Genomic DNA, 72,089 nt, shown 5'->3' with positions numbered 1-72,089 from the left:
CAATGCAAAACATCCTTTCACCCGATAATCGGACGGCCTCGAGATTTCACACGCGAGCGTAGGCAGGTGCGTCGGCAGCAGCTGCTGATGCGGTTTCGTGCCAGAAACCGACAAAGGCGTGAGCGAGATAAGGCTGCGATAAGGTTGGCCACGCATGCGCAGTTGGCAGTATGCTGGCGATATGTCCCTGGAATGGAGTAAAGGGCCGATGCAATTCTATATCGAGGGCCGATGTCAGTGCAATGACTCGTTGCCCCGACTGCTTCCCTGTTATTTTTCAAAGAAAAGCTATCGGGGCCGTTAATGGGATCGAATGTGTATGGAGATGTCGCGGCTTTGTTTTAAGGGCAATAATTATCGAAGAACCCTCTGTGGAATGCGCGCTCGATATTTGGTGGTTTTTGCAGTGAACGCTTCGCCGAGATTATAGCCAGTGCTTTTTTATTATCAGGGCGCACTATAGAGCACTAGCCATAGTAAGCGTTCCCGTACTCAAATCGTAATTTTCACATCATGTTAGCCATACATATATGATATATCATACATATATTATACATATATCATACCCATGACATCATAAAAAACACCATTATGTCCGCATATCGAAGGCATTGCTGACGAATGCGATGGTATAACGCTGCTGCTTAGTCTTTTTATCATGCCTGAAGTCTGCAAGGCCCTACCCACCATTAGACATGGCAGTAATTGAATTACAGTAATGAAATTACTGTAATTTAATTACTGTTTTAGTGATTTGTAATGTAATTTAATTACCTTTATGCGATTTTCAGCAAAGTAATTAGTAATGTAATTTAATTATTTTTCAAAAATAATTTTGCCGTATGCTCACCATACGCCGCAATGGTTAGGCGTCTCTTTTTGGTGGCCAGAGAAAATTTTAAGCGTCAAGATGAGTGGAACGTATACAACGCAGAGAAAGGCCAGCACAGGCGGGTAACGCGCGCACTACGCCGGCGCTGGTGTTTTTGCGTGTCTTTTTTTTTTCTTTCATTTCCTTGTGTTTGTGGTGTTCTACTATGCATTTAAACTAGCTTGTCCAGTGGCATACAGTTCAGCACAGGGCTGTGAAGTCAGCTATATATTAATGCATACACAGCTTTCTGTACTCGTTATAATTTTATCACTTTCTTTGGCTTCGTCGCCAGAACCTATTGTGACGTCCTTACCAAGGAAATTATGTTGACTTCAGAACATATTTGCGACGTCTCGCTGTCACATCTCGCGGAATCTCGCATAATCTCGCTGTCACATCTCGCGAACACATCTCGCAGGTGCCAGGAGCCTAGAAAGGCTCATGGCACCTACGAAAATCAAAATTTCTTAACACTGCACTTCATCAGGGGAATTCATTCGGGCAACTCGTACGACTCGATTTCGGTGGCATGTCTATCCACCACGAATATGCTGTTCTCGTTCAATGCATTTAAGTCTTGCATACAGGCAACTGCGTTGTCTAGTGGTGGCGTAACACGACTTTCAGTCGCTCTCGCTCGCACTTGTCCGACTCTGTCCCGTCGCCAGGCCCGCTGTCTCTCCTGGGATGATATGCTATCATTGGCAACCACTGCCTATCCACACTCCCCTTCCTGCAGCGCTCTGTTTTGTCCTTTGACGCGGTCTCTCTTTCCGATCACTCTCGAAAGAATGCATTGTCTCAGTATAGTTCCGTGCAGTGTTCTGAAGGCTGCCGCTATGCCTGGGTCAAAAGGAAAAGAAAATGCTTTTAAGCACCATGCCTATCTCCTTCGTTAATGCATCAAAGAGAACACTTAACCATTCACTGTTCATCGTCCTTGCTAATCTGTTTATACAAGCAGTTCAATATTTTTCTCAAAATTGATTTCCAATATTGAAAGTTGATGCGAAGAACCATTGTCGGTGCCTTTCACGATACCGAACGGCAGCAATGGTTTTCGAAACAGCGTTTTTGACCAGCACAGCAGTTATGACAAAATGCATGTGGCAATAATGCCTCTATGGTCTCTTTCCGGTCTTTATGACAACGTCGGCGCATACATGTCCATGTTACATCGCCAACCAGGAGAAAATCGAAAATTTCAAAGAACTAGGTATAAAACAAAGCTGTGCCTAGCCATTTGCAGCGCAAGTCTGTTCACGGGCAACTTGTCATTCCGGTCCTGTAGGATCATTTTAGCGCAGCTGTTTTCCGAAAACAAACAAGCACCATGAAGACAAACGTTACACTAGCGGTCTGCTGGATCAGTTCATATCGTGTACGTGCCATGTCTGTTGTTAAAATATTTGTATGCAAGGTCAAATATTTAATATTTGCTCTTTAACAGTTTACACACTGTTCTGCAATGTTGTCTATCTCGTCCTGTCTCCCTCCCCTATATAAACGCCGACGGGGCGTCGGGGCAAATAAAATAAAGTGATATTATCTATAGCAGCACGGCCCGTGTTTTCGGTCTTATACTGCGACCGAATTGGCTCCCTTGCCAAAAAGGAGATGGCTGGGGTAGCTAACTGCATATATCTGCGCAAACCACATCAGCACAAGTCTTCAAAAGCACTATAATGGTAGTCTGCGCACGACAAACAAACCTGAGATCACAAACATGCGTTAAAAGATAAAAGCAATTGCTGGGCTAGTTGGTGCATTTTAACAAAAAGGAAAGGTTCAAGCGTCTATTCTGTCCGTGTCTATTTGTGCATTCATCTTTGTTAGCGGTTTGCAATCTTTCTCGTTGAAATGCGTTAGCAGGGTAAACATTTTTCATGCCTAGATTTATCACAGATTTAGGTCTAATCACCGCGCACCTGTGTGTGTGTGTGTGTGTGTGTGTGTGTGTGTGTGTGTGTGTGTGTGTGTGTGTGTGTGTGTGTGTGTGTGTGTGTGTGTGTGTGTGTGTGTGTGTGTGTGTGTGTGTGTGTGTGTGTGTGTGTGCGTGTGCGTGTGCGTGTGCGTGTGCGTGCGTGTGTGTGTGTGTGTGTGTGTGTGTGTGTGTGTGTGTGTGTGTGTGTGTGTGTGTGTGTGTGTGTGTGTGTGTGTGTGTGTGTGTGTGTGTTGTGTGTGTGTGTGTGTGTGTGTGTGTGTGTGTGTGTGTGTGTGTGTGTGTGTGTGTGTGTGTGTGTGTGTGTGTGTGTGTGTGTGTGTGTGTGTGTGTGTGTGTGTGTGTGTGTGTGTGTGTGTGTGTGTGTGTGTGTGTGTGTGTGTGTGTGTGTGTGTGTGTGTGTGTGTGTGTGTGTGTGTGTGTGTGTGTGTGTGTGTGTGTGTGTGTGTGTGTGTGTGTGTGTGTGTGTGTGTGTGTGTGTGTGTGTGTGTGTGTGTGTGTGTGTGTTCGCGCGTGCGTGCGTGCGTGTATGTGTGAGAGAGAGAGAGAGTGAACGTTTGAAAGAGGTTGGTTGGTTTGTGGGGTTTAACGTCCCAAAGCAACTCAGGCTATGAGAGACGCCGTAGTGGAGGACTCCGGAAATTTCGACCACCTGGGGTTCTTTAACGTGCACTGACATCGCACAGCATACGGGCGCCTTGCTTTTCGCCTCCATAGAAAAGCTGCCGCCGAGGCCGGGATTCGATCCCGCGTCCTTGGGAACAGTAACGTTTGAAAGAGTCAAGAGGTTGAGATTGCAATTCATCGACGCAAAGCATTGGTTATAATGGTACAACTGCAACAAGGCCGCAACACCATGCATTGCTTACCTTGCTACGGGGTAGTTATGCAACAGACGTTCAACTCCGAGATTTTGAAACAGATAGTTGTCAAAAAGACAATCAGAGAAGCTAATTCTTACAAAGGATTGTTTATGCCAAAGATAGTGCAAGCAAGCAAACAAACAAGAAATAAGATATTCGATGACAAAACAAACGTATTACGGGACGAATCAGCACAAAGTTTTATGGCATTTATTTATTTTTTTTTATTTAGCGATGCGACAGATTTAATGAACAATAATTTCAGCCGGTATATCTCTAGTGAAAAAAGCGTATGAGCCACAATAAGGTCATACACATTTCTCATAAACTCGTACTAATGTCATACAATCTGACGTATATTTCTCATATGCTGAATGATATTGTCACGTACAAGGTGATTGAGGATATAAAGAATAGCAAAGGGGTTAGCTCCGATACAACAGCGGTGAGCAGCACAGACGCAAAACCCGCAAGCGACACTTCGTCGTTCTTCACTCAGTCATGCGCCACCTGGCAACGCTAGGTGGCATTACTCCCCCTTCCGAAAAAAAAAAAAAAGAAGAAGAAAAGTGAGCACGGGCGGTGGGGAACGGTGTGCAAAGTAAGAGAGTCGTCACAGGAGGTGGCCGTGCGTTATCGTTGGTAGTACGGCTTCAGCCGCACAATGTGCACAATGTCCGAGCTGGGCTTTCGACGTTTTGAAAGTGCGGCGCCGTCTGAAATAACTTCATTACTGAGATCACTCACACGACGCAACACTTTGTACGGCCCGAAGTAGCGGGAAAGGAGTTTCTCTGACAAGCCTGGACGGCGAACTGGTGTCCACACCCAGACTTGGTCCCCAGGTTTGTAGTGAACCTGGCGGTGCCGGAGGTTGTAGCGATCCGCGTCAGAGGTCTGCTGCCGCCCGATGTGCACACGGGCAAGCTGGCGGGCTTCCTCAGCGCGGATGGCATACTGCTGGGCATCTGGCGGAAGCTGGTCATCATCTGGGCATGGGAGCATGGAATCGAGCATGCTCTGAACTTCACGCCCGTACACAAGTCGAAATGGTGTGAAGCGCGTTGTTTCCTGTTGGGCTGTATTATACGCAAATGTGACGTACGGCAGCACCTCGTCCCAGGCCTCGTGCTGCACATCGACGTACATTGATAACATGTCCGCAATCGTCTTATTTAACCTTTCGGTAAGACCATTGCTCTGCGGATGGTACGCTGTGGTCTTGCGATGCGTCGTGTAACTCAACTCAAATATGTGGTCGATGAGCTGCGAAGTGAAAGCTGTCCCTCTGTCGGTAATGACATACGAAGGGGCACCATGCCGCAAGACTATGTTATGCATGAAAAACTCGGCTACTTCGGAAGCTGTGGCATGAGGGATTGCCTTTGTCTCAGCGTATCGGGTCAGGTAGTCAGTAGCGACTACTATCCATTTGTTTCCCGCCTGCGACAAAGGGAAAGGATCAAGGAGGTCCATGCCGATTTGGTCGAACGGAATACGTGGTGCTCTAACGGGCTTGAGAAATCCGGCAGGCTTCAGGGGCGGTGTTTTACGGCGCTGGCATTCGCGACAGCTTCTTACATAGCGTTTCACAGTTGCGGAGAGTCCTGGCCAGTAATACATGTTGCGGACTCGAGCAAGCGTCCGTGAGTAACCCAAATGGCCAGACGTCGGTTCGTCGTGGCAAGTAGAATATCCGCACGGAGCTCGCATGGTACTACCAGCAGGAAAGCTCTTTCTTGGCCTTGGAAGTTTCTTTTATACAAGACGCCTTGCTGCATACAGAATGAACCAATGTGCCGAGATAGGCGTCGAAGGAGCGTCGTATCACGCCCTTGCAGATAATCGATGAATTGAAGGATGTCTGGATCAGCTCTTTGTCGATCCCTGAGCTCAGATGCACTGAGAGCTCCTAGAAAGCCGTTGTCGCCATCGGTTGGAGCATCGTCAGTGTCAACGGGGGCTCGTGACAGCGCGTCAGCGTCTTCGTGTTTGCGGCCTGACTTATAAACAATAGTTATGTCAAATTCCTGAAGTCGTAAACTCCAGCGTGCAAGTCGTCCCGATGGATCTCGCAGATTTGCCAACCAGCATAAACAATGATGGTCCGTGACGACTTTAAATGGTCGGCCGTAAAGATAGGGGCGAAACTTCATAGTGGCCCACACGACCGCCAGGCATTCCTTTTCTGAGGTGGAGTAGTTCGTTTCGGCGCGAGAGAGTGTGCGGCTAGCATAGGCTATTACTCGCTCAATCCCGTCTTGATGCTGAACAAGGACCACGCCAAGACCGATACTACTGGCGTCAGTGTGCACCTCTGTGTCAGCCGCTTCATCGAAGTGCGCCAGAACAGGGGATGTTTGAAGGCGCTCGCGAAGTAAAGAGAAGGCCGTCTGCTGCTCAGAGTTCCACACAAAGGCGGTGTCCTTCCTTGTGAGGCGCGTTAGAGGTTCCGCTATTTGAGAGAAGTCCGCAATGAACCGCCGATAATATGCGCACAGGCCGAGAAAGCGCTGAACAGCCCTCTTGTTAGCTGGAACGGGAAACCGTGCGACGTCAGCAGTCTTTTCGGGATCCGGGCGCACCCCATCGGCGCTCACAATATGGCCAAGGAACTTGAGTTCTGTATACTCGAAGTGGCATTTCTCGGGCTTCAGCGTGAGATCAGCAGAACGGAGCGCTTCCAGTACAGCTCGAAGGCGTTCGAGGTGTTGGTCAAATGTTTCGGAAAAAACAACTACGTCGTCCAAGTCCACAAGACAGATCTGCCACTTGAGGCCAGTGAGGACGGTGTCCATCATCCTTTGGAATGTAGCTGGGGCAGAGCACAATCCAAATGGGAGTACTTTGAATTCATATAGGCCATCTGGAGTTACAAATGCGGTTTTTTCTCGGTCTCTTTCGTCTACTTCGATTTGCCAATAGCCGCTTTTCAAATCAATAGATGAAAAATACTTCGCACGTCGCAATCTGTTTAGTGAGTCATCGATGCGCGGCAACGGGTATACATCTTTCTTTGTCACATTATTCAATTTCCGATAGTCGACGCAAAATCGAAGAGTGCAGTCTTTCTTCTTGACCAGGACTACTGGTGAAGACCACGGGCTTTGTGAAGGCTGCACAACACCATTATCCAGCATCTCCTGAACCTGCGTCTGGATCACTTCTCGTTCTTTGGCAGACACACGATAAGGCTGCTGTCGTATAGGGCGAGCGTCTTCATAAGTAATGATGCGATGTTGCGTGATGGGCGTTTGAAGAACCTTCGAGGAAGAAGCAAAACAGTGCTTGAAGTCCAGCAACAGTAGCTCTAAGGCCCGCCGTTTCTCCTTCGACAAGTGGCAGTTAATGTCGATGTTGTCAAGAGATGGCTCATTAGTTTCGACTGCCGTGGATGTAAAACAGACCAGATCGTGCGTAACAGGGTCAGCGAAAGCGATAGCAGTTCCCGGAAACAAGTGCCGGTGCTCATTAGAAAAATTTGTGACAAGGAGTGCAGCCCGGCCATTGTGAAGCGACAATAAACTTCGAGCAGCGCAGATGCCTTGAGCAAGCAGGAGTGAATGGTTCGCTTTCGCTACAGCATCGCCGGCACGGAAATCGTCACAGGTGACTTCCACAATTGAACACTGCTTCGCGGCGGCAGCGAGACGCTCTCGGCGGAAACGCGAAGTGCGGCACTGCAAGGACTGCTACTATCTCGTTCGGCAGATTGTCCCATCGAAAATGTGACGCGTCTATTTCGCAGGTCGATAACTACTCCGTATTCTCGCAGAAAGTCAATGCCGAGGATAAGGTCACGGGAACAGTCACTCAAAACGACGCAACTAACGACGAACGTATATCTGTTAATCTGAATACGAGCCGTGCACATCCCCTTTGGGGTAACTATATGACCGCCGGCGGTTCGAAGGTACACACATGGCCAAGCAGTGAGCACCTTCCTCAAAACAGTCGCCATGCGACCACTCAAAATCGAATAATCCGCACCAGTGTCCACTAATGCACTGACTGGAGTACGACCGTCTAAAATAACAGGAATGTCCAGAGAAACGCTTTTGGCTTCCCTAGGGGACGGTACCAGCAGCTCGTGGTCGGATCGAAGAGGCGACGACGGGAGGTCTTCAACGCAGCGACTACCAGCGGCCTCGCCCCCGAAGGTCGCTGTTTTCAGTTTTCCCGACCAGGGCTAGACGAGCGGCCTTGCCCCTCTCGCGAGGAACCTTGGGTGGACGTCGATGAGCGCCTTGGTGAAGGGGAGCGGGACTGACGCTGCGAACGAGATGAACGCTGTTCCGCCAGGTACTCTTCAATAACTCGGGGTCGTTGACCAAACCGGGGAGGAGGCGAGTCTATGCGGAAGCCTTGAAGACCGAGGCGTCGATAAGGACAATCCCGGTAGAGATGGCCTGGTTCACCGCAGTGGAAGCAGAGTGGACGGCGGTCAGGCGTGCGCCAAATGTCGGCTTTGCGTCGGGGCAGGGGACGTTCGTTGAAGTACTGCACTGGTTGCACCGAGGGCAGCGGAACTGTAGGCGGCGCGGAAATGAGTGGCGGTGAAGGAGGAGCCTGACTCTGCAGAACTTCCGAATATGTGGGATGGTTTTCGGTCCCCGACAGCAATGGCGGGCTCGTAACTAGAGGCGAAAGAGGGCTCTTGAGCGCCTGTCGTACCTCCTCTTGCACTATAGCAGAAACGGAAGCTGGCGATTGCTGCAGGGGGTTCCAGAACTTTTTCAGTTCTTCGCGCACGACACTGCGAATTAGTTCACGCAAAGCACCAGGATGCCGCTCGGAAGATGCAAATGACTCCGCAGTTGTGCCAGTATGGAGAGGTCGGTTATAAGCCGCGGCACGTTGTTGGAGCACCCTTTCCATTGTGGCGGCCTCCGCAAGAAATTCATTTACAGTCGACGGGGGGTTGCGCACAAGTCCTGCGAACAGTTGCTCTTTCAAACCCCTGCATCAAGTGCCTGACATTTTTGTCCTCGGACATGGCGGGATCGGCTCGCCTGAAGAGGCGCGTCATGTCCTCGACGTACGCTTGGACACTCTCATTCGGCATCTGGATGCGGGAGTGAATGGCACGTTCTGCATGTTCGCGACGATCCGCGCTAGTGTAGGCCTCGAGCAGTTGACGACGGAATTCCTGCCACGATGTTAACATTTGCTCTCGGTTCTCGAACCAGATCCGGGCGCCATCCTCAAGGCTGAAGTAGACGTTTCTTAGTTTGGCAGTATCGTCCCACTGGTTAAAAGCAGCGACACGCTCAAACTGAAGGAACCAGTCCTCCACATCCTCAAAGAGGTCACCATGGAAAGACTTCGGTACTCGAGGGGCCTGCAAGGTGTAGTTACAGGCCGGTGCGACGCCCATTACCTGCTGAGCAGAAGCACTAGATGTTATAGCGGCGGGTGATGGCTGAAACTCCGGAGACAGTCCCTGGAGCCGTTGACTGCAGCGATGCACGGGGGTGTCCAATGGCACAGGGCTGGCGCGACGTCTTTCAGATGGAGACTCTTGCATAGGTGATCTTACCCAGCAGCTCCACCAGAATGTTACGTACAAGGTGATTGAGGATATAAAGAATAGCAAAGGGGTTAGTCCGATACAACAGCGGTGAGCAGCACAGACGCAAAACCCGCAAGCGACACTTCGTCGTTCTTCACTCAGTCATGCGCCACCTGGCAACGCTAGGTGGCAATATTATTATGAGATAACTCTACGAGATAATTTCTACGAATTCGGGATAAGAAATCTGTATGCGATTATTCTGACTCCTATGATTTTTCCACTGGGGGATTCTTTAACCCTAGCTTTAATCCTAGTAGCGTTTTTACGGGCTTTTAAGGTCCGCCTCAGGATATGAGACGACAGGATAATAATGGCTCCCATCTCCGACTCCCCTTGAGGGCCCTCGTTCGCTTACATGCGCATTTCTATTCGCTTATTCATTAATTAATTAGCTGTGACTCTACTATCTAACACATTTCTCGTTAGCGTAGAATCGTGAGCTATCACGCTAGGTGAAAGACCATCCAATGTAGATATAAAGCCGGACTTTAACCGAGGCGTACAGACGGCCCTTATAGGACGAAGAGTATGTCTCACTCGGAATCCAAGGTCCTAGGTTCGATTCCCATCTCACAATACCTGAAATTAGTGTCGGCAATTAAAAAGAAATAAAAATGTGTTGCGCACTTCGCACAGCATGAAGCACGACGGGCTTAAACCAATATAAAAGAAAATATTGGCAGATAAAATTTGGTAGGAAAAAAAAGGAGAGGGGGGTGCACGTCAAGGCTGTTTACAGCCGAGGAGGGCCATGTCCAGCGACATTTTTTATAAACGAGTATTCTTATTTTGCTCACAATTCTCTAGCTCTTAGAATTTTTAAAGAAGTGTTAGCTTCCGATGCTTGATTTTGTCTGACAATGTTTTCTTGACACACAGTATTTGGTATCTAGTTCTTGACGATATTACCTTGACCCACACTATTGTTCTTCAGTACTGCGTGTAGTGATTAGTTCTGATATATGTGAGTAGTTCTTCGTTGATTTCTCCTCTGGGTAGTTGGTAGTCAACTCCTTCTAGACCCTCCATGTGTCTGGATAGCCTCTGAAAAACTCATAAAAACTAAAACAAAAGAGCATTATTCTCGGCGCGGAAAGGCTGGGTGGCTTTCAAGACCGCGATAATTGGTTTTTGCCTCTTTACATCTCACCAGACCTATAGCCGAATTGTCAACTCCCACCATGTAGGAGTCACAGAACCCACCGGCCAAGCATGTGCCAGGCCGTGTTATGGGATCACGTGACGTCACACAACCCACCGGCCAAGCAGTTCCCGGCCGTGTTATGGCATCTCGTGACGTCACACCACTCTATGCTTTCGAATCAGTATAGGGTGGAGCAGCGGTGAACAAAGGAAATATCAGTTCAGTCGTTCAGTCGTGTCCGACTCTTCGTAACCCTATGGACCATATCACGCCACGCTTTCCGGTCTCTCACTATCTTCCTAACATCACATAACTTCATCTACAGCGCCTCGAGGATGCCATCTAACCATCGCGTTCGCTGCCTACCCCTTCTCCGGTGACCTTCAACCTTTCACAACGTCAAATATTTCTCCAGCGACTCCTCTCTTCTCATCAGATGACCAAAGTAGCTGAGCTTTAACTTTAGAATTTGACCCTCCAATGAGCAGTCAGGGTTTATGGTCGACAATATCGACTGATTTGATCTTCTGGCCGTTCAAGGAACTCTCTCGAGTCTCCGCCAGCATCACAATTCAAACGCGTCAATTCTTCGGCGGCCAGCCTTCTTCACAGTCCAACTCTCGCATCTATACATCACAACTGGAAAGGAAATAGGCACAGCTATAAACAGGGACTCATTGCTCGACAGCTTAGTGGAATGTTAGCGTGTCAATGGCTTCTCCGGCATTTTACAAAGGCCAGAGATGTTTAAACAGGTAGAGACGAAGAATTAACGACTTATTACTTTAACGTGTGTGTAAATCATTTATGAAGGATGTCCTTGTCCTAAAAGCAACTTTACTATAAACTGCAGAAATGTCAGTTTTACATGGCCGTACTGGTACGACCTGTACACACGTCATTTCATTGTCATGACGATGGGGATATATATTTTATCGATGCAAGAGCACTTTTGGCCAAAATACGTCCTGATACAAGGCATTTTCTGTACAAGTAGGGGTCGGACACGCATTCCCATGCTTTTCAACCCTCGTTAAACGCCTAGCCTCGCAGAAAGCTTGTACGCATGTACCACCGGTGTGCGTCGGCCGCCGCCACGACAAGCGTCATTTGAAAAACAATTTGTTTCTAGATTAGTGCGCAGTGTATTTAGTTCACAGAGTAACGGTTGCCTCTTAATGGGTGTTTTCATAATGGCTGCCACCGCGGTCACGAATAGGTTGCGGACGGGATGTGAGGCCGCGGCTGTCGCTTTGTACTACCGTCGGCATAGTGGTTGCACGCAATTCTCAAGGCGGGGCAAACGGCTCCCAGCAGAAACGGCGGAAGGAGACAGGCGTGAAAGAGAGCACGAGACAGGCCTGAGAAAGAAAGGGAAACTAAGAGACGCTGATAAGCACGGAAATGGGCTTGGGTGTGCGTGCCGCCGCCGCGGCGGTCACGTCGGCGTCGGGCTTGAACTTGTTGTCGAAGCCGCCGGGCGAAAGGATGGAAGCCAAAAGAGTGCGCGCGGAGGGTAAAGAGAGGGATGCTAAAGAGCGAAGGGCTTCGTTTTTGAGTTCGTAAAGAGGAGCGCTCTTCCTCAACACGTTCTCTTCCCTACCCGCATACACACGCGAGCGACGGAATCGCCGAGAAAGACACAGACCTCATGCGTCGCCGTCGCCGCGCCCGTTGTGTTTCCACTCGACCCTTGGACCGAAACCTCGCGGTTGGACGGCGCTATCGTCGGCGCGCTCCGTGGGACTCGCGGAAAAGCGGCGACGCGTTCCTGGTACTGGGAGAGTCGCGTATGTGACGTACGCGACGCTGCCGGCCGGGTATAATAAAAGACAACAGGAAGCCAGAGCGCTCCTTAGTACCGTTTCTGTGGGATTTATTTTTTCCCGCGGTGATATGTGTGCAACTTTTCGTTGTAAGCAACGTTAACATGAGCGCAGTGGTAACTAACATCTATAATGACGCACTAATGTCCAGTCCATGTCTTGCCAATATCTAGCCAACGTACGCGACGCTGCCGGCCGGGTATAATAAAAGACAACAGGAAGCCAGAGCGCTCCTAAGTAGCGTTTCAGTGGGATTTATTTTTTCCCGCGGCGATATGTGTGCAACTCTTTCCTTTGTAAGCAACGTTAGCATGAGCGCAGTGGTAACTAACATTTATAATGACGCACCAATGTCCATTCCATGTCTTGCCAATATCTAGCCAACGTACGCGACGCTCCCGGCCGGGATATAATAAAAGACAACAGGAAGCCAGAGTGCTCCTAAGTACCGTTTCTGTGGGATTTATTTTTTCCCGCGGCGATATGTGTGCAACTCTTTCCTTTGTAAGCAACGTTAACATGAGCGCAGTGGTAACTAACATTTATAATGATGCAAGAATGTCCAGTCCATGTCTTGCCAATATCTAGCCAACGTACGCGACGCTCCCGGCCGGGATAAAATAAAAGATAACAGGAAGCCAGAGCGCTCCTAAGTAGCGTTTCTGTGGGATTTATTTTTTCCCGTGGGGATATGTGTGCAACTCTTTCCGTTGTAAGCGACGTTAACATGAGCGCAGTGGTAACTAGCATTTATAATGACGCACCAATGTCCAGTCCATGTCTTGCCAATATCTAGCCAACGTACGCGACGCTCCCGGCTGGGATATAATAAAAGACAACAGGAAGCCAGAGCGCTCCTAAGTACCGTTTCTGTGGGATTTATTTTTTCCCGTGGGGATATGTGTGCAACTCTCCGTTTTAAGCGACGTTAACATGAGTGTAGTGGTAACTAGCATTTACAATGACGCACCAATGCCGTCCACGTCTTGCCAATATCTAGCCAACGTACGCGACGCTCCCGGCCGGGTATAATAAAAGACAACAGGAAGCCAGAGCGCTCCTAAGTACCGTTTCTGTGGGGTTTATTTTTTCCCGCGGTGATATGTGTGCAACTCTTTCCGTTGTAAGCGACGTTAACATGAGCTTAGTGGTAACTAACATTTACAATGACGCACCAATGCCCCAGTCCACGTCTTGCCGATATCTAGCCAACGTACGCGACGCTCCCGGCCGGGTATAATAAAAGACAACAGGAAGCCAAATCACTACTAAGTACCGTTTCTGTGGGATTTATTTTTTCCCGCGGTGATATGTGTGCAACTCTTTCCGTTGTAAGCGACGTTAACATGAGCGTAGTGGTAACTAACATTTACAATGACACACCAATGCCCAGTCCGCGTCTTGCCAATATCTAGCCAACGTACGCGACGCTGCCGGCCGGGTATAGTAACAGACAACAGGAAGCCAGAGCACTCCTAAGTACCGTTTCTGTGGGATTTATTTTTTCCCGTGGGGATATGGGTGCAACTCTTTCCGTTGTAACCGACGTTAACATGAGCGTAGTGGTAACTAACATTTACAATGACGCACCAATGCCCAGTCCACGTCTTGCCAATATCTAGCCAACGTACGCGACGCTCCCGGCCGGGTATAATAAAAGACAACAGGAAGCCAGAGCGCTCCTAAGTACCGTTTCTGTGGGGTTTATTTTTTCCCGCGGTGATATGTGTGCAACTCTTTCCGTTGTAAGCGACGTTAACATGAGCTTAGTGGTAACTAACATTTACAATGACGCACCAATGCCCCAGTCCATGTCTTGCCAATATCTAGCCAACGTACACATCTTGTTGGCCAGCAGCAGAAGGCTAAGATGTGAGGAGGAGGATGCCACTCTCCGTCGCTCTGCACTGTGTGACAGAAAATGGGCTCAGTATCATACACAAGTTGAGCTCGCCGAGAACTGTCGCGTGACCCTGCTGACGAAGAGGATGTTGGCAAGATATATAGTGGCGATGAGCCCGCGGAGAATGTGCCTGGTCTGATCACGTGGGGTTCAGTGCTGGCACACGATGGACAATGATAAGCGGAGACTACTGCGCTGACTTATGATAACCATGCTGTCGATATCAATACAGTGTCTTCATATGCAACGCCTCCTTAAAAAATTACAAGGGTTCAACGCTGCTGAACCAAATATTGAGCGAAAGCATTAGCTGTGGGTGACCGAGCGTTCTCCTCTTTTTCTTCTTCCTCCGCCCACATATAAAGTCCTGCTTTAACCAAGCCGTATGAACTTGTCTTAGTGGCCTATAGGGGTAACGTGAATGCCAGGGTCCTAGCAGGCTGATTCTGACATAACCCTCTCATGTGAAACGAGAGACCCAAGTTGGCAGCTCCTGCCGACAGCTTGAGTTAGTAGCCCAACTCTCACCTATAGTGTCACGTGGGGTGCGACGTCACAGCGTCAGGTGGGTAACTTCTGCCGACCGCGCTACGCTGAAGGCTCGAAGCATAGAGTAGTATTGCTTCCGCAATAATAGTGGAGATGCTGCCTTGTTGCTCTCCGCCGTCTGCTATATACCAGCTAGTGAGTGAGAGTAATCAACGAGCTTTACTCACGTGATCTATGCGGCTATTCGGGGCCTTGTATAGTAGTGAACGCTGACCTGGGATGGGGAGGGAGAAAGGAAGATATCGGACATTTTACGGGCGCGACGTCCACATCTGCGACGATTTCACAACCTGCAGCTGTCGTTATCGTGCACACGATAAGTGCCCCTCATGCATTCATTTTACTTTCAACAGCCAGTTATAGGGATGTCAGCTGGAATTGGAAAGCAGGTCGTGGTCGGCATTCGTCCGAAGTTGTGACAGACTACATCGCTTGGAATGGAAATTGCGCTGCGAGGTTTTTATGAGGGTGGTGGTGGTGACAAACTTTATTAAGGCGAGCCTTAGTTCTAACATCCTTGTGATGGGATTTCTCTTGGATGCGTGTCGTGGCCGGCAGGTGATGCTTTCCGGTGACTTCAAAAGCCAAGTCCATCAGCTGCCGTTGGGCAGCCGGGTCAGAACTGGACACCGCTGCCTCCCATCGCTCGAGGTCTGTAAGTTGCCATTCGGCTGGTGGAAGATGCTCAGAGCAAGAATAAAGAATGTGAGCAAAATCCGCTTTTGGAGCACCACAGAGGATGCACTCCGGCGTGAACAGTACCGGGTGAACAAGGGCTAAGTAGGCAGGGGAGAGGAAGGTGCGGGATTGTAGCTGGCGCCACGTCACTTGCTGCAATTTAGTGAGAGACTTGTGTGGAGGGGGATAGGAATTTATGATGGAAAAGAGAGGTAGCAGTCGGTCCGACTAGCACGGCCATGCTCGCTATATTAGCGTCGCGAATATACGGAGAACCGAGATAACTGTGACTGGAAATGAGTGACACTTCCCTGTTTCTGCCAGATTCTTCCTTGAATGTAAGCGCCCCTTAGTCGGTTGGCTTAAAAGGCATGAAGCTTCGCCGCTTTCTTGCACATGGATTGCAGGATCAGGTTTCAATGCAGGCCGCCGACGTCTAATTTTCGGTGAACGTCCGCCTCTCGCGTTAAAAACGACAGCATGGGTGAAGACATGGGACTTGCAGGTGGTCAGAATGATGAGGTTCACAAACACACACGCATGCACACACAAAACTGCACCACCTTGGTTGTTTGGAATGCACAAAACAGGGCCTATGTGATAGGAAAACGTGATAGAGTTATAAGTCCCGTTCACCGAAAATCAGTCCCTGCGTTGGCGTTGTGACCCAAAAATCACTACCATGGCGCTGACATGCGGCATACATGGCGCAGCCGACATGGCAGAGTGCTAACTGGACGCTCTAGGGTATCCTGATATTAAGTTCACCAGGAGCTACCAACCCTGGCCTCTCCTTTCATATGAGAGGGTGATATATCAGAATCAACCTGCCGGAACCCTCGCCTTCACGTTGCCCCTATGACCACGCAGTCACTGGTTAAAGCGGGGAAGCGGGGCTTTATATGGGGGGTGGTAGCTATCTAGGCCATCGCGTCATACTTTTAAAAATAGAGTTTGTGTTCACCATAATTTTCGTTTCTGTCCCCTATCCTTGTAGGTATACTATTCGCGAAGCAATATCTTTAACCTCGACAAACCAACTAGCCCATAAGAACGTTATATTTCGTCTTAATTTAAATGTTTTCGGGTAAAGACTGTAGCCCTAAAATTTCGCACTAAATGTGGAATGGCCTATTCCTTTTTTGTTACTGGGGTGCGCTTACGATTTCTTCTATTTTGTTCTGTTCCTTTGGCGCGGTGCCTTTTCTTTAGTAAGAATTGGGCGTTCGATTTGCTTCAATTGTCGCAGTTGCTTAAACAAGTCAGAAAGAGATTAATTGCCCGTGGTCATTTCTTATAACGGCAGTAATGCAGTCGCAGTAATTTCTTTCTGATGATACTAAGGCTAACATGCTTATGTCACTACCGTCCATAAATAATGCATCGCCCCCCTCCCGCCCTCCAACATATTTTATTCTACTGAAAGAACTATATAGTTGGAAGTGGTAGAGAGGACGTTTTTGGGCGTTATATTTTTTATTTAGCCAGACACATACAGGTCTGTTTACCAAAACTAACAATATTCCAAGCAAAATTAGCAGTGTGTACGACCATCTACGGAAATATATATCTAGGCCTTGCAGAGAAGTCATTACCGCTAACAAGAGGACCGCATGAGCCGTGTTTGAAGCCACTGGTGCTATGTGAGCCTGGCTTAAACAATCACACCGAATACGAAATGCTATCTCAGTCGTTTTATAGGTTAACTGAAGTAATAGCACGTACCTTCGACTTCACTCAGATCCTTCTTATAAGTATCTACTAAAAAAAGAAAATAGGGAGCCAGTGCACGCGACCTTCTTAGACGCCGTGGTTTTTATACCCGCAACAAAAAAAAAAGTATTTCGATTGATCAACTGGATTGATGCAGACGAAATGTGATGATTCCTCCACTACCGCTACTTGTAACGTCCCTAAGATACTATCATAATCATAACCCAATCACTACCCCATCTCACTGGCACGTTACAAAGTTGCTACAAACGTTGCTTCAATATAGTCAGTGTTTCAATATAGCAGATGCTTTGTTATGGACGACGTTTCACTATAGCCGGTGTATGTATGTATGTATGTATGTATGTATGTATGTATGTATGTATGTATGTATGTATGTATGTATGTATGTATGTATGTATGTATGTATGTATGTATGTATGCATGCATGCATGCATGCATGCATGCATGTATGTATGTATGTATGTACGTATGTATGTATGTATGTATGTATGTATGTATGTATGTATGTATGTATGTATGTATGTATGTATGTATGTATGTATGTATGTATGTATGTATGTATGTATGTATGTATGTATGTATGTATGTACGTACGTACGTACGTACGTACGTACGTATATATGTATAACTTTATTGAGACGCCGGCAAACGACGGTTTAAAGCGTCGTGACGCTGGCCAAGCGTCGTTTAATTTCAAACTGAGGATTCGCATAGACAAAGGCGAAGTTTTCACCTTGATGTTTCTCCAATTACTATAGCATTAAACCTTAAACCACCGCTCCGAGATCGTCCTCGGCACTGGCACGCGTGACGGTCCGTCTCAACCACCAAACCTACCGAGCTCATGGCTTCAACAGGGGCGGCCGAATAAAAGACGAAGCAAACAAGCACGAGGAAACGAACGATTACCGGCGTTTAATTTCTTACTCTGCGTCAGTCAGTCAGCCATTCAGCGAAGTTGCGCAACCCAGCACGCGAGCTAGCTGGACGCTCCGAGATTAAAAGCGTTCGAAGAAAGAGAGAGATGGAGGTATAGAGGCCCAAGAACGATAGGGGGAGGAGGCAGGAAACAAACGCGATTAGCTGGAAGGCGCTCGCCGAGGAAGTCAAATGTTTTAATAGCCCCATTCCAAACTCCCTTCCTTCGACGTCTTCGTGCTAGCGACGGCGCGCGCATTCAAGAGCGAACAAGCGCGCTTGATTGACGACTGGCGCGAAGGCGGTGACAGCTCGCCCGTCTCCCGACCCAACAGCTTCTCGCAGAGCTGAGGACGCGAGCAGAGAGAGCAGGCTTCTTCTGGAAAACAAAAAATAAAGATCGTGCTCGTTGCCGGAGGCTTTTTGAAAGCACTTACGTTCACGCTCCCGTTGGCAAGCGTGCATAAGAGGCGGCGAAGGCTGTATAAACGGAGCGACCGAAGCGGCGCACGCACGAACGACGCGTCAGGGAGAGAAGCAAGAGCGCGGAGAGAACGCGGCTTTCGCATCGAGCGCCCCACTGAGGCATTCATTGAAGTCTTGTTCCGCGGACTGCATACATGCGGGTGTGCGTGCGTACGCGGCGGAACGAACGTGAAGACGGCTGCGACGACGGAACTTGGCCCCCGAGCCTCTCCCTTCTTCGTCACGGCGACTTGCCGGAATGTGTTTTTCTTTTTGTCTCCGGTGCGCCCTTTGAGCAGCATTGGCGACGAATTGGTCGCTGCGCACGAGGCTTCAAGAACGGCTTATAGGCCTAACGTGGCGCCTGCGTGTGAGGGTCAGAGCATTCTGCGACTGCGCAATTTCGGCCCCATCGTTGCAGAAACGTATAGAAGGTGCTAGGCGCTGAAGCCTACGAGGAGGGAAGGTGGAGGGGGAGGGGGGGGGGCATAAGGAGGGTGAGCAGTCCATGACGGTTTGGGTCCAGAGGAGGGACGTGGAGGGGCGGCGGCTGCCTCTTGAAAGCAGATTGATCACAACAGATGTGAGATATTGAAAAGAAAAAAAAAAAAACACGAAACCCCTGAAGACATGTCTGGACAGCAGCGAATTTCTGACTTGCGCAGGTGGAACGGAAGGCATGAGGAGGAACACCATCCGGCACCAGGGAAGAAGGCTGCCGCTGTCTAAAAGGCAAGAACGGAGGGGGCGGCGGCCGGTTGTGCCACTCATTCATTCAAAACTGGTTTGATCGCTGCGTCGGCGTCCCGAATGTCTTGTCCAGCTACGCCACTTGAACCCTGCCCGTTCATCGAATCCTCCTTCACGCGTTCATTCACAAGCACGCCGAGCGTGGCGATGAGCTGTTCTAAGCCATCTTACAACAGAAGAAAGACTGTCTCAACCAAGATAAAAGAGCTCCCGCGAAGCGTCTTCTTTGGGCATGAAGGCTCAGAAGAAGGGACATAAAGTCGCTTAAGGTGCTCCCATCGGCACACGCAGGGCAGTTACGCTCTTGCGTTGTTGCAGTATATACAAACGCAAAGAAGACGCGCACGCTACAAGCAACCAGGGTTACTGCGTGAGTAAAAGGAAAAAACCTTCACCTACTCCCGGTTGCAAGCCGCGCTGTCAGGAGGTGACACCAGAAAGGATGTGAGAGAAAACGTGAGGGCAAAACGTCAAAGACGTCACACGACGCTCTGAGGGGGTGATGAGCAATCTGCTTGCATGGCATTGCACAGAGCGATGTAGCAGCTAGCAGAAACGCGATAAAAGCAATAAAAGGGGGTGAAAAAGAAATTCCTCGCGAAACGAAAGGAAAAGCCAGGGTAGATAACAGCAGCAAGATCACACTACGGCGACGGCTCATCGTGGTTAACTGACTGTCGCGAAAAAGTGGCGGAGCAGACTGTAGATAGGCGTCTCGCGAGATGTAGCGCACGCGACGGCAGACCCCCGGCGCGAGAAATGAACAAGTCTTGTTCGCCTCCTATTCTTCTTCTATATAGACGAGTCGTTCTGTTCTTCGCACGCATGCGTGGAAGCGGCCGCCGTGGCTACAAGTTGCAAGTTAGGCAGTGAAGCAGCGGCGTGGCCATTACGTGTATGGACGCTGAAGAAGGCGCAGCCGAAGACAAGCCAAGTCAAGCCGAACGAGCAGACGAGTGCGCGGAAAAGAAGTCATCACCGGGTTGTCAGGCGTGAAAGACGAAGGGTCCCCGAAGCGTTACGCTACCATTTTTTCCATTCTTATCCTTCTTTCTTTCGATGCACTGTTTATTTTCCTCGCATGGTTGGTTCTCGCCTCGCCTGGATCACGCGTTGCATCGTCGGGCCATTGTTGTATAGCCGCCCCTTGTCGTTGCTATAGCTGACCGCGCGGAGCATGTTGTACGCGTTTTGAATGTGTGCCTTGCACGGCACATTTCAAGAACGCGCGCATGCGTGAAAGGCTCGTTCGGTTCCTGCCTGTTCCCAGTGAACTGCGATATACGATGGGAACTTGCATACACCAACTCCTGCGTATCGAGATATGTGCCTTCCCCATAACGACCGAGATGACCATGTCTGCTCGCAATAACTATTTTAGTTTAGTCTTAGTTTACGGCTACCAACAGCCCAACAAAATGCAAGAAAAACTCGCTAGGATGACTTCGAGGACAACATATCTGGTAGTGCTGTTCTCAATTTTATTAAACTTAGAGTAAACCTTATAAATACGTCTCTTCTCGAACAAAGGGATAAAGACGCTCTATAACATGCATGGGACGCTTTATGTGCTTAACTAGCCTAAAGCAGCAACAATTTTAACAATGGCATTCGAGGGCAATATTTGGACGAGCGCGGTTTACGACTTCAAGCAGCAAAACAAATGTACCAGCAGATCTTTCTGAAGCTGGCAGGTCCCACACACGAAAAGATGAAAGTAATATCTAACCTTGCAATGTCTGACAGGGCACATTTTTTTTAATTTGTTCTATTACATTTGCACGTTTGAAATTGCGCGCCACGATATTGCATGTTCTGAGCATTTTCTTTTTTTTTTATTTTTTTTTTTTAGTTTGGCAAGTTTACTTGCATAATCACTAACACTGGCTCTGCACTGACTTTTGTAGCTGGAGGATCACATCGACCGTCGCTCCAGGTCATAAAATCGATGTACTACAGGTAGAAGATAGAAGCCAATGAGCATAAACGTATGGAAGGCGGGTGTCGAGACACCGACATGTAGTTCGAGGCTAAAGCAGGAACAGAAACCGTAAGGTTGGGCGGAGACGAGGAAGTTTCAAGAGACTAATGGGCACGAGGCAACGGGGAACTAATTATGAAAACACACGCCCCACTCGGCAGTATAGTCGCGTGACTTGGAGCGTCCCTCCGCAGCCCCTGAAAAGTAGGTACACGGGCGATAATCTCGTAAAAGGTGGCCTGACTTTCGTTTCCCGCAGTCACAGCATCTACTCAGAGCAAAGAATTAACGCCTCTCTTCTCGCATATAAGTGCTCCATGAAATGGAGTATACTCTTAAGTCCGCCTTGCGCAGAGAAAATCATGTAGGAGCTTATGATTCACAGTTACGGGCTGAAGGCTTGTTGAGTTACGCGCCTAAAATGCGCGTAGCTATATACGTCTTTATGTACAAGCACACGCCTGTACACGTTCAAACAGCGGACTTCTGTATACAAACATTGGGCGCCGTAAATACATCGGCCTCAGTATCGCAAGCCGAGCCAACATTTCGACAAGTGGACTTTTCGTTGCTTGAGCAGAGCGGGCAGAGGAGAGAACACGATGTGACACAAGCGCTGGCTGAATTTTCAGAATTCAGATGGAAATTCAGAATCTGTTCGGATTTCTCACGAAATTGTCATACTTGAAATTCAGTTCTCTTAAGTCGGAATTCAATAAATTTTTCACACCCATGAATAGGTCGTTGAAAGTGCCACTCTATACTTGTGTTCTTTTCTCTCTCTTCTTACATTACTGAACAAAACAGCGGTAAGCAAACACGAATTTTCAGAATGGTTCTACACCCACGGCAGCTGCCCATGCATCATCGTATATAATGTCTTTTGTGTATTACGCCTCATTATAAATCGAAACCGTACCTAAAGTACATAATGTGGTAGTGGCATACTGCCTTGTACAAATACATACCGCTATTACATGCACGAGCATAGTTGTCTGCTGAAAACAAGTTAGGCCATGCTTTACCATTGGAGAAGTGTGATCGTTGATATGAAATGCACTTTCTACCAGCGGATGTTCACATTTTGCGTGACTTCTACGAACCTGTAGCTGCCTTGTGTTCACCCCTAAAATCATGCAGGCGCATATGAAAATTGTGCCCGTGCTCACAAGCACGGAAGCTAATCCTCGTCAAATTAGTATTTGATACCTTTTTGTAGTTGCTGTGAATTGACCAAATGCACACAACTTATAAAAATAGCAGAGCAAATGACTCCGATTCTTTGGTATACAAGCCAAGAAAACGTGCAGTACCGCACCTTATATGCATATCGCAGCAACGCCGGCCCTCCGTATACAATGGAGGGGCTCTGTATAAGGGGTTGCGTCCCCTCCCTCCCTAATATTGACAATAAATGTTTCTATTACCAAGTCCATTTAAAGTGACGAGCCTATATAAAGAAACTGGGGTCAGTCTACCTGTGGACGCGAAAAAAAAAAGTGAAACTTATGCGCAAATATTATCAATTCTCTCAGAATTGAATAACAAAAAAAAAAAACGAAATAAATTTTAATCTTCGCTATACAGCTGTCCACAGCTTTCGGTGATGGTCGACACAATTAATATAGTGTTGAGTTCTTGTGTCCTCATTTTGTATACGCGCACCTGATGCCCACAAATCGGTCTACAACATAGTGATGCTGTTTTCCACCTATATATACGGCAGCATGTGCGTAAGCATTTTTTATCTTGCCTTACAATTCTACTGAAGTCTGAGAGATTACTACCAAACAAGTAAAATCTATAAGGACCGACAGAAAAGTGAAACCAATCGGCTGGCATCTGTCACCACTGCAAGCAAAGAAACGACAAGATCAATCAAACAAAGCAAAATTGTGTAGTATTCAATGCAGAAATGTTTCGGAATGGGAAAAAAAAAAAAAAAAAGAGAGCTTTTGTTTGGCTGTGGTTAAATCTGGATGGAAGCGGAAGCTTCTTTTGGCTGGCTACGCCTGTGGCCGAACTCAACCTTTAAGGCTATACGACGCGAGAGCGTAAGCTACCAGCCCACATATACAGTCCCACTTTAACCAAGCCGTATGGATGTCTCTGCGTGTCCTAAGGGTAACGTGAATGCAAAAGGATCTGGCAGGCTGACATCACCCTCCCATATGAAAGGAGCGACCAGAGTTGGTATAGCTCCTGCCAGACGCAGTGTCAGGCATATCCCTTCAGCCAGTTAGTGCCCGGCCATGTCATCTGCCAACTATACTGCCCAGCCGTTTCATGATCTAAGGCTTGAGGGGTTCAACGCTGCTGAACCGAATGTGGAGCGAAAGCTTTGGCTGCGACGACCGAGCGTTGGATTGAACACAATTTTAATTTATTTATGGCGCTGAGTGAGTGGCGCTGAGCGGATCGAACACAACAAGCGTTCCGTTGAACGCATCAGAGTTCCCCGGCGTTCTATGCAGAACCCACTTTCATGCCTGTTATGAACGTGCCTACGTGGCAAGGGGTATACATGAATTCAAAATTCATATCAAGCTGATTTTAATGTCACCCTCCCACACGAAAGGAGAGGCTCGAGTTGGCGGTCTTTCAGGCACCCATCGACACTGACGCCGAAGGCTCGAGTTGGTGCCCGTAGTGAAACTTCCGCTTCAGAAAAAACAACAACAACAAAAATGAAAATAAAGGGTGCACTCAAGCTCTGTCTTTAAGAATATACATAGGCTACCACCTGATATAAGGCTCCACTTTAACCAAGCCTATAAAATCGCCTGCGTGGCCTGTTTGGGTAACGTGCATGAATGCAACGGTCCTGGCATTCTTATTCTGATATTCTCCCATGTGAAAGAAGAGGTTCCGGTCGTCAGCTCGTGCCATACGTAATGTCAGACAAACCTATGTCCAGTTAGTGTTCTGCCATGTCAGCTGCCAGCTACCGCCTGCGCCAGCGCTATGCAAGTGATTTTTCGCTGATAACGCCAACGCCGCGGACGGCCGCCGACGCTGGACTTTCGATGAAGGAGGCTTTAAGCGATATCACGTTAAGATGGCGATATTTGATATGCAAATACCTCTACTGCCTTTAGCGTAACACTGCATATTTTGTAATTAAAATGTCTGTCACTCATTCCTTTTAACAAAGACCCGATGAAACTATACTCAAGATTTGCCTTACAAACAGCAAAAAGCGCAGGCTGCCAGCAAGGTGGTTCAATAATGCATAATTCTCGCGTGAATTACTGTCATGAAGAAACAAACAACAGCACTAAAGTCTTAGGAAATATATCGTCTAATTTTAAGTGCTGCACTTTCCCAATGATATATAGCTATACTCAAGCAGACTCCTCTACTTTAGTATTAACTTATATATCTTGTTCTTGAAAGCGTTCTAAATCAATTGGCTCTATGTTCTGGTCAGGCAGCCTGACATGCAGGGCATAGCGTGTTGAAAGTAAGCTTATCAATTTGTACAACGCATGCGCTTTCGCGCAGCATTTGCACGCTGTTAGTGCGCATTAGCGCCAAGAAAAGGCACAAATAACACGCGTCGTATACGGAGAGAGGTTTTATATATACGTCTTTATGTACAAGCACACAATTGTACACGTTCAAACAGCGGACTTCTGTATACAAACATTGGGCGCCGTAAATGCATCGGCCGCAGTTTCCCTCTCTCCTGGAGCACGCTCGCACGGAGCCAAATATTCCATCACACACACACACAGCAACTCTTCCACACCGACGTACACACGCGCGCGCACACATACCAACATGTCCTCCATGCCCTGGTACATAGGTAGCAGGACACACGAAAGTTGTTAGCCTGCTCACAGGACACTGTCCCGGTAATTCCAGTAGGCGTCGTTCAAGCATGGCACAGTTCCAGAAGTCCTTTCTCATTAAATATAAATTATATCTGCTATGTACAAGTTCCTCCTTTTCTCTTTTCCGAGCTCTTTACACAAATAAACGCATTCCCAGTGTACGAATTCGATGCACGGCAGAGGTTCTTCCTCACGCACTCGGTATTCTCACTGATACACAGTCGGTGCGCTATACACCATATTGTACTGACACAACGTCAACGACGCACAGTGTCCGACCAGCTGCGACGGCATCCAAGACGAAGTGAAATCACAATGCGGACGCACTTCACGTTCGGAGCACAGACACTGGTAAGCGACGGACACGCTGTCTCGATGAAAGGCTTCCACGGAGCAGCAGCACAGGTGAAATGCCCAGAAGACCACGTGGTGTCGACGGATCAAGCAATGGAGTGCGCATGCGCACCCCGCTGTATACGTCACGCTCTCGTGCCTTCTCGCGTTACGCGCGATATCGGTGTCACGGGCTCGTGTGCAAAGGGTGCTTGCATGGCTCTTGATGTTTTCCTCACCGGCCTCATTTTTTCCGGATAATACGAAGTCTTCAGCTAACGTCGTCGGCTGCTTGACGCAGACACAAGGACTGACGCCACACTACCCCTTCTGCGATCTCTCTCAGCAACTCTTCAGCGACAGAGAATGCGCTGGGCTTAATTAACGAGGAAGGTGGTAAATCTTGTAAAGCGATGACTCCCATCGGTGAAAAAGCATGAGCAAAGTATTTGGAAACCGGATGTGCTGAATATATCGCAGATATGTAGGAAAGAACCAAAAGACGATGTCTGCTGACAGGCAGTATACAAAGTAGCAATCGGACTCTAATGGACGTGAAGTGTTTCGCATCCATGAAGACCTTTACCGCGATGACATATCAACCAAAGGTCACTGTAATAAGCAGTTCATTTTCTATACGGACGCTCATGCGAGCGCGACCCGCCCTTGGGCACCAAAAAGCATACTGATGGTGAGAATCCAAATTCTTATAAGCCACGCCACCCTAATCGAATGGAGGCAACCAATGATAGCGAGAAGTATGCGACACAAGTTAATTATACATAGATAGACAAGAACAGCTTCAGTCGTCTTCCAAATATTTCTTTTTGCAATCGTAAGGTCCTTCCTAGCGGAGACGTCTTCAAATAGTCCGAGTGTTCCATGGCTTCCTCCGTGTACTGGGACCACACTGCTTTCGCCAGCGCTTTGAACAAGAATCAAGAACTGTGTTTATAGCGAGGTTTTTTTTTTTTTGTCTTCCACATCCACGGGTCTTCCGAAGCATCTGTATTATTATTTCCAAATTTATTTTATAGTCTTGGAAGGCACAAACAGGAGCGACAGCAAAGGTTCCCTGTTTTCACTGCGGCAACTTGGAAATATTGTCTTTTTCCTTGTGCTGACTTGATTTTCTACGCAGCATTCGATGGGTATGATGCTTCGAACTACGTTCTGCGCTATAAGCATCGGCTGAGAGACTTGCAGGGTCTACGTCGGCACGGCTACAGTTACGCTTCGGATGTATTGATTACGAACTGATTATTCAGCGAAGACCAAAGGGCTCATAAGTACACAGCTATAGAGCAAAAGTGAACATATCAAAACCAAAATTACGACTCGGGAACAAAGCTAGATGCATTCATTCTAATACGGACACCTTGACTTCCCTACCACGCACTTTAACTTCCTTTAGTACAGAATTCTTCCTTCTTCCTCCAACCCCCTCCCTCTTTTTTCTGTGCAGTCTAGCACTTATAGATAAAATCGAGTGAAAACCACCGGCATAAGTGTCGCTTTTCAATTTTTGATTTTTTTTTTCACTTTTTACCTTTTTTTTTTGCATTTTAAGAACCTCGTATATAAAACAGCCAACTGCAGGATAAAAGTCCCTGCAGTTTCGATCTTCGAGTTTTCGCATTTTGCTTTGTTTTTTCTATTTTTATTCGTTTTATGCTACATCTTAAAACGCAATGTAAAATAATGCTCCTACTGCAAGAAAAAAAGTCACCGAAGTTTCCCTCTTCAAGTGTTCATGTTTTTGGTTTTCATTTTTATTTATGTTTCACGTTTTCGTAAATAATAAAGCACTAGAAAACACTACGTAAAAAAGCAGGGCAAAAGTCGCTGCCCAATTCTTCTGACACGGCTTGTCTATCGAATACGCAATATGCAGACTTAGTACACATGAACAGATGAATCGAGGACTTCGAAACATGCACGCGACCATTAAGCTGAAGACCGAACCATACTTCCTGCTTGGGCAAGCTGGTTGTGAGGATAGACGCCTGTCGCTTTATCGCTTTATATATATATATATATTCCTAATCACCCGAACACCATCGCTTATTTGAACCTCGCTTGTTCGCATCGGTGTTCAGTTACATTTCAAAAGCGCAGCAGACTGAATCTCTTAGACGCGTTTCCTGGTCTGGAAAACTGGCTTTTAAACCGAAAGCGACAATACGTTTAAAAAGCGGCATTTAAATAAATCGTGACTCAAAGCTCGACATTTGGAGTAAATACTAACAACCAAAGAATCGAGCCTACCAAACTATGCGGAATAGTACCCCTAAAGCGGCTTTGACGCCCTCACAAAAGCGTTACAGGAAATCGGTTTTGGAACACACGCGCAATTAGCAAAGATCGACTAATACGAACGCAAAATGAAGCAAGGTCTTTAGTGCCGACAGACTCTGCAAGTTCTCACAGCGCCTCCTGCATGATGGCCAGGGTTCGCTTGCGTCGTTAATCCAGGCTGTAATAGATTATGTCAACGATTTGCACACAGGCAACATGGCGTCCATCGTGAAGCCGGCTCGGTGATCAACCACTGGTTCCTTTGCTCAGTGACATCATTCATCTAACTGGATGAAGAACACAGCGAGCGTTCAGCGCGCTTGACGGTGTTCAAAAGGATGACGTACCTCCAACTGCATGCATACTGCACTGCACTACTGGCCGAGTTGATACGGTGTTGTTGGGAAGCATGCTTCTAAGCGCTGTTCTGCTGCGTCGAAAGGCTCGTGACGGCCCTTTCTGTGATCGGTTTGGTTTGTGGGGTTTAACGTCCCAAAGCGACTCAGGCTATGAGAGACGCCATAGTGGAGGACTCCGGAAATTTCGACCACCTGGGGTTCTTTAACGTGCACTGACATCGCACAGCACACGGGCGCCTTGCTTTTCGCTGTCATGTGGAAGCGCGAAGCTCACGCACGAGTCAGTGTCGATCTTCAAAATGCTTCTGGGTGAATGACACCTGGGACCCCGATCCACAAAGGCCGCAACACTTTTCCAAGGACCACGCGTCTTTCCGAAACCTACAAGCTAGGAGCTCACAGCTGTTCCAAAATTAGGAACGAATCGCAGTCATGTGATGGAAGTTTTAAGAGGAAGCAGACATGCATGGTGACCTGTCAGCGAACAGGTTCCAGAACGGGCTGCTGACTTCGAAGCCAACTTCCAGAGGCTACCCAATTTGGACGCGTATCTTCTGCACGGCCTCGAGCAACACAGTTGCAGAGATTTCAAGAAGTGCTCATCCTCTCTCTCTTCCCTGTACATGGCCAGAGGGACCTCGGGGCCGGTCTTAAGAACGCCATGCACCACGTCGCCGTTTGTCCAGCGCTGTTCTGCGTCGGGGCCGAGTCGCCGGGACTATGCAGGCACCTTGCAGCAGCACCACGTCCGCTACAAGCCAGCTGTAGCGGGGCGGGGGCCGCGTCAGTCGTCTTCGGGGCAGGAGTAGTCCGTGAAGAAGCGGCCGTGAAGGTTGCGCACGACGGGCGGGCGGGAGTCTTCTGCGGGCGAGTCTCTTCCTGCTCAGAAGTCCCGCAGCTCCTCGTCTCAGAGACTGGGCGTCGCCGACTGGTACATGGAGTAGAGGGACGGGTGGTAGTAGCCCGACGAGTCGTTGGGCAGCGCCGTGTGGCCCGTGATGGGAGGCGAGAGCGGGTTGTAGCCGCCGTAGCCAGACATCTCGTACAGCTTCAGGTCCACCTTGCTCTCGTTGGCCGCGATGATGCTATTGATCGAGAACGGGTGGCTCGAGGGGTTGTAGTGGGGGTCGCCCTGCGAAAGGCACAAAAGGAGAACAAGGACGTCTTTAATGCACCAATTTTGCAAGACTTCGCGTTAAGCTTCATGAGTTTAAAAACATGAGGTGTGTGGTGTTTACTGCCCCAAAGCCCCAAGTAAGGCTACGAAAGGTTGTTGTTGTTGTTGTGGCTGTAGGAAGAAGGAAAAGAAAATGCACGGGCCTGCTACTGGCTCTGTAGCTGAGCCACCTCCGTTGCCTCGTGCAGACAGAAGAGGAAATAGAGAAGAAAGAAAGGAAGAGGGAAAGAAAGACGCGCGCCACAACAACAGCCGTCGTCCACCACCGAAGCGGTGGCGAGTGCAATGACGGCCTGCAACAGATAAAACTTCGGTGGCAGGCTAGCCCCCGCCGCAAGCGGTGGTGACCTACCTACCCCAGCCCTATCAAGGGAGTATGGCGAATTTTAGGTCTCCGGACTATAGTTTCGACCACCGGGACGCTTTTATCTTATACCGAAACTGTCCAGCACACGGGCGTCTGCATTTGTCTCCTAACAAAATGGGGTCGCCGTAGCTAAAATTCGCCTCCTGAACTATAGAGTTCGGTATAACCGAAGATCGTGAACACCAAAAAGGTCTCAGCGCTTGAACATGTTGACAGATTTCCTCCCATCTTGTCAAAATTGTACAACAGCAGTTATTTCCTAAGTCAGAGCTATAGCCCGGAAGCATAAAATATTGATGACAAAAAGCAGGCTGTAAAAGAAATTTAAACAACAAAGCAGAGCGATCTTTTCAGCTTACGAAAGATATGCGTAATAGAATGATAGGAATCATGAGTGTGCGTTGTGCGCGTAAAAACTCTGTACTTTGTAGTATGACAACTTGTAAAGCGCTGAGTCATCTGACGTTGTATAATGACTACGAATCGTGATCAACCAAAACAGCAAATCAACCAAACAACAACAACATCACTCATTACAGCGCGTGTCCCCTTAAGTGCACCTATGATGTATACATAAACATACGCAGTCACCGAAGGCGGAGTGCTTTTGTCCTAATGGAGCATATAATCATTTTGAAATTAATAATATATACCCATTCCGAAGAGTACTGCTGAGCCATAAAAATATTTGAAGTACCGACTTTACTCCTCCGCTTTTTATCACACAGATTTCATTAATAAGGGTAAGACTTTCCGTTGACTTCAGTGCATGCAGTGATCGCCAGAATTTTATTATTGACACAGAGAGCACGATTTTCGTTCAAAGGAACACACTGCGTTACACACTACAATACAATGATTTGCTTCCAAGACAGAGTAAGAAATATGACAGAGCGTCATAAAAAAGTGTCAAAAAAGGAACGGCACCATGGTTACAGCAGTTTAACTCGATAAAAGCACCCGCGTACATATAAGTGTCATGGCTTTAAAGCAGTAGGCTATGTTGCCCACAACTTTCCCAGCGAATCAGAGAAAGACAATGCTGCTGGTTGACTCTGGTGCATTCTGGTTATCGCGTTCGCACTACACACGATGTGGGCAGCGGCCTTATTTACAGCGGCAGGTTTTGAGAATAATAATAATAATAATAATAATAATAATAATAATAATAATAATAATAATAATAATAATAATAATAATAATAATAATAATAATAATAATAATAATAATAATAATAATAATAATGAGCATTTATAGTTACTAAACACTGGAACTGGCATGGCCATTGGGATCATTACAATGGGAAAAGTCCATCAATACTTGCAACTCTCTTTTCACGTACAGTATTTGCCTCAACACGCTCTCTATTCCCAACGTCCGCATGTACCTGCTCAAACAGTGCCTTGGAACGAAAGGAAAGCCATGCGCCCAACTTCCTCTCCCTGATATCTATCTGTCCGAAACGAGCTGGCCAGTATGCATCGTCTGGAGCCAGGAGTAGAAAGCTAATTCAGAAATATAATTGAGTGCCATCTATAACTGCCCTTAAATTCTTATCAGTGAGGTCCGCAGATTGCCTGTAGACAAATCTTTATATTTATGGCTTTCTGCTTTCGGTAGAATTTGTTCTATAGAAAGTCGACAGACCTCTACTTGTATAGACCCTGTTACGACCAAGCATCCGCAATTGCGCGCTCTATTGTTCGCCTGTGGGCATGGATAAGTTTTGTGAATATGTGGTGATGGTCCAATGGCTCTAAGTGAGCCTGTTTCCAGGAATCCTGTTTTGTAAGCATGTTTTGCTTTGTGGACAACCTGCAAATGCCAAATTGACCCTGTCAAGAGAACGTCTGGAAAAACACAAAGAAACGTCCCCCTGAGGGAAATAGCAGGAAGTGCTTTCTTTCTTTTGTTCACCCTTCCAGTCGAGAAGTGCTATCCTCCAGTGATGAATGCCTCCTATCCAAAGGAGACGACAGAGTGACATGTTCGCTGACGTGCAGGACAAGAAAGGAGCATGACTCATACGGCCATTAAGTGATTTCCCGGGAATGCAGGAAAGATTTGCAATTGTCGAAAAGGGACAATGTTGGGAGCCCTATGCGGCGCCACGTGCACTCGGGTTTCTGAGAAGTAAAACCCCTTTTCAGAACCAGCCTGTGGTTTCTTTGTTGAAGAATAGAAATGTACCTCCTCTCCTCGCCGTTCCCAAGCTTTTCCCGCCAACAAGTGATCACGCCCAACGAATGAATGCCGGACCAGTCAGTGCTTCAGACCATCAGTGCAGTGATGTGTTCGATTGGATGCCGATACCTGAGGGGCGTGCCCTGGATTTGGTTGGTCAGCATCTTCAGAGAGGGGCTGGACATAGGGGGTTTTAAGGACGCTGCAGAGCACGAAATGTCGCTCTGGGCCCTGGGTAAACGGCTCATCCAGTCGCTTCTCGCTATGAACTCTTAACGCTTGTCATTTTGCTGATGTACCCTTCTTCTTCATGTAAATATTCTTGTAAATAAGTTTCTCAAAGTGCCATTAAACCTGCTTGTACATATTTCACCAACTTCGAAGATTCAATCCTACTTCAACCCCGAGTCTCTGCACGCTACCAAGTGAAGGCCGGGTCAACTTAGTCCCAGCGTCACGACAACTGGTGATCAGCGGTGGGATCTGAATCTACAAGCACAACGACTGGTGCCCAGCGTTGGGATCAGAATCTACAAGCTACAACATCTGGTGATTGGAGGTGGATCTGAAGCTACAAGCCACAACACCTTGTGATCGGAGGTGGCATCTCAAGCAACAAGCAGGCGCAACAATCGGCCAACAAGAAGCAGCTCGGAACATCGATCGCATGTGTGGGTGAGTGCTTGGCTTTTCTTCTGATGTGGACCAGGTTCTAGAACAGGGTTAGATTTTAGAACTGGTAAAAAGTGTTGAAACGCCTTTAGGTTTGGTAGTTTGCACTGTTGTTTTGGAAGTAGCCGACACTCGGAGCGATCATGGACCTACAAAAGCTGCAGAAACCGGAACTGTTGCAATTGTGTGAGGAATTGGGAATTGATACAAGTGGTTTGGCACGAAAACCCTTGATTATAAAGGCAATCACTGATCTGGGAACCGATGATGAGGAGCTCAGTGAAGCATGGAACCTCATCGGTCAAAAAAAGGAGCAGCTCAGACAGCAGAAAGAGCGGGAAAAAGAGGAAAAGAGGCGTGAGAGCGAACGTGAGTGGGAAAAAGAGGAAAAGAAGCGTGAAAGAGAAGCAAAAAAGCTGGACCAAGAAATTGAGCTCCGGAAATTAGAACTAGAGTTGAGCAAGAGGTCGGGCAATTGTCCCCAGCTAGCGGTACCTCTTCTCAACAAGGAGGCAGATTTCAAGATGTCAAAGTACATGCAGCCATATGTGATATCAGGGGATATCGGTCTGTATCTGGCTAACTTTGAGCGAACCTGCGAAAAACTGTCCTTCCAGCGAGACACTTGGTCTCAGAGATTATTGACGGTTCTGCCCTGCGAGGCAGCGGAGGTTGTCGCGCGGCTGAGCAAGGAGGACGCGGACAACTACGAGAAGGTCAAAACTTGCCTTCTGAGAAAGTATAGGCTTAGCGCCGAGGCGTTCAGACAACGTTTTCGGAACGCTACTAAGTCCAGGGACGAGAGTTACCCTGAATTCCTGTACAATTTAAGAGTAAATTTGGGCGAGTGGCTAAAGAGCACAGATTCCTACAGTGATAGGGACGCTGTAGTCGAGCGAATTCTTTTGGAGCAGTTTTATAGCTGCCTCCCAGAAAAAGAAAGAAATTGGTTACAGGACCGAGGCGACATTAAGTCGGCAACTGAAGCTGCCGAAGTCATTGAGGAGTACGCTTCGCGCCGACAATTCAGCAACCCAGCAGTGGATAGGCTCCGCAATCCCAAGTTGAGTGTAAATAACCGTCAGAAAAGGCACCTTGCTAGATTTGCAAACGAAGAAAGGAAGGCTTCTTCAGGCAAACGCCCTAGAAAGGACGGCAGTGAGAAAAGTGGGGAAGTGACCAACGCACAGAACACAAAGAACAAGCTTGGGGCTAGGAAGCCGCTCACATGCTTTAGGTGTAATGAGCAGGGTCACATTGCCGTCAACTGCCGGAAAGAAAAGTTTGCTTTCTCGTATGTCAGTGACTGCGATGAAAATATGCAGCTTTTGGAACCCTACCTGCATGACCTAGTAGTCAACGGGAAGCCTTGCAAGGTACTGCGCGATTCGGCCGCAACGATGGATGTTGTCCATCCGGCGTATGTGTCGCCTTCCGACTATACAGGACAGTGTGCGTGGATCCGCCAGGTAGTGGAGGAACAGAGTGTGTGCTTGCCAATCGCGAACGTGGTCATCGAGGGCCCTTTCGGCGAGTTAACAACCGAGGCTGCCGTTTCAGAAAAGCTGCCTAAGTGCTATCCGTATTTGTTTTCCAACAAATCGGACATGCTACTGCGAAAGAGGGGCATCCTTTTCGGAGACAGTGTTGTGCAAGCATTAACACGTTCAAAGGCGCGAGAACTAGCTACACTGCTCATACCAGAAAATTCCACAGCGGAGGAAACGGCAGTTAAAACAGTGGTCTATGTGGAAGATAGCGGGTCAGAAAACTTTGAGAGCGAGGCATCTCAAATAAGTCAACTTGAAAGTGAATTTGATGAGACGCGGAATGAGGACGTTCTTGAGAATAACCTCTTGCCGCCAGTGTCTAATAATCTCACGAGACTTCTAAGTGGAACCCGAGAGGACTTAGCTATGGAGCAAGCCAATGATCCCAAGAATAAGCTCGAAGTACAGTGGGAAGGACCTGCTAAAGTCGTTGCAGAGCTTTCTGACACTAACTACGCAGTGAAAGTCCCCGATAGGCGTAAAGCAGTGCGCATTTATCATTGCAATCTTATGAAGCCTTATGTGCAGAGGGAAGCCGTGGTAAATCTAACGTTAAACCTTCCCGAGGAGATGGGGGATAACTTGATTTGCCTCAGCGGAAAAGGAAGCAACGCTCAGGAGCTTCTCAAAAAGACAGAGCAGAGAGGAGAACTAAAGAAATCCCAGCTGTCCGATCTGGGCGAGATAATAACAGAGTTTGAGGCCTGCTTCGTGGACAGGCCAGGCAGAACTGATTTGACTGAGCACGATATTGAGCTGACTTCAGACGTGCCAGTGCGATCAAGGTGCTACCGATTTTCTCCAAGGCAAAGAGAAATTCTGGATAGGGAAGTAACTCGCATGCTGGAATTGGGAGTAATAAAACCCTCGGAAAGCGATTATGCTTCGCCTATGATCTTAGTAGAAGCTCCAGGTAAAGACCCTAGGCCTGTGGTAGACTACCGAAAGCTAAATTCTCTCACCAGGGATCAAGTGTATCCTATTCCGAATATTGAGGAGAGAGTAGAACAGGTCAGTAGAGCGGCATATGTGACTACGCTGGACCTTACTCGAGGATACTGGCAAGTACCGCTCACTGAACGCGCCAGCAGATACGCGGCTTTCGTCACTCTGACGGGCAGCTACCAGCCAACAATGATGAGTTTCGGGCTCAAAAATGCTCCATTTTGTTTTTCCCGACTCATGGATAGGGTTTTAAATGGGTGTGAAACATTCGCGGTGCCTTATTTAGATGACATTGCGGTTTTTTCCGACTCATGGGCGGACCATAGGGTACATCTAAGAGCTGTACTGAGCCTTTTGCGTCAAGCTGGACTAACCGTAAAGGCCGAGAAATGTTGCCTGGCAAGGGCGACCGTGGACTACTTGGGTCACAATGTAGGTCAAGGTTTCAGGAAACCCAGCGAGATTAAGATTTCTGCGGTAGCAGACTATCCGCGGCCGAGCACGAAGACGGAAATTCGAGCATTCCTAGGTCTGACTGGATACTACAATCACTACATCCCTAACTATTCAGCTTTGGCCAGCCCTCTGACCGACGCTCTCCGCAGGACAGAACCGACAAATGTAGTCTGGGACGAACAAAAGGAAGCCTCCTTCGTAAACCTGAAGGCTGTGCTGATTAGTCGTCCGGTATTGCGAGCTCCAGACTATGCCCGAGAATTCACGGTCCAGTGTGATGCCAGTGATCGAGGGTTAGGTGCTGTTCTCTGCCAGAGAGATGACGACGGTAATGAGCACCCCGTGCTCTACCTGAGCAGAAAACTGAGTTCTAGAGAGAGGGCTTATTGCGCGTCAGAGAAAGAGTGCGCTTGCATTGTATGGGCCATTCAAAAATTGCAGTGCTATCTTGGAGGGGCCAAATTCACCGTAGAGACGGACCATTGTCCCCTGGCTTGGCTGCAAACTGCGACATCGAAGAACAGTCGCCTTCTTAGGTGGAGCTTGATTTTACAGCAGTACAATTTTGAAATAAGATACAAAAAGGGGAAGTTAAATGGGAATGCGGACGCGCTTAGCCGCTCTTTCTAAGCGGTCCGAGATGTTCCTCACCATGTATCCAAATTGATAATCAGGTTTTTTTTTTTGTGCGCTTGTATATGTGTGGCTATGTAAAGCAGCACGTTTGGTTTTCTAGGAATACGTGGGTCCTGAACGTCTTGAGAGTGGGCTTTTCTCGAACAACAATGGCAGTTTTCTTTTGACCTGGTCTCTTCAGACGGGAGCCGAGTGCTTGCTTCGACATGTGGTTGAGTTTCAGACAGCTCGAGCAATTTGGCCTACAACAATCAAGACAACGCGACAAGCAACAGCGAGCTTCAAGCGTTCACGTGCAGGCCATTAAGTCGTCTCTTCATGCAGCAGCTGGGACTGCTGCCCTCCGAGACTCTTCTGGCGGGGGAGGAGGCTGTTACGACCAAGCATCCGCAATTGCGCGCTCTATTGTTCGCCTGTGGGCATGGATAAGTTTTGTGAATATGTGGTGATGGTCCAATGGCTCTAAGTGAGCCTGTTTCCAGGAATCCTGTTTTGTAAGCATGTTTTGCTTTGTGGACAACCTGCAAATGCCAAATTGACCCTGTCAAGAGAACGTCTGGAAAAACACAAAGAAACGTCCCCCTGAGGGAAATAGCAGGAAGTGCTTTCTTTCTTTTGTTCACCCTTCCAGTCGAGAAGTGCTATCCTCCAGTGATGAATGCCTCCTATCCAAAGGAGACGACAGAGTGACATGTTCGCTGACGTGCAGGACAAGAAAGGAGCATGACTCATACGGCCATTAAGTGATTTCCCGGGAATGCAGGAAAGATTTGCAATTGTCGAAAAGGGACAATGTTGGGAGCCCTATGCGGCGCCACGTGCACTCGGGTTTCTGAGAAGTAAAACCCCTTTTCAGAACCAGCCTGTGGTTTCTTTGTTGAAGAATAGAAATGTACCTCCTCTCCTCGCCGTTCCCAAGCTTTTCCCGCCAACAAGTGATCACGCCCAACGAATGAATGCCGGACCAGTCAGTGCTTCAGACCATCAGTGCAGTGATGTGTTCGATTGGATGCCGATACCTGAGGGGCGTGCCCTGGATTTGGTTGGTCAGCATCTTCAGAGAGGGGCTGGACATAGGGGGTTTTAAGGACGCTGCAGAGCACGAAATGTCGCTCTGGGCCCTGGGTAAACGGCTCATCCAGTCGCTTCTCGCTATGAACTCTTAACGCTTGTCATTTTGCTGATGTACCCTTCTTCTTCATGTAAATATTCTTGTAAATAAGTTTCTCAAAGTGCCATTAAACCTGCTTGTACATATTTCACCAACTTCGAAGATTCAATCCTACTTCAACCCCGAGTCTCTGCACGCTACCAAGTGAAGGCCGGGTCAACTTAGTCCCAGCGTCACGACAACCCACAGCGGACGCATAACCCTCGAGACAGCCTGTATATATATATATATATATATATGTATGTGTGTGTGTGTGTGTGTGTGTGTGTGTGTGTGTGTGTGTGTGTGTGTGTGTGTGTGTGTGTGTGTGTGTGTGTGTGTGTGTGTGTGTGTGTCTGTGCGTGTGTGTGTGCGTGTGTGTGTGTGTGTGTGTGTGTGTGTGTGTGTGTGTGTGTGTGTGTGTGTGTGTGTGTGTGTGTGTGTGTGTGTGTGTGTGTGTGTGTGTGTGTGTGTGTGTGTGTGTGTGTGTGTGTGTGTGTCGACGACGTGATTTATGGCGTTGTTTATTCAGTCTACAGAATTTCTTCGGCTACACCTTTAACAGACAAGAAGTCAAAGTTATACGTGGACCTAGGGCGCGTTTGCTTACAAGCCGGCTGATGACGAGCTCTGAATGTATGGTCTTACACACATATACTATATATATAGTCACAGATCGAGCACTTCTGTTTGTTAGACACTCAGTGAACACTTGTCCATAGACTGCATGTATGGTCTAGATTTATCTCCTAACGCTTTCAGTAAGATATATTATCTATAACACACATCTACTGACACGGCTGAGATCTGTCTGAATCAAAAGACTACACAAGGTACATTCCTTACATTGCTTGCATTCCTGGAAGACCCTCATTGGCCAGCAGGTGAAAGAGGTAGTTTGAGATTGAGAATTTTTGTAACACCGCCCTGTTAGATTACTTAGGTGTGCAAAACTTGCCGCATAAACTTATATATAGAAACAGTGTTGATATATCAGGTATATAATAAAATTCTGGTTTTTAATAAATGCAATATATCAATGCTGACCGCGCGTGCAAAGGCTTGCTAAAAAAAAAAACGGGGTGAAAACAATGCACTAGACTTAAATACTAAACCAAACATAGCACTTTTTTTTTTTTTGGTGCAAAAAAACAGCAACTAACCAGCATTTCAGCATGTCGATTTAATACATAATTCAGACCCCTTCTTGTCTGGCTTAAGCACTGTTTGGTTGGAGAATTAGAACAGAATCATTTATGTACGTAAAATCCACGTTACGAAAAAAATGTCCGTTACGTAGCCAATATTAATACACCATGTCTCTATCGATAACCTATTTGCCTCAGGCGACCGTCTTATACCCTCCGAAACAAAGAATAATACTTTGCACTCTTTTTTTTTTTTTCACACTAACTGCGAAAATAAGATGATGCTTTAAAAATGTCCCCCCTTTCTAAATCGCGTGCTCTGAATTATTATTGATCTTGAAAAAGGCAGTTTGTTTCTATAGAAACCGAAATAATTAGTGCTAATGTATCATAAAAGGCATTTGACCAACATTTTACACTGTTGATTGTATTCTTTTCGTTTGGTTTGGTGTACGTATGGGGTTTAACGTCCCAAAGCGACTCAGGCTATGAGAGACGCCATAGTGGAGGACTCCGGAAATGTGGACCACCTAGGGTTCTTTAACGTGCACTGACATCACACAGCACACGGGCGCCTTGCTTTTCGATGGAGGCGAAAAGTAAGGCGCCCGTCTGCTGCGCAATGTCAGTGCACGTTAAAGAAACCCGGATGGTCCAAATTTTCGAAGTCCTCCACTACGGCGTCTCTCATAGCCTGAGTCGCTATGGGACGTTAAACCCCACAAGCCAAACCAACATTTTACACACACCATTTCATAGCGAGTATACGGAGAAAATGATTACGTGCCCCCACTGTACGACTCTAACCTGCGGCGGCATATCTCGTTTACTTTGGGAATGCCCTGCTTTTTCTACTGGACGCCCCGAGATCGAACCCTACCGCCTGAACTACCATTCCCTTCTAGAAACTGATGCTAACACACAGATGATATTTGCCAAGTATGGCTCGCTTAGTGGCCTGGTTAGAGCAATGTGATTCGAGTGACGACTTAAACAATGAAGATTATGTCTACTCCCCTTTATCCCCATCCATGGCCGTGAGCCTTCCCATTCAATAAAGGACATTCAATTCAATACAATTTCATAGCGCACTGCATGCACAAACCAAGTTGCACGATCTTGCAGAAGCAAGCCATAATGTGAATGAGCCGCTGTGATGGCTAATTTGCCTGTGCCGGAACTTGGGATCCGGAAGCCACCCAACTTCTCCACAATTTTGCCCGCTCGTGTCGCCTTTTGTCCGAAAACCGAATGCGAAAAAGGGTCGCTGAACGACAGGCTGAAACGAGGGGACGACGTGCTAATGATGGCTACACGGACGCTGTTGCGAGGATGACGAGGGTTCTGAGAACGGAAAGGACCCGAGGTGACAAGGAAAGCCGCAGAAGGACGGCGGGGCAGAGAGGAACGAGGCGCACTGGAGCAGGTCGACCCAGCCACGTCTTCCGAGGAACGACTGTAAAAAAAAAAAAAGCCTGAAAGTACGAAGACAGCTGGCTAGTCCTGCCGGCGCGCATATTGAGCTCGTCGTGTAAACCGTCTTCACCAGCGCTGCCATGCAGCTATGATCACCACCTCCCTCCTCAAGCACAGGATCACCGCAGTGGCGTCCAGACGCAGCCTCAAGACCGTCGGGTGAGCGAGGGCATCCAGCTCTGATTAAATCTGTTACTGGCGCTATTTCGTGTGTGATTCCTGCTCTTCACCCAGAAAAGAGCCCTATAACCGGGACATCACACTGCTCCGCGCGTATATAGTATATGACGTCCCCAATTCTGCTATGATGGAGCTGATGCCTTCATCTGATGACGCTGTTGAACTAAAGAAAAAAATGCCCGGAAAATATATAAAGATAAGGGAGTAAAAGGGGGATAGCATGCATCCTCCAGCCCCTTATATAGGGCCATGGCATTATCTTCAAATTCTGGGGTGCATTGTCGCCATTGAATGCACGGAATGCTATATTGTTGGCATAAGAAACACATTCCCTATTCAATGAAAGGTGGCTTTTAACAGCTGCACCAAGCATTCTGAGGTTAGCAATCTGAAGACAACAAAATATCCGTTAAAATATGTGCCATTGCTACAGATCCGCATGCTTTGTAGTGAAAATAAGCTTTGTTGCTAACCATAGGTGCTCTGTATTTCTAGCAATGAAGAGATATCACAGAACTTTCAGCGAATGCCGGGGCCTAACAAGGGAGTACGGTGGAGGAGATGCTACCTCCTTTTTACTCCTTTATGGACTTATTCCTTTTTAGAGTGTATGAACATTATATACACAACGCAGCGGGTTTTGCATGCTCCACGCAGGTCAACAATTTAGCCGATCGCTGTTGAATAATCATGCCTACCAGCACATAGATGCCGCAGACAGCATGATAGTCAATCAGTATGACCTGGATGCTCCGAAACTATATACGAAGCAATAAACTGTCATAACAAGCCCAAATGTCATTTCGCTGAAGCTTCGTCAGAACCTTGAGAAGCGCCGTTTTCGGCATACACAGCGCCCGAAAGCGCGACAGTGAAGCACCTGAAAATAAATATCAGTAAAATACAAAGCGGGATAACTAGACGTTATCAACACTGAGCCATAGATCAGCGCTGCTGCGTCAGGAGCCACGTCGCCTACACGCATACACGGAAATGGGGCTCACTCATTTCCTCATTGTTACCAATTCCCCGCGCTATAGAGGAGGATACAGTTGTATGCCAACTTCCACGTGAACTCAGAGATTATGTATATCGACGGGAGTATATACAAAGTATATCCACCTGTCAACTCTATGTATAGTCATTTATTCACTAAAGTACAAAGCAGTAAGCTTCTATGAACTTCGTATTTAATCATGTTTATACAGACTGAAAGTACGCACAAAGTTGATAGGGTCAATAACATGATCATACAGATTCGAAAGACTGTTGACAACCATTTTTATAGTAAGGGAAAACATTGCTTGGGTGAAAACTATGTTCCGTGTCTGAAGAGCAGATGGGTCTCGAGACCTGCATGCGACATAATAGGTTGAATAAAATTTCAGTCCATAGAATGGTAAATGCCCTCTCCGAGTCTCCAGTGGTACTGGTTAGTACAGCTGTTTACAGGCTTCAGTGTAAAGAGGAGAAGTAATGGTCCTCATGAATCCCAAGTAAGTTCGGTGACTAACCTGCCGAATACTAACCAGTACTATACTGTATCGTGAGTATATACCAGTAGAACTGATGAACAAGTTGGCCGACTCAGCCATGACTTATGAGATGCCCTCATTCTCCGCGTTATACACGTCACCTCTCACCTAGGAAATTAAGCTGAACACGCTGCTTATGTCGAGTCTCTAAGTTTATTTTTTTTTTCCCAGAAGGGGGGGGGGGGGGGGGGGATATGTAGCATCCAAGAACCGCTTTCTGCCTCCCTGCCCGCTCGATACAAAAATGTACCTTGGATCCGTCTCCCACCAAAACAATTTCGATACGTGCCTGGGGTGACGGACGTAAATGTGTACTTGAGATAAGCGAACCTGAGAGAGCAATTGAGGTTCGTTGTCACAGCTTCAAAAACGGGAAAAGAAAAACGGCCGGAACCTGGTATTCCAAAGCGTGAATGGCGAATGCAAAGATCGGTCACCAGCTGAAATATATAAGGTTAGTTTCGTTTATACGGTTAAACATCCCAAGGCGACTCAAGCTATGATAGGCGCCGTATAGTGAAAGGCTCCGGAAATTTCGACCATCCGAGGTTCTTTAACGTGCATCGACATCACACAGGCGCCTTGGTGTTCGCCTCAATTGAAAAGTGGCCGCGACGGCAGAAACTTCAGAACTTTCTCATATTACAATTCAGCAAGGAAACTGCGCAGCTAGGTGGCGCGTCCATACGTTTACATATGGTTTCATATGTTCAAGCGCGTTCACTCTGAGTGGAGGTAGTATATTGGGCAGATCAGTTGTTCATGTGCATGAATGCGAATGCATAAAGCTTGAGCAAGAGCGAAAAGGGAGAGATGCGACGAGGCACCGCGCGGCAAAAGCGATCATCGTTCGCTCCGCGAAACCGACTGCAATGCGAAAAGGCGACAACGCTCTGTCTTGCTTGCATATATACACCGCAAAACTATTTGCAAATGCAACAGCCATAACAATTGCAAGAATTGAAGTATTTTACGACAACATTCAAAATAAAACTCATTTACAACACACCCTATTAATCTTGAAGCGTTTAACATGTGTTACCTTGCGCCATGCAAATAGTCACGTGACCTTTTGTTTTTCGGTTGCGACTGGACGTTCTTTGAATCCTTAGCTGTTCGGCATTGTTCGTACAAAGCGAGAAATTTACGCGGCAAACACACAACGCAATACTGCAGAAAGAAGAAAGCGTGCGTAATGAACGGCAGTGACGTACACGAGCGTTCGATCGCGCGTGCACTTCCGGGCCGAGCGAAAATTTTCAATTTCAGCAGGTCCTAGGGGGCAAGCGACGCAGAAATGCTTGCGCGAACTTTTGCCGCCAAGTGTTCGCGTGAGTTTTCGTGTACTGCAGCCTTTATAGGGATGCGGGTTACTGTTTACAAGTGAGGTTTTCGACACGCATTAAAATTCTTTCTGCTGGTATTGTGTTTGGTGTTTGTGTTTGCGTATTCGACGCGGACTGAAATTTTTCGCGCGGGGTCTGGAAACCATAATAACCAAACATCGGTCTGAAGGCGCCAATCGAACGGATACAAATGTCGTCAGTTTGAACCCCGCTCGTGGACTATAGTCTCGAACTGAATAGCGATGCATATACTATATGCAACGGTAAATGGTATGGACACCACTCCGAACGCATTACGCTGAAAGGATAAGGTTGCATGTCTCGAAAGCTGCCTCCATGTGAAGGCCCGCCAGTTGAGCTACCCGATTGGTGGAAACACCTGAACTGGATGGCACCATACCACTTCCGGTTTCGACATCTCGGCCAGTCAGATCTAAGTCATGAAGATAACGACACTTCTGATATTGATGCAAATTCGGAATACGGACCATGTATAGATTGTCTAAGGTGGCAGTGGCCTCAGTCGCGGATACGTCTTGACGAGTGATGCATCTCGGCTAAACGTTTGACTTGCCGTTCGCTTCATATGGCCGCTAGATGACGCCACACTATTTTCTCGTCATCGTTAAAATTCTCATGACCATATCGCAAGCCCAACGACGTGAACGGTGTCACTGGCTTTTCTCCTATAGCATATAATGAATTTGCATTAATAGGGAAGAGACGACTCGAGGCCTTCGGTGATAGTGACGAAAAGTCGCATGCGCGAGAAGGGTGTTGGGCAGCCTGTTTTTATTACAGCAGGTCCACTCCCATCCATTTCAAGCGCCTCTTCTTTGTACACACGCCCCGGAGTTCCTCAGACACGTTTTCTATAGTTTTGAGAGTGATTGAATCGGTATAAGAGTGAGCATAGATGTGGAAATGGGTATACGAGAGTGTGGATGCACGAGGAATATTCTGCATTCGCAATTGTGTGAAGGAGCGATTGTCTACTCTCATCGAAAGCCTACGAGTTTTCATCGCCATCAATGCCGTCTTTCACAAAATGGCTCACAGCAGGCGCCACTAGGTCCTCAAACTCCACACTTGTTGCCAATACGGTCATGACGGATATGTGAACGGAAAACGTTGGTCCTGGAATTTATAATCCTTAAAGGGTAACTTCGATGGTTTCTTGAACCTATTGATTTCGTATCAGCATCAGGTCAGACCCCTCTCTATATGGGAAAAAAAATTTATTAAATACGAAGTTGAATTGTGCTTAAAAGAAAGAAAAAGAAGAAAACCGTAATAGCAATTAGGTCTCTACTAATCTATGACGTCATGGATGCGACCACGAAACCTATAGTGTGCGCTTTCATTGGCTAAACTGGCGGCTGAACTCAAGTGGCAGCTTACACTATAAAAAAAAAAGAAATAAAAAAAGACATCTCCGCGACAGAGGTTGTTATTATAAGAAATCTTAATGTTATATTTCGCAGCAATAAATCATAGAACCACGGCGGAACTTGACAGAAATGACGAGAAAATTGAGGATAACGCGGTTCCACGAATATTCAACAAAAACTTAAAAAGTTAAAGCTCCTTGTAAACATTCTGTATTCAAATAGATCAAAACAGTTTTGGTAATGGCCAACGCTTACCACGTGTCAATATCCTCTGATGAAAGACTGTACGAAGTTGCACCGGATATATCAGACAAAACATTTCTGCACGCAACACCTCGCAAAAATTGTACCCCGTTGTCTCTCATGGAGAAACCAAATCAGTGGCCAAATTCGCTAGGGCGTTAATTAACCCACATTGAGAACGATTTGTGACTGCATAGCACCACCCTATAGTGATTCATCAGCCGTGGATGCATGTGTGTGTGTGTGTGTGTGTGTGTGTGTGTGTGTGTGTGTGTGTGTGTGTGTGTGTGTGTGTGTGTGTGTGTGTGTGTGTGTGTGTGTGTGTGTGTGTGTGTGTGTGTGTGTGTGTGTGTGTGTGTGTGTGTGTGTGTGTGTGTGTGTGTGTGTGTGTGTGTGTGTGTGTGTGTGTGTGTACATTCCCACCTCGAAAGAGCTACTCGAGCTGGCAGCTGTGCTATGTATATATATATATATATATATTTGCTGAAAAGAGACATCGAAATTTTCGAGCTTATAATTTTGGTCTGTTGGCTAACCTTTATTTAGGTAACAAAGAAGCTTCGACAGCTCTATATTGTATATCGTGGGAGAACTTCGTGAGGCGTTTTACTGACGACCTTGATCGTATTGGACTGTGTCTATATAGTCGACAGTTTCATAATACGCCCTACACAATAAAATGGTTTGTTGCGTCATGTTGACGATATTGAAGAACGATTATATACATGCACAGTGAGTATCCTCGTCCGATATGTTTCGACATATTGATGATTGTTTTCCAATTAAACACAGTTCTATAAGCTGCCATTAACGGTGTCCTTCTGATCGTTTCTATATTCCACAAAATGGATAGAGACTTTTCAAGCACAAAGTGGGAAGATCATTCGATGTCCTACTTTCTTCGCGTACCTATAATGTCTTTATGTAAACGAAAAACAAGGTTCTATTTGAACTTCCGCTAATTTCAGCACAATTAATTATACAAGTAGAATTATTACATTTTAATTTCACGACGCGAAAATTTTCCAGCATGAAAAAAAGTAGTAAGTGCAGTTAGTTTAGTATAGTGAAGTTTCTGGCGTTATTATAGTACAACTGAGCGGGTACGGAGCTGAACACAGCATGCAGTGTGAAGACGCAAGGTCTACTCGAATGCATATCTAAACACTCTTCAGCTTTTGTCCCCGAAACCTCGAGAAAAAAGAAAACTGGGCCAGACGACCGAGTAACCCTCATGTGTGTCACAAAAAGAAAAAAAAAAATAAGATCATCGGACGCGATCCACATGGCGACAGCCGATAAGCGCTGAACACTCCTTTGTGGCTGTATAGGAACACGACAAAGGCCCGCATGTAGACATTTATGTACACAGAGACAGGGAATCTTGAGAAAATATTGACCCACACGACTACCAATAAAGATTAACGACATATGCCTCTGTGCAGGCGTGGGACAGGCCTATATTGAGCCAACTGCTGGAATCTTGTTTATATATACGTAAGAAAAGTGTGTGTGTGTGTGTGTGTGTGTGTGTGTGTGTGTGTGTGTGTGTGTGTGTGTGTGTGTGTGTGTGTGTGTGTGTGTGTGTGTGTGTGTGTGTGTGTGTGTGTGTGTGTGTGTGTGTGTGTGTGTGTGTGTGTGTGTGTGTGTGTGTGTGTGTGTGTGTGTGTGTGTGTGTGTGTTTAGGTTAAAGTACAAAAGATACAAAAACGGTAATAAAAGAGGAAACGATAACGATTTGCGTGCAAACGTATAACTCTTCAAACGCTATTTGCATGCACATACGTATACCTACTGCAGAAGAGAAAGTTTGCCAAAGATATCGGGGCGGCGCCTTTGACAGATATGTTCTGCGCTCGATAGTATAGACTGCAGTATTTGCCTTATGGGTGACATAATATGGTCACTGACTGTTGTATCATCGCAAGGCGATCACATATAAAGGCAGCCCGAATAACAGCGCTCGCAGATAGCAACGTATACACGCGCTGAATTCAGTTACATGACTATTTTCCCAAACCGGTCAAGATTAACTGTGAGTGCAGGGTGACAGGGTCCTCAAAAATAAATGGAAAATTAATTCACCCGGGGGATGGATTAAGGCGTCGTCTTCGACACCTTATTGTAAGCATTGATTTCCACACATTTCACCATGCGATTTTCAAAGTCCGTTCTTTAAAACGCAAAATAATTTATGCGCGAAAACAATCTCCAGACAGTCCACAAAATTAGGTTATGAAAAGACGAGCCATACAGAGCCCGAATTCACAAGTCATTCAATAAACTTCTAAACTCTTGACTACAAAAAAGAAGAGGCAAGATGAGAATACCACAAAGCTGAGCTCTATATAAACTAAATTCGCTCGAACCTCGATATGCTTCGTTTCTACAGCATGAGTATACACGTTCGCTTTCAGAAATGAACGCCGTCTATAACGGCTAACAAATGGACTTTTATGCCTGGACTGCATTTGTGCAGGATCCAATAACCCTTCTGGTGTCAAGCGTTGGTTACATGTAGTCCGTATATAAAACTATGTATAAGATAAAAACTACAGTTTACCAAACCATACATACATATATTGGGTACTTCATTGTCGCTAAATCTGTAGACACCGCACAAAAATGAGTGGATATCTCGTTGTTATTCAGAAGCAAAGTTCTATTTACCTTGTTTCAATCCTTTTTCAGAGCTTGTCATTTATGTCGCAGCACGGCTCTTGTTTGATTAAAGTGAACACTATGTTGTTTAAAGAATATTTTCACTGTGTACAAACAAAAGTAGATGTCTTGCACGGACGCAGTAGTGCGCAAGACGAGAGAGAAAGAGGGAGAGATGGTGCAGTGCAAGCGAAGAATTTTATGAATTCGAAAAACAAAATATATTTTATTTCTTAAACAGTTTTACTGCAACCTATCAATTTTACTTTTATATATTAAAAAGTAAAAACAAGATGATTTTATTTTCGGTATGAAAACGGAGCTCACAGTGTACCTTTCCTCCAAAGAAAATTGCCGAAAAAAAAAAAGTTGAAATGCGGAATCCTTTTTTCTCTGAATAACTTCAATGATATTCTATGTCGAACTGCCGAAATATCGACTAATTAATTTTTACCCAACGAATTTTGAAATATATATATATTACTTTATTCCTTCAAATCAGCGGCCTTATAAATACAGTATACGATATTGCCTCTCTCTACCGATGACAATTTCCATGTGCCATGCATGATGTAAATCAGAGATATAACGCTGTCGAGTTTTTATTGACTGTAGTGAAAAATCCTACCGAGAGTTTATATTGCTACACCAACGTGGTTTTCTTCTTAATTTTGAAAGCGGCTAAAGATAACACTAATAAGATGTAAAATTGGCCACTAGCATGGCAAGCATGCAGGAAGCATGTGCATTTTTCGTCTGTCTTATTCAATATCCACGGATATTCACTAGACAATATGCGGCTTGCGAGCAACAGACAAAATGGGAGAGCTGCGTACAAAGGAAGACCAGACCTGCGTTTCCCCAAATTCCTTTGGTGCTGTTTCTTTTCTTCTTTTGGGGGGGATCATCTCGATAGCACATGCGAGCAGTGAGAAACCGGAAGTTTACAGCTTATAGACGTTCTTCCCAATACGATTGGCGACAATGATTTTCGTTTTGACATCAACGCCACGCAGTATATCGGATTTAATGAGTTGTCTCAGAACTGAAGTATACATTGTGACGAAGACATGTGGCACTATAATTTCCATTTCTTCTCACCTCGCTAGTCGTGTCAGCTGTCAAAATCAATAGCGTAATGGCAAGCAACAGTCGTTTGGCGAAAATTAGCACAAGTGCCGCATGCGCTGCGTGGAAATTTTTTTTTATTTTTATTTTTATTTAGTACATACTGCAGGCCGTGAGGCCCAAGCAGGAGTGGATTACAAACAAGTTATTACGAGTGAGCAATAATACCACGATGCGAACAGAACAAAGCACAAACAGCGGTAAATGAAAAAGATAATGGCACAGCATAACCAAAGCTAAACATGGTCATAAATCAGGTCAAGAGACTGTAGGCAGGTAGCTGGCAAGTTATTCCAATCACTGATGGTCTGCGGAAAGAAAGAGTGTTGAAATAACCTAGTCTTAGCAAAGTACGGGGTAAGAGAAAGGGGGTGAGAGTGTCGGGTTTGTCTGGTGTTCGATACTAGCAGGTACGGTGAAGAATCTATTCCAAGTTTATGGTTAAACAATAAGTATAAAAATTTCAGTCGAAGGAATTTTCGCCGGGATTGAAGGGTAGGTATTGAATTCGATTGCATCAGTGTAGAGACAGAGATTGTTCGACAGTACTGCGAAAACATGAAACGGACGGCTTTCCTTTGGATCCGCTCTAGAGCGTTTATGTTGGTGACAGTATACGGGTCCCATACAATACAGGCATACTCTAATTTAGTCCTTATAAAAGTTTCGTATGCTAATCTTTTAACTTTGAGAGGGGCATCCTTTAGCTTATGGCGCAACAAGCAAAGTTTTCGAAATGCAGACGAGCAAGTGTTAGAGATATGAGTGTTCCAGTTTAAGTTGCTTGTTAATGTCACACCAAGATATTTAAATTCGTTAACTTCAGCTATTAGACCTGAATCCAAAGAAAAAGAGTATTTTAACGGATTATGTTTTCTTGTAACACGTAGTAACACCGTCTTTTCCGAGTTTAGTTTCATTCCCCATTTACAACACCATGTGAATATGTTGTTAAGGGTCATGTTTAGTGCTACCTGGTCGTCAACTGACCGGATCTCATTAAAAATAATGCAGTCATCAGCATACATGCGGATCTGCACAGGCTCATTAACTATATTGACAATATCATTGCAATATATCAAAAACAGCAGCGGCCCAAGAACACTGCCCTGAGGGACACCAGATGTAACCGGAAGAGCACAAGAACTTTCTCCGTTAATTGCAACATACTGTTTGCGTTGCAATAAATACATAGAAACCCAGGCAACTAGGAAATCGGGCAATCCTATCATTTGAAGTTTCTCTATTAGTTTGTTATGCGGTACTAGGTCGAACGCCTTGCTGTAATCCAAAAAAATTAAGTCTACCTGGCCGGTCCTATCCACGACGGAAGCAAGAAAGTGAAATAAAGTGACTAACTGTGTGACCGTAGAAAACCCTTTCCTGAAGCCATGCTGGTGTTCCGACAAAATGTTATTATCTTGGAGAAATTTAGAAATGAGGTCGGCTACGATATGCTCCATGAATTTACAAGAAGAGCATAATATAGATATGGGTCGGTAGTTAGATAATAAAAGTGGGTCCCCCTTCTTCAGGACGGGCACCACACGTGCAGTCTTCCAGTCTTCAGGTATGGATGCAGTTCTAATAGAAGCTCGAAATATCAAAACGAGAAACTTGCACAGTGTTTCAGCAAAACGGCGAAGGAATGCGCCTGGTATACCATCAGGTCCTGGAGAAGATTTAACTTTTAGTCTAAGCAGCATGTTCAATACCCCTTCGTTTGAAATCAAGTCGGTAACATTAAGGAAATGCGAGGGGAAAGTAGAAAGTGAAGGTCCAGTTGAAGTAGAGAAGACACTGTGGAAGTATTGGTTAAAGTTTTGTTCAATAATCTTAGGATTAGTTAAAACTGCACCGTTATGAGATATTTGTTGTACACTCCTTTTGTTTTCCTTCATAAAGTTCCAGAACCTTTGAGGATCCTCAGAAATAAAGTTCGGGAGAGTAGTATTAAAATAAAAAGACTTTGCACGTACAATGGCAGCAGACAGAGCTGCGCGAGCTTCGCTGAAAGCATGAGATGCTGTTCTTTTCTTTCGTAGGCGTTTGGCCTTTCGTTTTAAATGTATTATATGTCTATTCATCCATGGTGTGTATTTGCCTGTTTTCTTTGTTCTATCAGGCACAAAATTGCTCAAGCAAAAGTGGCATATCTTCTTAAATTTGTTCCAAAGAACAGCAGCATCATCTTCAGAGAAGTCAGTAATCTGCGATTCTAAGTAACCTAAAATGGCATCATCATCGGCACGTTCAAAATCCTTCACCGTTCTAACCACTGGATTATTTTTTACACGTTTGGAAACAAATTCCAAGCAAACAGATACTATTTTATGATCGGATAAGCCTGAATCGACCGACACAACATAATCATCAAAACAACGATCAAGAAAAACCAAATCAAGGACAGAACTAGACGAACCGTCTACACGCGTGGGCTCATTGACAATTTGAACGAGATTATTTTCAAACATGATATCGATCATAGCACTGGCTTCATTTTCAGAGTCGGGCCTGGAAAACAAGCGGTTCCAATGAATGCACGGAAGGTGCATCGCGTGCACAGCATCTGTTCCTTATTGTTGACTGAAAGAGAAAAAAAAAAGCCTGACGCTGGTCGGCCAAACATGAAATCATATTAAAGGAATGTCAACTTTGTGCATTTGTATCTTCGGAGTTGCATATATAAGCTCTATTGATTTTTAGCTAACGAGAGGCATTGACACCAAGAACTCTTGTATAACGCAAGCTTTCGGAATTGCAAAATTTCTCAGCGTTTCAATGCTGGGATACTAAAGCAGGTCTCCTCACCTCTCCCGCACCAAAATTACACCATAGCGTTTTTTTCAAGATATGTTCATGCCTAAGCTAAACCCTTTCACATTCCAGAAATCTGAAGTGATGTAAATCAACATTTACCAGTTTGCGTACTGCAGAGCTTGGCTTCTTAACGCAAAGGTCCGCAACAAGTGGTCATGTTCGGGCGTATAGTTTACGCACCTCCATGGCACATCAAAAACATCCGCCTTGATAAGAGCAATGGAAGCGTTAAGCTTTCCCCTGTGATCTGCAGCAGGGTTATGATGTGCATGTCGCAAAAGCACGTCCAGGTTATAGAACGCGTGTATCAGTTCACTGAAGAATTAGGGTCTATTAATGTTCCCATCCTGGTTGCGTGATTGGAGACGCTTCGATTACCTCAGAAGAGCATCATGTAAACGGACTTCCAACTGAAAAGGCGACTGACATCGCCGTCTGTAAAACCTAATTTCCCTTTCACTCGGGGCGGCGGCGGGGGACTCGCGTGAAAAACAATAGACGGAACTTCATAGGACGAACTATGCGTGCCAACTACGCACACTGGTTTCGAGTGCTTGCATTGTTCAGAGCAAATCGCGATGCTTCTTCGGCCCAGCCAAAGCTTCCCCGAACCCAGCCGGTGTCACAGCGGCCGGCTGCAAAGCTTATCAGATCATGCGTATGTACATTACAGGTGAAAGCCTGGAGTGTATGTCTGCGACTATCAGTGCTGTCCAGGTCACCAACTTAATGAACCCTAATGACCCTGCCATTACGAACAGAGTGCTTATTATTCGTCGAGGACTAACCCTTGCTGTTTGAGACTGCGCAGTTCCGTTCGAACTATAGACAGGCATCTCGTGCACAGCATCGCCAAATCAGACTTGATTTTTGTTGCGATACTCGTCGACCTAAACATCATTAATTGAAAGAGCGAAATTACACATGTGAGTGGCATGGAGGCCGCAGCGAACAAATTCCTTTCTATAGAGCCCGAGTCTTATACATAATAGCATCCACTGGTATGTGCATTTCTAAGCTTCTACAGTGAACAGAGCGAAATATACATTGGTATTGAAACTGACAACGTCCACCACCCTCACTCCAACAGGTTGGGTCAGGTGCATAGCGGTTCTCTTGTATATAGCGCGCGCTCATATATGCCTCCGCGGAACACCCACCTTGAGTAGGGACTCATGCAGCGCATGATGCGGTCCCATGGCCGGCGAACAACAGCTGGACGGGTCCTGGTGCGAGCCGTAGCCCATGCCCAGCATGGCCGGATTAGAGGTGGGCGCCAACGCGTGGTGGTGCTGTTGGTGCTGTTGCGAGTGCTGCTGCGACTGATGCTGCTGCTGTTGAGCGTGCTGCTGTTGTTGGTGCTGCTGCTGCTGCTGCTGCTGGTGGTGTGGCGGAGGGGGCTGCATCATATGTCCCGGAGACTCGGCGGCCGCCATCTTGGCCTTGGAGTTGTGGTGGTGTCCACCGCCGGGAGTGGTCTTCTGCGCCTGGCGCACGGCCTCGCGCTTTTCGCACTTGAACCGTTTCTGGCGGCGCAGGTAGCAGCCGTTCTCGAACATGTTGCCCGAGTCCGGGTGCAGCGTCCAGAATGACCCCTTGCCCGGCTTGTCCGGCGTGCGCGGCACCTTGACGAAGCAGTCGTTGAAGCTGAGCGAGTGGCGTATGGAGTTCTGCCAGCGCTGCTGGTTCTGGCGGTAGTAGGGGAACAGGTCCATGATGAACTGGTAGATCTCGCTGAGCGTCAGCATCTTGCTCGGGCTATTCTGGATGGCCATGGTGATGAGCGAGATGTACGAGTAGGGCGGCTTGGCGTGCGTGTAGGACCGCCGGTACGCCTTGGAGTCGGCGCGAGCCCTCTGCAGGGCGCCCGGAGAGTCCGGTCCGCCACCGCCGGACGCGGTTGCCGGTCCGGCGGCGGGCACGGCCGGCAGGAAGTCGCGACCCAGGCCGCCGATGAGACCCGCCGACACCCCGTTCATGCCGGCTTGGCCCAGCGAGTTCATAGAGTTCATCGATCCCAGCGGCGCCACCGATGGAGACATACAGGCCGAGCCCGACGTCATGGCTGAGCCCGCCGCGTTGCCGAACGACTGCGGTGCGTAGCCTGTGGCGTGCATGCCCATGCCCATGTTGTAGCTTGCGGCACTCTGCAGCGGCTGCATCGCGGGCGCCCCGGACGCTGCGCCGCCGCCGTTGCTCATGGAGCCGCAGCCGCCGGACGCGTCCTGGTAGCCTTTGTGCTGGCCCAGCATACTCGTTGCCGTCATCGCAGCTCGCGCATCGCTCGCCGAACACCGCCGACCAGATGCACACACCGCCGCACCGCAGGTAGAGAAAAAGCGCACCTAGGCTAGATTTGGTTTCGTCTCGCTCGCTGGTTTCGCGCGCGAGTGCTGTCGCCGCTGCCAACACGTTTCACACACCGAAACACACCACACTTGGTTTCGCGCGAACTTGATTTTTTTTCACCGGGCGGCTTCCCACCCGCCGCCGAGCTGCGCCGCTGGGTAAATAAGGCATCCAGGCTGCTGCCTTCGCTACTGGGGCCGCCTCCCGCCATTGTAGCCGGACCCCATTGCCACGCCCACACTAGAGACCGCCCTAAATTTTACGTCACACGACGCCGAGCCAATGGCGATCTCAGAGGCGACATCTCCTCCTCTGCTCGGTTTGAAAGCAGGTCTCCTCCTTGCTACGCTTCGCCTTCTCTTTCTCTTCTCAGTGAGGTCCGTTATGCGCTCTTTGTGCGTTGCGCGAACAGCGGCAGCGTCGGCGGCTCCGTCATCTCCCTCTCTCTCGCTGTGTCCGACGCCGGTCTGCTCCTCCGGATGGCGACGTGCACGCGCAGGAAGAAAGAGCTCGTCGTCGTCGCCGAAACGCCGCGATTGCGCGGCCGGTTTCTTCCTGAAGCCGCTCGCTGCCTGCCGGCTCGTACGCTCTGCTCTTCTTTATTGCTCTTTTCTGCCTCGTCCTTTCTCTGGCTCCGTTCTTCGCTGCTGTCCACGTTTCCGCAGCTATCCTAGCCCTCTCCTCCCTGTCTCCTTTTCCCGGTACAGCCAAACGCCAAAGCCTAGCCGTCCGGCCGGTCGTTCTTTCGAGACGCACCGAGAGACAGGTCTTTAGACTCGTGTTTTTTGTTCGTCCATTCGCCCCCTTCTTCATCGCACATCTTTTTACGCGTCCCTCGCTGCATCAGCTCTCGAGTACCGCGCGCCGGCATTGCGTCGAGCCATAGCACAGCCTTCATGGAGGGAGAACCTCCTCCATCTCACCACGAAAGAAGTGTCAGTTACGTTCCCAGCAGAGGCAGCTAGGTCCCACCTCCTCTCTTTATTTCCCCTCCCACTACCAGAGGTCTTCTCGAATGTTGATGCGATGGCAGACGACGAGATCGAGCGAAGGAGCGTGCAGCCAGTTGGGAGCCAAAAAAGCGACAGGGGAAAAGGATCGCAGGACCGGCATCGTTGGCCGACGAGCCAGTCTACGCATAGGAGGGAGAGAAGCGCTGTAAGGATAGATGAGAAGGAGCCAGAAAGAGAACAGAGGAGAGCTCTGAGCGGCAGCTCACGAGAGAAGAGGAGAAAGAAGATAGGCAATCGGAAACGAATGGTCTCCAGCCAGAGAAGCCCCGGCAGACCGGACGATGCAAACCGCACGCCGCGAGCTTTCTGAAACGTTCATTGTCTGTATACACATCCCTCTCTCTTAGGAGTCGGAACCTTCTTGGCGCTCGGTTTGATCAAGTGGGCAGAATGATAGCGGCTGAATATTTGGAAAAGCGCGGAAACTGCTATACGAGCGTTATAGGTATTGCGGGCTGTAAATATACTTCTTCGTTCGTGCCAGTTCTGCGCTGCTATGGCTGTGCGCGCTGTATAGTGCCATGCTTGCCTTTCGCCACAATGAGTAGGACATCGGGAGAAAAGCAGCAGTCCGCTTCGACGGCATGTCCATGGATGGTCTAGTGAGGTCCGTTGCGCCCGTTAAATGCTTTGCAGAGTTGCCCGCTTCAAGAAGTCGTGTTGTTATACCCTTAACTCGGATACATCATCAACGCGTTCAAGGTCACTATGATATGACAACAAATGGAGCTTTATGTTACTGCGCTAACCTTATTTTCGAAGCTGTTCGAAGAAATACTCTAAAAAAGCCCGCATTAACAGAAAGTGGCTTGCAGTAAAACGCGGTGGTGCCACGTCTGTGCACGGTGGAAGGCCAACAATGGAAAAAGAAGCACGAATGGGGAGAGGGTCGGTGGTTCCTTCCCTTACGAAAAAGTGAGGAAAACCATGCTGAAGCCTCCGCCTCTTCCTACTCCATTTTTTCTACACCAAAAAAAAAAAAAAAAATGCATCGTCCAAATGACACTTTGTCCATTCACACTTTAGCTCGCCCCTACTAACGCTCGTCCCTTAGTATATGAACATCATACCTTATCAGTCCACCAACTATTTCCCTATTACCTTGTAATCGCGCTCTTTAAGCTATTGAATGGCAGTCTGCATGTTCAGTTTGTTAATCCTATACTACTTTCGAACTATAACTCTACAAGATTTGCAGCTAATAACAATTTTCTACTCCCGAACGTTCGTACTAATTATGGCAAAATGGCGACATCTTTTGCAGCCATTTCATTCTGGAACTCATTGCCTTTAGCACCGAAAATATATATGTCCCTGCCCACATTTAAGGACTACTCGAAGAAGTATTTGTTGAATTGCTGATGTTTTATATTTTTTTTTATGTCTAATACCTGTGTTCGTGCCTTTGTATTTGTGCAAAAATACTGATTTGCCATGTTTTGCATATTATGACTATTCGCTAACTATGCTGTTATTATTTATTTTGTTGTAGAGATATATCGAGGGTCCCGGTGCAGTCTTCTATGTGACCCTCGTCTGTATTTATGTGCACTGTGTAAATATGCTCAAGCTAATAAACTTTCACTTAAAAAAAAATGTTTCAATCAAACCAAGCCTATAATGACAAGAGGCGAAAGTCATCCCACATGTGGTCATGGAATCCTGCAATGCAATGAGAAGAGAGGTGTCGCTGTAGAAAGATTTGATGCTGGGAAAGGTTGAATGCCACCGGAGAAGGGGTAGGCAGCGAATGCGATGGTTAGATAGCATCCTCGAGGCGCTGCAGATGAAGTTATGTGATGTTAGGAAGATAGTGAGAGACCGGAAAGCGTGGCGTGACATGGTCCATAGGGTCACGAAGAGTCGGACACGACTGAACGACTGAACTGAATTACTTCTATTAATGTGTTTTCATCATCATCAGCCTGATTATACCCACTGCAGGGCGAAGGCCTCTCCCATATTTCTCCACTTAACCCGTTCTGTGCTAGCTGCATCCACTTGACCCCTGCGAACTTCTTAATCTCATCCCCCCACCTAACTTTCTGCCGCCCCCTGCTACGCTTTCCTTCCCTTCGAATCCAGTTTGTTACCCTCAGCGACCATCGGTTATCCTCTCTTCGCACTACATGTCCTGCCCATGTCCATTTCTTCTTCTTAATTTCTACTAGAATGTCGGTAACTTGAGTTATTTGTCTGACCCACTCTGCACGCTTTCTATCTCTTAATGTTACCCCTACCATTTTTCATTCCATAGCCCTCTGGGTTGTCCTCAACTTAAGTAGAACTCTCTTGGTTAGCCTCCACGTTTCAGCCCCATAGGTGAGTACAGGCAAGATGCAACTGTTGTATACTTTCCTCTTGAGCGATACCGGTAAGCTGCTAGTCATAATCTGCGAGTGCTTGCCAAATGCGCTCCATCCCAATCGTATTCTTTCGTAATTTTCTTTTTATTTCTCTTTTTTGCCCACAAAATGAACAGAACATTGAAGAAATTGCGAGTGAGGACGACATGCGTTGCCAAGATTACGACATGACGCCTTCATAACGCAGGCGCCGCGGATATCGCTGGCCGTCGGCTCCCGACAACATCCGTCCCCGCGCGCTTGTCTCGCCTCCCCGTCCGCTGACCAGAGTCTGTCCACGGGGCGATCGATCTCCCTCAACGCAGAAAGACAGCCAGAGCCGCTGGCAGCGCCAGAGGCCCTGCATGGAACACCGCCCTTGCTCCACTCCGTCTGTGCCCACTTTTTTTGCCCTGCGCATGCACGTGTCTTCGCGCCGCTGAATATGGTATGTGCATTAGCCGGGCCCTCAGTGAACTGATTCTTGTATACAGGTGTCCAAACCTTGCTGACCTGAATAAAGTTGATTGGAAGTACCCTTTGTCCCATCCGAAAGGCTTACTGTGCAGCTTCAGCGCGCGTTTTTCGCGGGGGTTGATATGCATGCGTGTGAAATTGTGTGTATGTATGTGTGCGAAATTACAGGCGTTTTTAAAGAAAATTTCCGTACCAGTACAGAGAATATCTGTTCTACTTCATTGACCGAAATACGTTCACGAAAAAAAACCAGTAATTTCCTGCTTTCCAGCCGGAACCTTGATTGGGAGGCAAAAAATTCGATATATTTTTGCCGTCTGTTCTATTTTCTACTGCAAATTGATTTTTACTTGAATAGTAGGCAAATTCTGAATAAAAAGCGAAATGATATTGTAACGTAACGTTACACAGAAGGCGCTCTGGCACTCCTGGCACCGAAGGACACCAACAACCAGTCAGGGCAATACAAAAGCGGAGCACCGTTTCGCTTCGTCGTCTTCTCCGAATCGCCCGTTCAAATCTTCGTCGTCTATGAATGGCATGTGTCAATATGACAACCCCGAAGAGGCTGTCCAATGATCGGCTGCGTAACAATTTCGATTCGAAAGAAGATAACTAGTGGCGCCACATTGAGGTCCGTTGTTGACATGGCTCCCTTCTACAGTGGCATCTGCTATGCATTTTTCCGCTTCCCTCTTTTCGGTGGCTAAACGCGAGGCCAACCTTATGGGTGCCATCGAGTGTTGCCAGCACCAAGAGATATTCGTGAGATGGTTGACAAGGCTTCTGTCTTAAAATAGTGATAATTGAATAAATTGGTGCCTAACGCAATTTATTGTTGTTACGGGCAAAAAACGTGAAATAAAAGACGAGTAAAACAAATACATTTGCGTCATTATTTTCCATTCAACAGAAAAATAAACAAATAAAAGACAAAAAACGTATAACAGAAAAGTTTGTCAGTTTACAAAAATTTTCGATCAGTTGTAAACAGAAAAAAAAAACGGTAAAATCACAGAAAAATTAGAAAACAGAAAACAGCAGAAAAAAGAATCAGTTGTATACAAGAACAAAAACTGTAAAATCATAGAAAAATTAAAATTTCTGGCAGGACGGCTGCCAGAAAGTTTCTGTATTTTTCAACAAAATTTTTTTTACAGTCATACGTATACCGACCAATTTCTGGCACCTGACTGGTAGCTCCATCTGTTGCCGCACACGTGCAGCTCTATAGGGTGACTCAATGGGAGCCCTTTCATTTTTTTGCTTTGCTCGCTGTGCTTCAGTCAAAGATGAATTTTGAGATTTCAAGTGAACACTCTCAATGTTCGTATACAGACAACATTAATACCCAAGAAAGTAGCAGGGGGGACAGCGACCGATGTAGCTCAGTTGGAAGAGCACCGGACGCGATATTCGGAGGTCGTGGGTTCGGTTCCCACCATCGGCACGTTGTTTTTTCTTCTACTTTGTGTTTAATCATCTTTTCCCTAAACAGATTGCATTACTAATTTATGTGATTATAGTAGTAAAAATAAAAAAACAGACAGTACAATTCCCAATGCTTTCCTTGGCCTCGCCGACTGTTAGCTTCTTTCCTTCACACACACATATATATATATATATATATATATATATATATATATATATATATATATATATATATATATATATATATATATATATATATATATATATATAAACACGCGCGCAGGCAATTCGACATGTGCACATGTGTCCGACTGCGCCATGTCCGGCTCAGCGAGGTCACGTGATTTGACAAGCTCTATTACTGCGGTCCCTGCAGATCGCTTCCCGCTTGCCTTATCTGCCCGTCACGAGATTAGTTGAAGGAAAACAAAAACGTGTTTATCGCAGACAGGGACATATGTGGATTCGTGCACGGTTTTCCGATCGCCACTATCAACTGGTTTCCCACCTCGCCATGCATTGCTCATACGAAAAAGACTTGCTTATTATAAAGGAAACTATAAAGAAGTCGACGGAAGCAGATATGATAAATTTATTATCGATTTTTTTATCAGCATGTTCCTCTAAGGAAGTGAAATCCGTGGAACTTGGCATACAGATATCGCCTTGAGTGTGCAACTTATTTTGCGAATTTCCATTCTTTTTTATTTTTGCACCTATACACTTTGATTGCACCGTCCCCAAATCGATTAAAGCTTTGTCCGCTTAATTGATTCTAGTTTATCTTTTGTTGCGCACTGATTTGCCTTTTTGTAATGTATACGAACAACACGTGTTTACCCCCTCAGCTTTCATCAGTGCTTAGTGAACAGCGAGTTGGAGGGCTATATTGTTTATGCAAGGTGATTGAATTACGTTGTTAGCTGTCAAACAGTAAAAAAAAGAAAGAAAACATATTTGTTTTCATTGGTTGGGCACTTCAAACAATCTTTTGCTGGGTCCTTGTTGTTGTATTTTTGTATAGTCGGTCTTTTGGCTGATTAACTAAATTTGCACACACACACAGAAAAAATGTTACAAGGAAAGTTGGGGGTCGAAATTTAAACCATTACTGCGCAGCCGCTTATTATTAATCCCAATGCATCAGAGCAGAATGTGGATTGTATTGGGCTCTATTTTCTGTCTGTGGGCTTTCGAAACGTGGTTGCGCCTGCACCAAATATAAAGCACAGGCAAAATTCGATATATCAAATTCACTTCGCAAGTTTTCTTTAAATATATATCCTAAAAGGTCGCTATATATACCTGTGAGGTTGGACTATTAATCACCGGTGTCATGGAAGCCTATATACCCGATGTTCGTGAAAAGATATATAAAAAAAAAATTTTCGAAAACAGGCTTATTGATATGAAAGGGTCGTTCTTCGTGACTATAGCGACTGCACTATACTGAAAAAAATGTGTGTGAAATTACAGGTATATTTAAAGAAAATTTATTTACCAGTACAGAGAATATCTGTTCTACTTCACTGACCGAAATACGTTCAAGAAAAAAAAAACAGTAATTTTTTTGTTTTCCAGCCGAAACCTTGATTGTAAGGCAAGCAATTCGATATATATTTTGCCGTCTATTCTATTTTCTACTGCAAATTGATTTTTACTTGAATAGTAGGTAAATTCTGAATAGAAAGCGAAATGGTATGACATCCCCGAAGACGCTGTCCGATGATCAGCTGCGTAATAATTTCGATTTGAAAGAAGGTAACTAGTGGCGCCACATTGAGGTCCGTTGTTGATTGGCTCCCTGCTACAGTGGCATCTGTTATGCATTTTCCCACTTGCCTCTCTTCGGTGGCTAAACGCGAGGCCAACCTTATGGGTGCCATCGAGTATTGCCAGCGCTGAGAGATATTCGTGAGATGTATATAGTTGACAAGGCTTTTGCTTTAAATTGTTTTTATTGATGAAATTGGCGCTTAACGCAATTTTATTATTGTTACGGGCAGAAAACGTAAAATGAAAGACGAGTAAAAAAAAGATATATTTGCATCATTATTTTCACTGCGACAGAAAAAACTGTGAAATAAAAAAAAAACATATAAAACGCCGTATAACAAACATACCAAAGTGAACGAACAGTGAGTGTCCTTTGTCAGTTGACGGTCGCGTTTCCGCCCGGTCGCAGGTTGCAGGAAGGATGCGTCCTCCGCGGCTGAGTGTGGATCGTCCAGATGCCCGATGCAGGGAGAGGGGAAGGCAACATTCGCGCTGCGCTGCTTTCTTTAAAGAGTTAAGCTTGAGGAGATGCGCGCTTGCATGTTAACGAAGGCGTCTACCCGCGGCGTTGCGCGGTACAGACAATGGCCGGTGTCTGCGCACCCATATGTCATCAGCATCTGGGAACGTAACAGCATCTTGCCTGCCTCGATGGACGGTCGCGGTCCCTGTTGCGTGTGGGCGTCCGTCGCCGCGTTTACAAGATGTATACAGTGCTGAGGCCGGGGCGTTCGGGAGAGAGCAGAAACATGTGCTGTAAACCCTGCCTGGTTCGACGAAATCCCTCCTGCTCGCAACTTGACAACAATTCGACTTTGTTGTTTGTTTTTCGGACACAAAGAGATTCGGTCTCGGCCGGAGCCATGGCACGCGGATCGTGCTATCGAGTAGCCGCGGAGTGGGTTCACGGGGCGGCCGCTGAGTCACCATGCTGTCATGTATATACTCAATGTATATAGTCGTGGGTAATATAAAACCTAGATACCAGTGCTCGACAGGAGTCCCCTGTCTTTCTTTCAAGACTTCCTACTGAAGCAGTACTTCGCTGCAGAAGAAAGAGGAACGGAAGAGCAACCACTTCATAAGATAAGAAGAAAAAGCACCACCATTTACTGTAATAATCCATGATAATTAGTGGTATAAAATAATAAAATAGGAACTAAAATAGCAAGAAAAATAAATAAAGTAACATCTTGCTGTGCGCCGTGGTTGCCTGCATAGGCACATCGCGGAATTGCTCGGCACGTCAGGCGTCAGGATGGCGAGTGAGCCGGGTCCCTATACCGTCTCGGCCGAAGAAACGCGCTGTGCCCGGCAGGCTGAGTTGGAACGTGAAATAAGACGCCGTAAACGTGAACACGTTGCCTAATGTGTGTATGTCCTAGACTATAACTAAAACGAAACTTAGAAAAAAAAATAGTGACAGGCAGCTAGACCGAACTAAACCGTGGTTTCGCACGCCTAACAGTTTAACCTTTTGAAACCCTGCTATTTTTTTTTTTCAACCAAGGTACCTTGATCAGTAGGTGATGTTTGCTCCTTATTTCATGCTGCTTTCTTTCCGTCTATTGGTATTACAACCACCATTTTTCTCCTCCACCACTCGCCCCATTGAATGACTTCCAAAAAACGCAGTTTGATTCCACTCGGTTGATGCAGAGACATTGAAATCGACCGCTTGTCTAATAACACGTCGTGTCGCTGTGTGTCATGGTCCATTTTTAATTTGAGTTGGCCGGGTGTGTGAGGAGACCGTCCGTCTGGGCCATATCAGACGAAAGCTGGGAGGGGCGAGTCAGAGAGAATTCGCAGCGCATCCTTTATTAGATGATATATCCATCGCCACTCCTCGCAAGCACCGGGCCACCGGCTAACAACCGGCTGATATATTCAGTCAACGCTGAGGTTTGGCTTAGTCGCCAATGAGCGAATGGCCCGGGTGCGATTTCTATACGCACGTATGAAAATCATGACGTCTTTATCAAACAACAATGCTTGTCAAATGCCAGGATAAGTGGATCCAAACCATGGGTCGTTAAGAGTTTGTCGCAGTTATTTGCGCATAAAACATAATCTCTCTTTCCACGTCATTTTTCTCAAAGCATAAAACCAGCACCATTGTATATACAGAGCGGATCGATTGTCAACTCAGATTTTTCGTCGCATTAAGGGGTATCCGCGGAGAACAACCGTATGTGCTTTTGTAAGTGGCAGTCAGACAATGTTGTTGCTCATGGCGGAGCAAACCGATGGCAGCGAATAGTCCGTGTCTTTTTGCACTCGATGCACTGCGTTTGGTGGCCAAACAACTTAAGCTTATTTCCTTTGTTCGCTATGTATATAGATGATCTCTCGAACCGTTTAATCCAGTTTTGTTTTGTTTTTGTTTTTTTGCTGTCATTGCCACTTTCTTGCTCAATTTTGTTCGATTTGTCTTGCATTTGCCTTGGACAACATTGGTGACTAAAGAAGACGTACGTGTCTCCCTTTTCGGCCACCGAAACAACACATATCATACAAGTAAAATGTCGAAGCAGGCAAATGAGTTACCAGAAAGGGGGACAAACATCAAACTGATATCGCGTGTATCGAACAGAAACAAAATTGAAAACTATATTTAATCATCACAAGGATATATATACGTAACACAAATAGGCCGATATAGGGAATACAATTGTTTTGCTCAAATCGCCGATTCTCGCGCACATATATGTTTCCCAACGTGTCATTCTGTGTGAACAGGGCTCTTGCAAAGGGGGGCTGTTTACCACTGGTGCGATCGGGTTGCACCCAGCACGGCAGAGAGCGAGAGATGAGATGGGGGAGCGTCCAGGAGATATTCGAGGAGTCGAAGGACGCTTTCAGCTAGCCTCTCTGTGGTGGGAGCATGCATGCTGTTGTAGCCGTGTGCGCCCTTTGCAGTCGTTATCTGCACGCATGTCTGTGCACGCTTATCTCGGCGATGCGGCCAAGAACGGCGAGGCCAACCTGTTTCCCTTTTCTATGCATGCCAGTGCCAAAAGCGCGCGCGCCCGCAAAACAAGACATCTAATTCGGACCATGTGTACGGGAAGGAAAAGTTATCCATTACACGAAAAAGGTGAATCTATACTTCGTTTAACAACCTGTTTACACAAATGCACAAAACAGTTGGGCCAACTAGGACGATGTATAACTGTGTTCGTATGCCACAACCTTGTATACCTGCAGCGTGGTTAGCAGGCGGATATAGGAACACGACAATCTAGTGTTCGCGAACCTCATTGGCCCAAACCTCGTGAAAATAGAGTAAAGGCTGACATGTGTTATGTCAGCTAACGGTCACCTTAATTTAATGCATGCAACGCATTAATGAGCGCGGCTTTCACAAATGTGCTTCGAGCTATATATACCCCCTGTTGCAATGAAGTGTCGGTATTGGTTGCGGCTCGCGCTCTCCGCATCCTTATAAGCTTCAAATCGCACATGTTTACGCAAGGAAAGGGACATTGGAGGTCACGATCAGTTCCTTTGAATCTAGGGAAGATTGATTGTGATTTAATAGAGAGTATTCTGAAATTAATTGTTTAATTTAATAATTTAATGATCGCCTATACCACAATTACAAGCAGGCATGCAGCTATCACATTGTTTTTGGTAGTTTTTTTTTTTGTTTGTTTCTTTGTTTAAAACTAATGCACTTATTTATAAATACCGTACATAATAAAGTTAGAGCGCAAGAAACAACCACACATATACAGACAAAGTAACAACACACAACACAAGAGCTTGCTCATTATTAATATAAACAGCGCGAACAAGAAGACAAAGGACAAGATACAAGAAAGGTACAAGCGCTGACTCACAACTAAGCCTAAGCCCTTTACTCCAAGGCCCAGAAAAAACAAACATGAAGAAAACGAAACAGTCACGTGAAACAACCCCTGTTCGCGCTGTTTATATTAATAATGAATAAGTACCAACTCGCCCAACAAAGTATCTTGGTACGAGAGCTTGTGTTGTGTGTCGATCGTTCTCTGTCTATGTGTGGTTGTTTCTTGCACCCTAACTTTATAATGTACAATATGTACCAACTCGCCCAGGAAGAAGTTTTAATGAACTTATATATACCGCCTGCGGGTGTATACCTATATATGTATTTCATTAAAAGGAGACATGATTAAATTAGATTGATGCTGGAGTGGGAAAGTGCATGGGTATCGCAATATTCGAAATTATGCCAAGCCTATAGATGTATTCAGGTTGACATATCCCGAGATTACATGCGAGAGTGAATAGAATAAAAGCAATGAAGCACTTATGAATACGACGGAGACTGTTGTGCCTTGCTGTGCTGTGCTATGCTGTGCTGTTTGGTTACGGGGTTTAAAGTCCCAAAGCAACTCAGGCTATGAGAGGCGATGCGGTGTGCTGCTGCAGAAGTGTACATCTCCGTGGAAAGAGCGCTGCATGTTATACTGTAACTACATTTCAAAGCGCTAGTCATGTTTCCCTCTCTCTCTCTCTCTCTTTTATTGTTCCGCTCTCTGATACTGTAGAATTTTCTTGACCCCTCTATAGGCCTATATCGCGAACTTCTGCAATCGGGTCAGCGATCCCTTAATTCTTTTCTTTTGCCTGTATTTATACGCAGATATAACTTCCAGTTTCTGTTCTAAATAACTCCTATATCTGTGTACATCACATGCAGAATTACGCCCGAGCCTTAATTGCTTTCTTGAAATTACCCGTCCATGTTCGATATGGCCTCCTTAATTTCTTTAGTCCACCATTCAGCTACAAGGCTTCCTCTTTTCTTTCGCGTAGTTCACCAGTTTTACATGTCGTTCTTTCATCTGTTCGAGCTGCTGTAACATGCAATGCCACCTCATATTTCTTCCTGCACTGATGACTGCTGATTTATATACTCCAAATGTCTGCAGTTTAAATATTTATTATGCTCTGTTGCATTTTAATAAATCCAGCTCTTTTCACCAAATATATATATATATATATATATATATAATCATCAGCATGATACATTTACGAGCGTTGCTACAAACTGTTTTCATTCATCCGTTTTCTTTTCCTCATGCAAGCGCGAATGCTGTACAGTTTCCTTGCATGTAACATGAAGCAATGTATAGTCAATGGCCGACAGCTTGTACCGGAATTCCCGCATAATTCGCCCTTCAGATTTAGGTTCTCCAGTTGCTAGCCTATATATAAGTAGGTTGAGACGCTCAGTGCTCATGAATTTCCAGCATTATAATTTCCCGCGTCGCTCCCATGGGTATCCGCAGCCCGGGTTACATTCATATATGCTCTATAGAATTACCTCGGTAATGTCTCCAGACTTCTTTAACATCGTCATTATGACATTTTGCCCTTACATGTGTTTCCTTGGCTTCGATTGTTCCTTGACGTGATTGGACTGTCCCTAGCCATGTGCGTTTGTCAGCCTTTTTGGACTTCATGCTCCAATCGAAAGTTCGAGTCGTTTTATTCCTTTCCAGTTCATCCCATAATGCATCAGCATACCAACTCCACCACGTTTTTGTCAGAGAAAACTGGTGCAAACGCTTAAAAAGAGAAGTTATAAACTAGTTAAAATTAAAATGCGCATCGCGCTTAAAAGCGGATTGCCAGTTGTTTTGCGCCAAAATGACAAAGGCACTGAGCATTACTATGTAATTATGGTCTCACTATTTTTCAGAAACGTATATTCTGTTCCGGGTGACGTGTGGCATGACTTCCAGCACTGTGCCTCTGATTCTTAGCAATATGGAAAAACAAAAGATCACGTCCACGACACAGTCATATGCACTGGAAAAAAATAAACACTGTAAACCAAAAAGGAAATACAGAGCTTCGAACTCACATGGATTGGTCACACCAGCCCACTTTCAAAGCATCAAAGGTGTCGAAGTCAACTAGGCCCCGTAAGGATATACACACGCTTTTGACAATACAAACCGAAAAAAAAAAAAAAAAAAAGGAGTGCCCGCCTCTCCTCCTCATATATATTTTTATATCTTTATATTTATATCCGTTATACGCTCTTTCAGCTAAATGGACAACCGTCGGAGCGGTTCCGGAACACTTCCGGCGCGGCACGCACAAAAAGCGCACCGCTCACTTCCGGTCCGAGATTCCCGGAGAGAGATCAGCCTCGCGATCCTGTTCCGGCTCAGCGGCAGGCGTACACAGACCGGGCGAAATCCAAGCGTTGCTCGTGCGCACACATGCGATGACGTCACTGGCTACGCGAGATGCAGCGCTACGGCTCTAAAAAAGAAAAAGTGGCATGATGGCCACTCAAGTCACCATAAAACGTGCTGCAATGCAGCACATCATTTTCAGTAAAGCGTATAACAATAATAAGATTGGGAGCGTATTTGGCAAGCACTCGCAGATTATGACTAGCAGCTTACCGGCATCGCTCAAGAGGAAAGTATATAACAGTTGCATCTTACCTGTACTCACCTATGGGGCTGAAACTTGGAGGCTAACAAAGAGGGTTCTACTTAAGTTGAGGACAACGCAGAGGGCTATATGGAACGAAAAATGGTAGGGGTAAGATTACGAGATAGAAAGCCTGCAGAGTGGGTCAAAGAAATAACTCAAGTTACTGATATTCTAGTGGAAATCAAGAAAAAGAAATGGCCATGGGCAGGACATGTAGTTCGAAGAGAGGATACCCGATGGTCGGTTAGGCTAAAAAACTGGATTCCAAGGGAAGGAAAGCGTAGCAGGCGGTGGCAGAAAGTTGGGTGGGCGGATGAGGTTAAGAAGTTCGCAGGGGTCAAGTGGATGCAGCTAGCACAGAACTGGGTTAATTGGAGGAATATGGAAGAGGCCAATTGGCCCTGCAGTGGGTGTACTCAGACTGATGATGATGTATAACACACACACACACACACACACACACACACACACACACACACACACACACACACACACACACACACACACACACACACACACACACACACACACACACACACACACACACACACACACACACACACACACACACACACACACACACACACACACACACACACACACACACACACACACACACACACACACACACACACACACACACACACACACACACACACACACACACACACACACACACACACACACACACACACACACACACACACACACACACACACACACACACACACACACACACACACACACACACACACACACACACACACACACACACACACACACACACACACACACACACACACACACACACACACACACACACACACACACACACACACACACACACACACACACACACACACACACACACACACACACACACACACACACACACACACACACACACACACACACACACACACACACACACACACACACACACACACACACACACACACACACACACACACACACACACACACACACACACACACACATGGCTCAGTGCTTGCTTTTTTCCATTCTTTTTTTTTTCTTATCACCCATCGCAAGCAGCTTCAATGGGGGAAACAGTGTTCAGGGTGATGATAATCTTGATGAATTGAGAACAATGTCATCAGAATAACCCGGACGGACGTGTCCTGAAGATATGCGTGGCCATCTTAAGCTATTCCTTCGCAGCGAAATCACGTGAGATGCCTCATTACGTAAGCGTAACCTGGAAGGTGCGTGCATTCACGGCGGCTTCCGTAGTGTAGTCGTGTAAACGCATTGGGTTTACATTATATACTAGCAATGCCTTAAATCCTTCATTACGTGGTCGCCATCAGGAAGCACCACGGTTTATTTGTGCTGGCGACACAAGCGTTTACAGATTGCCCATGGCGCGCACGAAGGATGCGTCAGCAGCTGCAACCTGCCCAAGCTGCCAGTCTGTATGTATACATCGTCCCTCCGCGTTTGCACAGCACTTGAACGCTACAGAGCAGGGGAAATACCGAGACGTGGCCACGCTCCGGCGCCCCATGTCTTCTGGAAGGACAGCGGCCAGCACGGCGGGAATTCCGGTGGCTTTTAACGTCGCCCACGAAAACCGACGAGCAAACAAACCGCCAGAGTTAGAACGTATATATAGGCCATAGCTGAGACGGACAATAGCAGGGATGGGGGAAAAGGGAGGTAAGTGGCTCCCCCTGCAGGTGTCGGAATGTTCCTTTGTACCTGTCACTTTCAAAAGCACGCTGGCGGTATACTGCGTGTATATCGTGAATCTCGGCCTCCGGACTCCAGTTTATGTCTCTGAATTCCCGCATGCCACGAGACACCTGAGCACTGTTAAGTTTGTAGCATTGAGGCATAGTTGGCTGGTTTTTCGTGCCACACATTGATGGCCAGATCGCCGATGCACGGAAGTGGACAAGGCCGTACGGGACCAACCGTTCTTACTGTAACGCATATACGGCTATGCGGTTGTTGAAGGGAACACCTGAACGCTAGCTATAGCTTTGGGTACCCATGCAACAGAAGAAGCCTATCAGGGCATCAGCGAAGTAAGGTTCAAGGATCGCGTTATACGCAGAGAGGGTGTTGGCAAAAAAACGCGTAGTAAAACGCAGCTGCACTGGCAAAATTGTATACTCAGAAGAAACGTGCCTTCATCCTTACTTCATGGCCTTCATAACTACTTGGCGGACCGCGTTTGTGAGGATAGCGGAGAGTTCTTCATCGAAGCGGCTCTATAGTGAATGAGACCAGCGAACTGGCGAGTTGCACTATATATCTCCGGAGAGCTGGCACAAAATACAACCACTGTATGATTGTGCTTCTTACCATCCAATCATGTTTAGGGGGATTCCTCGTACATGCTAAGGTTCTGTAACAGCTAGGAATTAATGTATAGATGAAATTACACAATTTCCTATGTGGCCCTGTGAACCAACTTCTGCCTCTCAGTGTATTTCATGTGAGCATATCGTTCTATACGCAGCGTTCGATCATACCGTCTAGCCCAACTGCGGAGCCTCATGGCTCTGTACACCAATAATTTTCTGCAGGATTCAAACAACGTGATCTAGATCATATTCAGCTATAATCGAAATATTGCGTTAGCTGAAATCTATTCGCTCAATAAAATTTCCGTTCTATAGATATATAATTCATTCGGGCGATCTTCTTCGGTTGCTTATTTAAGCAGCTATCTGCCGCTTCTTCACATTGTCCAGGATAGCAGATCAACAACTCTTTTAGGTGAAGACGAAGTGCACCAAGTACATCTCGCAATTTGGTGGAGGTTGATTGTGGTGGTATAGAATATGGAACGCCACCAGAATTAATCGGAAGCCGCCAACTATACTGCAGATACGTTTTGTTGCTTTATCAGAATAATAACATAGACTGATAAAATTAACAATTTGATTTCGTTCTCATCGTCCTTTCCAAACTACTATCTTTAGGATTCAAAATAAATTTCTGATACCAAAGTAAATGCCTCCCTCAACCATTCCGTGGCAGCCGGGACAAAATGAACAGATGGGCGAATAGCAAAACTGCAGGCCATCCTTAACCTCTACACACATGAGGCGCACTCACTTCCGTGACGGATCACACGGGAAACTATTCGCATGATCGCCTGACGCGAAGATCTTCTCAAAGCGAATGAAAAGGAAGGGAAGCATTCCTGTCTATTCCAGTTTTCGAAGTGCAAAGAAATGCAGGATAGTGCGAACTTCGTGTTTGGCTTGGCCGAAAGCATGGATTCGTCTCGAAGAACGAAGGACTGCATTGCAGTGCTGTCTCTTTTGAATCATTTCTTTTGGCCACTTATGCTATGTATATACAGAAAACCAAGCACGAAGTGCGCACATCCAGGTCTCCCTGCCGTACACGAATGATCGCAGTTCATGTAGTGAATTCTGAGGGGTTTTGAGGTATACGACGATGCCTGTTTCTGCGCCACTGTTTCGACAGGACGCCACCTTTATCGCATTGCTCATCACCGAGCACGGGGAGTGAGCTATTCGACCTTCATGGTGTATTTCTACCGCGGTCTATATTTAGTCGCAAAATCAGCTGCCAGTCACTACAGAAACTGATTGCTTCTTTCGCCTTCAAGTCGAGGAAGTCATGAGTGCCGTGTAAAAATGTCCCGAGCTTGGTCTTTGCACGTCAGGATAGCAAAACACAAAACCCAAAAGCAGCGGCGAGTGAACCTTACGCTGTACATGAATTCTGGATGGAAACTGGATTCAAAGAAAACTGCATATTCGATAACACAGAATGTGAGCTCCGTTTTATCCCGCAGCACTTTCGTAAGCACATAAAAAAAAATGAGGTGGAAATGCCAATGAGCTACACCCGGTGAACCCCACACTGCTCTGTAAAACTTAAATGAGCGGATGATAACATCTTACTTATGACTACAGATTAAAACTCGAGGACTGTAGAACGAAAAACACGGCACCAACTCACGGCCACAGAAACGCGGCAGAGACAGGGCAGGCCCGCCGTTCGGACCGGTTGAGGAAGATGACCGGCGGAAGGGGTCGAGACGCCTTTGTATACCGCGGACTTACTTTCCTAAGGGCCCCCTGTTCCCGTGTTCCACATAGCTTCCGGGAAATCTTCCTCTGTTGGGAGACTGCGGCGGGCACGGCGGAACGACGCTAATCCATCGACGCACGTGCGAACTCAAGGTCAGCCAAGGAGGCACAGGTGGACCGGCGAGGACAGCCCCACAAAACTCTCTCTGTGCCCGAAGTGAAGCTGCTCGCTATTTGTTCAAACGGAGTGACCGGATTACGGTTTCGTGTTAACGCAACATCAGCCAGTGACGCTGATTAAGCGACGCTGATTAAGTGACTGTAAATTGGAAGTGATCGCCATGTCTGGGACGGTACGATTATTATCACCCAAATCTCTTTACCACAGATGAAAGGGCTGATGTATCGGCTGGTTGTACCGCCAATTGTTCTTTTTTTCCTAGACTTATTCTCTGAACATCAGCTGATACAAACAACACAAAAGCGATACCAAGAACACAATAGGGAAAGGCAGGCTAGTTGGTGGTCAGTATTGCTTGTAATAATATTGCTGTCGCGAAGAACGAGAATCTACAGGAAGAATGGCGAAAAATGAAGCATATAGGAAGAAGGATCGCGCTTCAACCTGCGTGTTTTGTTGAGTGCGGTTTAGAATTCAAGAAAAAGGAACAATTTCTGGAAGAAGGATCGCGCTTCGTCCTGTGTGTTTTCTTGAGTGCGGTTTACGTTCAAGTAATGATGATGATGATGATGATGGATTTTAATGGCGCAAGGGCGTCTCAGGACAAAGAGCGCCAAACACGAGGTGAACATTCAAGTAATAATGTAATGACAGTAAGGAAATAACACAGCGCGTTCATGACGTCAGCATTTGACTATATATGTTCGAAACGCGAGCCATTTTTATCGGAGAACGTTCAGCAATGCCAGTCCCCCGCCAGCGGGTCTTTCGGTCTGCGGAGTCGAACGCAGACTTCAGCAATCGCAAACCCTCCGTGTCCAGACTTTCCTTTCTCAGTTAAAGAGAAGAAATACGCAAAACGAGTAGGAATTTCTACATCGCTATGTTCAGCCTTAAAATATATATGAAAGCGCACATGGCAACATGTGCTCTC

At 46.6% G+C, this 72,089-nt stretch overlaps 1 protein-coding gene across 1 annotated transcript; it reads right to left on the bottom strand.

The window, feature by feature from the left end:
* Window positions 1-27,454: 27,454 nt before the first annotated feature.
* Window positions 27,455-53,615, bottom strand: LOC146176322 (silk gland factor 1-like). Its single transcript, XM_084582667.1, has 2 exons — window positions 52,257-53,615; window positions 27,455-29,163 (listed from the first exon to the last, which is right to left on the bottom strand). Exons 1-2 carry the CDS (start codon window positions 53,361-53,363, stop codon window positions 28,939-28,941), a joined length of 1,332 nt encoding a protein of 443 aa, XP_084438793.1. The 5' UTR covers window positions 53,364-53,615; the 3' UTR covers window positions 27,455-28,938.
* Window positions 53,616-72,089: the final 18,474 nt, after the last annotated feature.

This window comes from Amblyomma maculatum, chromosome 10 (assembly GCF_055883805.1).
Source record: "Amblyomma maculatum isolate TAMU_Amacu chromosome 10, ASM5588380v1, whole genome shotgun sequence".
NCBI classification, from domain to species: Eukaryota; Metazoa; Arthropoda; class Arachnida; order Ixodida; family Ixodidae; genus Amblyomma; species Amblyomma maculatum.
The sequence above is the reverse complement of the archived record's forward strand: the minus strand, read 5'-3'. Positions and strand labels throughout refer to the sequence as shown.

Coding starts and splice junctions, on each gene's coding strand:
- LOC146176322 (XM_084582667.1), bottom strand. CDS start 53,363: ATGACGGCAACGAGTATGCTGGGCCAGCACAAAGGCTACCAGGACGCG. Junction 29,164..52,256: donor TGCATGAGTCCCTACTCAAG/GTGGGTGTTCCG, acceptor TGCCTTTCGCAG/GGCGACCCCCACTACAACCC.